We start from the raw sequence: 72,089 nt of genomic DNA, 5'->3' as shown, positions 1-72,089 counted from the left end.
CACTCAGTATGCTGCAGTCCACACCTGCACAGCTTGAGCTGTTTTTTCCTTGCAATTGCTCTTTTTTCATGGTGGTGCTAAAAACATTAAGAAGGTTTTGCTGTTCTCTCCATGTACCTATTGTATGGAAGAAAAAGTAAAGGCATGGGAGCAAGGGGGAGAGAGAGTCTGCATGAAGCACATAAGAAAGAAACAGAAGAAACAGAGAAAAAACATTCAGGACATAATACCAAAGTTATGTATAATTAGTGAAACCAGGAATCCTGGACATGTTACAGAAGAGCATGGTGAAATCCATGACAAACACTTCAAGCATTTTAAGAGGAATAATACAAGCTGATGTCAGTTTACCATTTTCAGAAATTGACCTAACATCCAGACTTAAGTACAGTAATAGTTGAAAACTCAGCCATTCAAAAGATAAGAAATACAACAAAATGTGAAAAGGTGTCACATGCACAACTGTTATGTAGAGGTCCAGGAGACCTAAATCTCATTGTGTCTCCTGCCCACCCAGAGCAATTTCCCAGGCTGGTGGGAGCACTGCCACACACTCCTGTGATGGCTCCAGAGCACTGCAGACACAGACAACAGGGTGAGAATTTCTCCCTTCCTTTGTCTCTGGTCAAAACATTTGGCTGATTTTACCTGTCCACCCAAAAACTTCCCTTCCCTTGCTCCTTCTAAAATTATTGTCACATATAGGTCTGTCCTGGGGCTTCACCACACCAGGGAGGGAAAGACCACTTCTTTATATAAAGTTTAAATTGGTTTCTTCTCTATTTCACTGCTTACATTCTGATAAGAAGGTACAAATCACCTTGGGACCCCTTGTTATATTTATCACAGGAACATTTAGGCCCAAGACCTTCCTCCTGCCACCACTGACACAGAGCCATGTAAGCTGAATGATAACAACAATCAAGAGTTTGTGTGTGTAGAACAGCCTGGGGGGTGAGGCTGTTGCATGCTGGAGGTAAGGGTGTCCTGGAGTTCATTTGGTTATTTTCCTATCCAAGGGTGGGTTGCTTGGTCGTTTTCTACTCATTCAGTTTTATGGGACAAAAGAAGCCCTTGTTTTGAGCTGAAGGCTGAACTACAAGGGAAGGGAGGCTTGAGATAGGATTTGCTGTCTTGTTTGTTTTGTTTTCTTAGGTCACAGTGGAAAGTGCTTTTCTGGTAGCAGCAAAGGCCTCAATTAATATTTAAAGATGGTTATCAGGGCTTCTTTTTCTACACTCCCTGGGGAGACCGGAAATGCTCTGTCCTGGCTAGTGTGATAATGGTTTATCTCCCAGAGACCTCCCACATTCACAAAAACCATGGAAGGTTGCCCAGCTGCTCTCATTGAGGGACCCTGCGAGGTTCTGCCATGGTTTTTTTGCTTTAGCCAGGGAAAAAGGCCTCCTGCAGGAGGTGTCATTCACTCCCCAGGAGATGACATACCTGGGGCATTTTGGCAGGCCTGGCCTGGAGCCTAGGATGTCAAAGAAGTTCTCTTTATGCTGTTCCTCCAAAAAGCTGAGACCATGAAGGAAGTTCCCCTCTCGCAGCAGTCTGTAGGGTCACAAATGGGCCCTGGGAGGTTGTCACAATCCTCTGATCCTCTCGTACAAGCAGGGGTCGTGATGGCTCGTTAACTGATCTCAGAGTGCCAAAAAAACAACACAGAGGGCGTTTCAGTGTGAATCAAAACAAATGCACCTTTATTGAATGCCCACAGCAAATGTGACAAAAGGATTTAAAAAGGAGAATAAAGGATAGGGGGGGAGAGAGAGAGAGAGAGAGAGAGAGGGGAAGGGGCATAGCTACCAATGGAGAGATGAAATCCTCGTGGTCCAGCCAATGGATCTGTCACATCGGGGAGAATCTCAAAGTCTTGGTTAACTCAGGGGCCTTTTATAGTCCTCTGCCGAGGGGGCAACAGGTAAAGACAATGAAGAATACTGAAAACAGGTATAGACAGTCCATGTTCTCAGCAGTGAGTGAGCCCCATTGTTTTCTTGATCCAGGGAACACATCTGCAGGCAACACCTGGCAAACACCTCGCTTCAGTCAGGCCAGCCCTCCCGTGTTAGAGTTATAGGGGTCTCAGTCTCAGTCCTTGGGAGGGGGCTTCAATCTCCATCCATCATAGTGGTTGAGAGGCAGATAAGGAATTTTCCATGGGGGACCACCAAAGTTACCCCAGAAAGCTCATTTGGCCAAGAGGTGGGGAAATTCATGGGCCATTGTGATGAGTGGATATCAAGCCCCTCCTTGCCAAACCCTGCTCGAAGCAGGGTACCATGGTGGCACTGCAAACACAGCTCAAACAATCATTTGGAGAGCATCCACCTCAACCAGGCCAGAACTCCAGCCAGGGTCCTCAGGCCTTGGTCTCTGTCTCTGTGACAGTCATGAGGCAAATGAGGGAAACTTCAGACCGTCTCTTACAGACATACAGTAATTACAGGAATTAAGTGGCACCACAGAGGCTGGAGCTCAGCCTGGCTTCCCTCTCTCCCCCTAAAGTCTGGCCAATCAGAGGCAGAAGAGCAGGTAACAGGCCGAGCAGTGTGGGGATGAGGAGGTGAACCCTGAAGTCCTTGCAGGATGCCAGTAAGAGAGGTGCCCTTCTGGAAGCTTCTGCCTGATGTTCGGTGTTGATTTCATTGGACATACTGAAGCACTCTCACCAAAGTATCTTAAAATTGCAGTTTGTATGTTGCTGGAAAAGTACCATAGGAAGGCCTAAGCAATTAGGCTGCAGGCATTTTGGCTTGGAACCCAAAATTAGGTAGTCACCTTTTGATCTTCATCTTTAGGTCCCTACAAAGTGCTAATAATGTACCACCTCGTCTGGGTGCTGTGAAAATTAATCCATTCCATTTGTGAAGTATCCAAACACTCTGACACTGAGCATAGCAAAACAGCCATTGAGAAAATTGACAAATCTCTGTTCTAAGGAGGGTTTGGATAGCACAAATTAAGCAAGATGTCTAAGGTCACATACTGAATAAAATAAAAGAAATTATGCTATGTACATGAACTGAATGAGGGATAGATAACTGGGGGAAAAAATACCATTATGTAATGAAGGTCTGAATTGTAATGCACACACCCAGAAGGTCAACAGAAAGTTAGAGGTAACCTTTAGTCTTCCTTCTGAAACTTTTAAGTCCTTGGGTTTGCAGTTTTAGTGCTTGGGAAATGCATTTCAAACACATTTTGTTTTCATCCTTTTCCATGAGCCAGGTTGAATTGCAACTTCCAAGGTGCAATGTGGTCTTTATTCCTCTCAAAAGAAGCATAGCAGGTCATTGAAGAAAAAAGGGAAGTAATAAATATCAAACTAATCCTTGTCTGGTTGTCAATATAAAGATTCTACCAAACCCAAAATATTTCCTATATGAGTATTTATATTCAAAATCATATGAAAATCAGAAACATTAAAATATAGAAAACTGGATACAATAGGTAATATTTTACTATTTTTCTTTATTTTATGGTGTTTTTACTATTTTATTCTTCTTTTGTGCTTGTGTCTCACCCTACCTGTGAAAACAAAAATATCAGCTGAGCTCTGAAGGCAAAGGCTATGCAGATTTGAAGTCATTACCATTGCCAGTATGCAGGATCATATAACTATGGGTAATGCTTAAAATAAAGCTAGACCTGGAGATGTACTCTTAGAACAGCATAAACTAATTTTATCACTTTAAAAAGCTGTATCTTGAATAATATTTTGTTAAATTCCATTTTTTCTTTTTTTACAGTGGATTTTTATATGTGGTATGAAGGGGAGTTTTTTGCATTCAAGTACAACCCCCAAAAACCAGACTATCCTATTACTGCAGAAACATGGATCCTAAGTTGCCAGAAATATTATCAAAATGGCTAAATTAAAAGGGAATAATTCCATCAGTTTATCCATCCCCAGAGAAGAACTCAGTAGTAGTTCGGGCCTTACTATGAAAAAGAGAATTCATGGAATACAGAAATGTTAGAAATATTCTAAACATGGGGAAAATGTCAGTGGGAACTTTACCCTATTAGGCACTGATGAATGCATTCCTCCCTCAAGATTTTTCTTCCATGTGAGTTCCCTTCACCAATACTCTCATTTAAAGCTAAACACACATCCTTTAAAATGCTGGTCTCTTCCATTGGTCCAGCAATTACTTCTTTTCCTAGTTGATCCTATTTGTATTTTAAGATTCTAGGACCTTACTGATGTTTAAAACAGAAGTTTTGTACCTTGGAAATTTTTGTGGCAAGTTTTGGTGGCAAGTTTTTAAGTAATTTGATCAAATGTGTTAAATACTTCTAGAAAACCTCAGCTCTTCCTGTATGATTTTCTTTGCTAGATAACACAAGCCACAATAAAATTTCCTCTCTCAATAGTACATGGTTTTTAATGAGGTTGCAGTTAAGAGGTTGCAGATATCCTTTTTATTAACATGAGCAGAGAGTAAAGTCTGTCTGTAAAGATTAGTACAATAGTGGCATATTGTACATCAGAAGTGACATCCTGAGATCAAAGGCAGTGAAACTGAAGCTATTCAGAACAGAAAGAAATTTCTCTTATACTAATGAAAAAGTTCTGGATGTTTGTGGCTCTTTATGATTTGGTACTTAACTTCAGGAGGCCTTTTGAAAAAATATTTGCATCACATCTAAAAAAAAGTATTAACAGATGATATCCTTATTTTTCAAAATAATAATTAAACAAAACAAAGAGTTGATATTTATTGAGGTTTTTTAAAGTTAACAGGAAAAAAAACCACCAACACTAAAACCAAACAACACCCCAACAGTCTTCTCCTCAAATCCCTTTTTTTCATGTATGTAAATGGTAGAGAGCACATACATGCCACCAGTGTCATCCCAAAAAGGCTCACAGCCTTAGAAAACCAGATACAATTTTTGCAGACCACCTTAAGACAGGGCTTCAAATTTGCAATGTCCAATAAACCCCTTTATCTTAATTCTTAGTATGAATTCATAAGACATGAGAAGTTTTCCTTTTAAAAGACTGAGACCTCAGCTGACATATATAGTCTATAAATAAACAGACATTTCTCTCCATGTCCAGTGAATGAAAAATATTGTAAATAAATGTTTATAAAAATATGTGTCTAAAATGAAAATTTCAGCATAATACTACAGAAATTGGAGCCTTGAAAACAATTTTTATTATTATTTTGAGATCAGCTGCTATGAAACTGAAATAACCTTAATCAAAATTGTGTTGACAGCATTTCAAAAAGTTTCTGCCATCTTTTTAATCCAGTAATTTTAATACAGCTGGTCTTAATATTTTTATGCATTCAGGGGCAGGAATTGGCAGAAGATATTTTACTGGCTGGGGAGGAAAGTGAAGGGTATTTTATATACCAAGTTTATTCACATGTGTACTTGTGTATATACAATGGAGGCATGAAGGCAGTTCATGAGAGAGACTAAAACCTCATTTTGGGAAGTGCTGAAAGAAATCTTAGTTCTTGTTTAATTAACAATTTAAAACTTAAAAAATCCCCTGAAGAATTGTGCATTTTCTTCAATCCTGGTATTTTTGGAAATGCAGTAACTTTATTGGTTCAAACTTCCCTCAGTATTTTGAGCAGATGCTGCAATTTAATCTCAAGGAAATTTTAAGAAGAGCCTCTCTTCATTTTCCAAGAGAAGACCAAATGTTGCCTTCAGGTTCAGGAAAGTAAAATTCAGCCCCCAGCCCACAGACTGAGTTCAGGAAAGCCATCTCTGAGGCACATTTGAAATGTTTGCAATACCCATTCTGGCAAAACTTAATTTAAAGCTGGTGAGTGCAGATCAGGTAGAAAGACATGAAAGCCATCCTATGTCCAATATTTGATCTCATAACCAAGCATCATTACCAAAGCCTTCAAACAGAAAATCTGGGATAATTCACTTCATCTGGAATGAGGAATTGGAAAAAAAGACCTGTGCTAGCATTCAGGAATGTATTTAATTTTCTTTGGCCTGATATCCAATTATATGTTTTAAAATCTCCATTTTCTGCTTGTGAATGAAACTAGCTTATAGCTGTTTTATCTGATTTGTTTACCATTCAGTAGGAAGGATTTGGAGATTAGATTTATCTCCCAGGGAAAGTTATTACAGGGGAATGAAGCAGTTTGAAACAGAAATAATAAACAAGAATATGTATTCATCTCAGCAATACTGACCTTGCAGAAAATTATTTTTCTCTTCATATTTCTCTTTCTGGGAAATTCCAGAGAAAATGTTGCTAAACAATACACATTTTTTTTACTGAAATACATTTTTAATTATAAATAGTTAGAGATAATTAAATAGTTTGAGCATTTTTACTGGGACTCAATTCAGCCTTGTGGTGATAAAGCTGGTTAGTCTTTACCCAGCAGCACATTTTTATGATGGGGTCCTAAAATCATAGCCAAAGTCATGCAACACATTGACTCACACTTTTGGAAATTAAAATCTTCCAGAAAAATGAGCAGGAGCTGGCAACTCTTCTCATCATGGTCGTCTGCAAGTACCAAGACTGAGCCTGGAATTTTCTGAAAACCATTTCTCTTTTGTCCATTAGCAATAGATTTTGGGGCCTTTGGGATTTTTTCCATTTAGAACTTTCCTTTTGGCCATTCATTGGGCAATGTTTTTTAAACGTATGTTCTGCCATATTTTCCTTGATTCCAAAAAACTAAAAATTACTGTGAGAGAGATCTGGATAGTCTTTAGAAATAAGACAGCCAAAGGCAGCCATACTGTCACTATATCCATATATGGCTCATGAGACTCAAGGAAGTAAATAATCCTTTCTCTGCACACAGAGTTTTTGCCAAGACACCCCATATCTATTTTGCTGCAGCAGCCCTAAGTCTTGGTTTGGAAAGACAGGTGTCTGCTAAGTACGGCAGGAGCCTCCTCTGAAATGGAGAATGTAAACCCTCCCTACCCCTCTGAATTGCTATAAATTTTAAATTAAGGGGCTCTCAGGCCAAAAAAATATGGGAGCAGGAAATAACAGTTCTTTAATAGGGAAGAAAATAAAAGGATAAAATAAAGCAATGCAGTGCACTAGAACAAAACCAGATCAACAGGGTGTTGGTAGCAGTCCAATTGGAATTGTGGCTGCAGCCCTCCTGGAGCGTCAGGGGTGGTTCTGTTGGAGCAGTGATCCTGTAGAAAAGGGTGCAGTCTTCCTCTGAAGATCCAGTGGAAGAAGAGGCAGCTGCTGTTCCTCTGGGAAATCCAGTGGAGAAGCTGTGATGGTATTCCAGAATCTCCAGATTATATCCAGGTAGGAATGCTTGGTTCCTCCCTCTGGGCGGAGCATGTCCCAATGGGATGCTGTAGTTCTTATCAGCCATGCAGTGACATTCAATGGCCTGTTATCAGCAGGTGTCCCCTCCCAAGGGAGGAGTGATTGTGGAAGAGATAAGGAAAAACTGCCCAGTTGACAAAATACAACTGCCATACAGATAGTAATAAATTGCCTTGCAATCTGGAACCCCTACCAGCTCAAAATCCTAAGCAATGTTGAAGTCCACGAAAAAGTGTCCCATGTCCCCACAGCAGCATGGAAGCAATTGATTCTTTCTACCCAGTTACTCACCCAGCACTGGAGAAAACTACGTGCTCCCAAATCACTAATTGGTGCTGCTTGAATCAGTTGCTTCCCTGTCATTAACAAAAACATTAAGAAGCTCTTCCAGGATGCTGTTCACCAACTGTCCAAAATCACCAGACATGCATATGAGGACAGTTCCCTTCAGGAGGTTTTTCAGTCTTAGCAGGGTCTGCAAGAGTCATTCTCCCCTGTGTGCTCTGTGCTTGAGTTGTAAGTAAGCCTTTATCTCCCAAGCATGGTTTTACCTGTAGCATTATACCTGAGAGCATCATCCTTTTCTGCCACATGGCCCTTTGGAAAACCAACTACTGATTTTCCTTTAGAGAGGCGTATTGTCTCTTTTTGTATATTCTGGCTACTTTTTGTTCCATCACTTTTTAATGTTCAACCAGTGTAAGGACTTGTGTTAAATGGACATTCCTTGCATTAGTTTGGCTTAGGAAAACATGATATACCACAGGAATATCAGGTTTGTGCTGCCAAGAGCTAATAAAGACCATCTTGGAAGATCTTTCAGTTCAGCCTCTGAGACAGGCCAGCCATGCTGGAGTAATAAGTTGCTAATACAAATTTTTGGGGGAGAGTACAGAAATTCTGTGGGTCATTCCAGATACGCAGCAATTCTTTGAAGCTCCAGTTGTGAATATTTTTTTAAACTTCTAGCATGAGGGGATCCACAGACTGTATGAAGTATGTTGTACCTGAATAATTTATGGGATAAGTGGTATAAGAGTAAATTTATGTGCCAAATAAAATATCAATCGAAATAGATATTTCTGTGCTTGCTAGTTTGGGAACACAGTGTACAACAGTCTTGGCTAACACATATTTCTAGTTGCTGTTTCTGCCCTTTAATAAACTCTTTCGAGGTTGGTATGATTTCAGTTTTCCATTTCCTTACAACTAAGTGGACACAAAAAGTGCTTATGCAAACTTTGGATGACAAATATATTATCATAAAAATATTAATAATTTTGCCTGTCAGCAAGAAATAAATGTGCACTTTAAACTAGTATTTACTAATGTGTATACAGTTACTGAAAGTGTATGAAAATCAAAAGGGAAAACTAAAATTAGTGTGGAAAAAAAAAACAAAACTAAAAGGCAGAGTTTTGATACTGCCTTCCCTTTCCTGTTATTTGTTTCTTTATCTTTCAGTATCTTCTTTCATATCTTGGGTAGAGATAAAGAAGAGTTAAATAAACAGGAATTATTGGCCTCATTTGTTCATCTTCCAGGGAGTAACTTCTAATCCCAAATCCTGTGCAGATACTGGTTATTGAGGATGATTCTGGAGAAGGAATCTGCCCTCTTTCTATTAATTACCAGCAAAACAGCTAGCAAAAATTAATTTGCTTCATAAAACCATTGGAACATAAAAGCTAACACCATCAGGACTCCATACTAATCCAAAAAATTTTCTCTGACAGCAGGAAACAGCAAATATGGACAGAAGAGGGTTAAAATGGGACAGTTGGTCTTTGATGAGTATTCTCCCAGAATCCAGTGATTTGCATTTAAAGTATTTCCTAAGCCAGTGGTAATATCTTCCTGCTTAACCCTCTGTTAGCTTTCCTTCCATTAACTAGTTCAATTTCTATCCTGTATACATTTTTAGCAACCAGCGTCCTTTGGAAAGGTCTAATAACCTGTGCATTGTGTGAAAAAGGCAACTTGTTAGTTTAATTTCATGTCCTAACTAATCTTTGTATTGAGACTATCAGTAATTTTTCATTATTCATCTTCATGACATCCATCCTCATTCCCTAGAATACCATTTAAAAGTTTGTATCATATGATCTTACTGCCAGACTTCTGCAGCAAAGATTTAACTGAAACATCACACACTATTAGCAGCTCAGTTAGCAGCTCAGTTCTTCCACTTGGAAATTCATCTAAGATCTTTTGGGAATATTGCCAGATCTGGTAGTTACTGTTCTTCCTGTCTCTTTATTCCATAAACTTCTACAAAAATCTTGACTACAGACAGATTTTCCTGGAACATCACTTATGATCAAGGTTCTGCCATGGTGAGCTCTCTATACTCACTCCTTCAGTGTGTACACAGGTGGAATGAATCCATTTGGGGTTTTTTCTAAGGCTTATCTTTTAAAAATGTTGATGCATCTTGATCTTCTGTTTGCTATACTGATGCTCCAGCAGGCTTGCTGCTTCTGATGTGTGTGGAAAAGACTTTATTAGTAGTGGTGCCACTTGGAAGTTCATCTCCTTCCTATTCTGCTTCTTCATGTGTATTAGATGGAGTTTTATGATTTTTCTGGTTATTCTCTTTTCAGCTTTTGAAGGTTCTTGCATCTATTAACATCCCCTACCCTTTCTGCTCAACCATGCTTGGATTTATTTTTCTAAAATGGGGTGGCCTGAATTCCCATATGGTATCTTTGAAGAGCCTCTGCTGCTTGCCAGGCTTTACCCTTTGACTATCCCTTTAACTGAGCTTCCTGCCCTAAATGTAATTTTTGTTTTTGAAAATAAAATGTGTGACATTCTTGTTTATGTACCTTCTACCAAATTTGAAAGTTACACTAATATTTAGGCCTTACACAGAGACACCATTTATTCTTTAACCTAGAGGTTCAGGGGCATCACACTCCATAGAAAGTGACTGTTGAGTATCGTTCTATAGACCCTTCCATACTTTATCACTCCATAAACATTTATTGGATTGGATCATTCCATGATCAACTGACTATTTCTTCAACTTTGTATTACCTCCCTGAATCTGAGTTTTCCCTTATGCATCATTTCTGCAGTGTCACATCTGCATCTTTCTTCCCTTCTGCATTAACATAATCAATGCACTCAGCCCTTGGCAGAATGGCAAGCCCTTCATATTTCAGAGTATCTACAAGAGAATAGAAAAACATACCATTAATTTTCAGAAACTCATAATTCAGAAATAACTGAAAGGCTCTTAGTTTCAAATTCAGCTAGGTAAGTGACCTCTATGAACAATATATTCAAAATGAAGCTGTACTGAAGTTGCTGTGGCTACTGCATTCAAAATCATAGCCACTGGCTATTCTAAAATCCATATATTGACCAAACACTGTGCTCCCAGATAAGTTATTATTGTATTTGTTGGGAATGCCCTGGACGAAGGCAGGAATGATGAATCTGACTCCATGTACTCAAAGGGCTAATTTATTTCTTTATTATACTATATTGTATTAAAGAATACTATACTATACTATACTATACTATACTAAAGAATACAGAAAAGATACTTACTGAATGCTAAAAAGATAATAATGAAAACTCCTGACTCTTTCCAGAGTCCCGACACAGCTTGGCCAGACAGTCAAAACAACTCACACCAGAATCCAATGAAACAGTCACCTCACCTGTGGGTAAACAATCTCCAAACATGTTCCACATGAGCAAAACACAGGAGAAATGAGATAATTGTTTTCCTTTTCTTTGAGGCTTCTCCGCTTCCCAGGAGAAAAATCCTGGCCAAAGGAATTTTTTTCAGAGGATGTGAATGCCACAAGTTATCATCATGGCTTGATGAAGGTGAGTTGGAAAATGACCTTAAGAAAGTGTTGAGGAAAAAAGAATGAAATTGCTACCAATGTTCTCTAGTGTCCAGCCAGTACAAGGCAGATAGACAGCAGTGGAGAAAGGCCACATGCCAATAAACATTGAAATAATCAAACACAACAAAAATTGAGAACATGAGTAGATGACACTTTGAGTCTGAAGCCTGTAAATCATCACCATTCTACAACCAAAGCACAAACCAGCAGCACAGAGTGATGACTGGCAGTGAAGGGACAGAACTTACAAAGACACAGGGTGAGAGTTTGGGGCTGTTTCAGTAATAGAAAAGGAGTATCAAGTGTCATTAACATGGAAGCTTAGCACTGCACGAAAGCTGGTATCACCATTTGACCTGACAACGTTTCGTGTCTTCCTGTGCCACTGTGGACTGAGATACTCGCAGTGAGCAGATGCAGTTAGCTCAAGCATAATGTAATTTAGAGCTCATTTACCACAGAGCAGTCCATGCAATCAAAGCTCTGTGATGAAAGCTGTTTTTAAAATAAAAAGCATCAACATTAAAGGCTTGTTACCAATTGGCACATGCAAATGCATTAAGAAAAAGCAGGGGAAAGTGGAATGACTAGCAAAGGAAAGCGTGCACTTTGTGTGCTCTTGCTATGCTCTATTTGGACTGAATGTCAACATTTCAATCATGCCTAAAAAGAAAAAAGAGTAAACCTTAAAATCCCTGTAGACAATTGCTCATAATAATCTTCCAGGACATTCTGAGCTTGTTCCATTGTTTAGTGTTCTTGTCTTTTTTTAACTGCTTTGTGCCCTGTGTCATTGCTAACAAGTGTGGAAGGAATATATAAAATACTCCCAAATTTGGAAAATTAGCACATTATATCCACTCCAGTCATTTTTCTCCAATGTAAATCACTGCACAAGGCCCAAAATAATCAAGACTGAGCGCCATTGTTATTTCCATAGCCTGACCTTAATATTAAATCCTATGACTGGTGAGTCAGTTTCTGTCTGGTGTTTTGACATTTGCCTCACACTAATCATTCTGCACAATTCCATTAAAAACAGTATATATTAAAGAAGAGAAATCACTTCTAGAATAATTTTCTAGGTTCTCAGTCTAAAGTAGCATTGCAAGTGGGAAAAAGTTCAACTGGCATTTCACTTGTGGAGACTGAGTTAACTAATTAATTACTGGCATATTTAGTGCATCTCATTCCTCGGTGCATGAGATGCCCCTCACTATTGCTGATGTAGGATACTCAAAAAAAGGAAGGGTCTGTTTCCTTTGGTAATCAGAATTCATTCCTCTGGTGATCAGAAGCCCAGCCAGCTATGTGCTCACCTTGAAAAGAGCAGCATGATTTGTGGAAATTTTAGATTTGACTAGAATTTACATGGTTTTACAGCCAAATGCTTGATTTTGTTCCTGGCTGAAGCCAATGGGACAATTGCCATTGATCTGAAGGTGAACAGGGCTGGGCCAAAAATGAAGGATTAAGGCAATATCCAACTTTCTCTTGAGGGTTCCCTGATTCCAGTCTGAGCTTTCTCAATATCTAGTGCAGCTGCACAAACTCAAGGACTCTCAACGCCTCCCTAGGACCTGAGATAAAGGGATTTCAGAATTACATTTTCAGGGTTTAGTTAGCACTTGTTAAAAGAATGATTGAGGCAATATGGGGCAAGATCTCATCCATGGACTCCCATTTTACAGAAAAATGCAAGCATCTAGGGCCTATAAGCACTTTATTTCATATGTTCAGAGACATAGTTGTTAATACCTATATTCTGTGTAATACCAGAGCAATAAATGCACTATTCCAGAAAGTGGGAAATGTAGGCATCCAGGATTATGGATGGGAAGTCTGAGCACACAACTCCTGGCTGTCCAATCCACCAGGCTCTCTGCTCAATGACATCCCCCCTGTGACCCCTGAAGCTGGACCACTCTGCCACCATGGGTCTGGCTCTCATTTTCTATCCAACCCTTTCAAGCCAGGCAGCCCATCTCAATCCAAGACACAGCACCAAAATGTAATCTGGAAAAGGACAAAGCACACCTCTGCTCCTCATACTGCATTTTCCAGAGAGACACCTGCTCACCTGAATGCCCATCTGTCTTCACCCATTAATGCTGGCAGCCCAAAGCACAGCTGCCCTGCCTTGTCCTGCCTCTCTGGTGTTTTCTGTTTAACTTGGGACCTGAAGTGGGTGGTACTGATTCTGCCTATGGAACATTCCTGTGGATTACAAGGGCTTGTTTTGGCAATATCGATTTCTTTTACCCTCCTGCTACGTGGGAAAATTCTTCATACAAGCCTCAGTAATCCTTTCCTGATCAGACTGTCATTCAGATCACGTTACACTGGACAATTAGGCTTCACTTACAGTGTTGTTGCTTTGCTACATGATGACTTTTTCTCTTAATGGAGACAGTAATTTTAGAGTGTTTAAAAGTTCGATTACATCAATGATGACATTTTTCCTTTCCTATCTCCTGGGTAGGCTTGAGCTAAGCACAGAAACCAAGCCTCATATTGATAACTACACTCAAATCTCATCTCTCCTCTTTCTAAAATTGTAGTTTTATTTATATCCATTAGGCTCATGGTTAGTCAAAGTTTTTGACAGAATGACGTTCTTAATTTCAAAGGCATTTCAGTATTCTTCTTGAAATGTCAAAAAAAAACCCACCACAGTGTAAACAATGTTCTATCCTAAAGATACAAAAATTTGACAATCAAAACCACTTTGAACTGCAGCTTACTCTGACTGAAAACTCACTATACGTTTAGTTGGCTCTACTCCAAGATTTTAAATAATGCAAAACTAGCACCTAATCTTTTAACTACATAAAAGCAATTCTCTCCCTTTACCAAGATTAGTGATGACTGGGATTCTTCATCTCTTATTTAATCATCTTTTAGTACAAATCTAAATGTTTTATTTCCCCCTATTTCTGGAGAACTGGCCAGTACAGGTTTCGTGATACAAATACTCCCACATTGCCAAAAAATGAAGATCCAGATGAAGTTTTTGCAAATTTGCCTAAAATCTGCTCTGCTCCAAGAAAAGGTTCCATTGAACAAAAAATTTTCAGAAAGTAGGGCCTAGTAGTGACGTCTGTTTCCCCTCTAGCAAAATTTATGCTCATTTTGAAAAACCCCAAATAGAAATATTTATCCAAAAGCTAAATATTTGTGTTTCTGGCAAAAATAGTCAGATTTTTGATGAAAAATAAAATTTTCCACAAAGGTGTGCACTCTGTATAGAAAACAACTTTTTCTGTGTAAAAAGAAAAAAATTCCAGTAATCGATTTTCTGTAGAACAGTGATTTTGACAGAAAATTTGGAGAAGGAATAGTTATGACAAAGTAGGATAGGGGCTTGGAAAAGACCTAGAGAAAAACACAGTCTATTGTTTGTGCACAGAGCCACAAAAGAATCCTTTCAACTGGCTGATCATGTTCTATCTTGAAAAGAAAATAATTCTTTGCCTTCACTGTTAAAATATTTATCCAGAACAGGCACTTGGTTATGAATCTGCGCATTTACTCTTACCTAGCTTAATCCACCCATTTTTTCTGCCAAATTTCCTTTAGTGTTCCCTTCCTGATGACATATTTAATCTCAGTTTACATTTTCACAGGCAATTGAACCAAACATTCTCTAAAATCCTTGGGTCTTCATTAATATATTCTTTATCTGCTGAATTAATCTTTCTTGACTGCAGATTGCTAAATTTAAATGCAGAGCTCCGGATAAGACCTGACCAGACCTCTGTGTGTTACCTGACCTCATTCATTGCCTTTTAACTCTACAACAAGTCTCTGTCCCATGTGTCCTCAGATCACATCTATTTTTCACAGCCATGTCACATTAATACTCATATTTGCCACACACTGACATGCACACAAAGGACTTCCTGCTATTGCCTTTTAGCTTATGGTGGTAACATTAATTTGTTGTTTTTAGCACATGACATTCCATCTTGTTTTATTAAATTTCCATCTACTTTTTAGAACTTCATTTTCAGGTGATCCAGTTCTGTAGGATTACCTGAATATCCCTTACTACGGGCAACACCTTGAATCAGCAGCAAATTTTGTTTTGTCAAAGATGGAAATAATTACTGAAAGGAATAAAACAGGACCCTGGCCTGATCTCTGAGGAATGTTTTTGCTATTTCCTTTTTTCCTCCTGTCTATACATCAGCATTATTAGTCAGGCTTATTTAATCTCATTTTAATCAAACAGATGTTTCAATAAGCTCTACCAATTCAACTAGTAATTTCTATGGCAATATATCAAACACATTACTGACAGGCATCTAGAAAAAATCTAATGACTTTTCTTTGTATAGAAAGATATTTTCTCACTTTTTTTCCAGTAAAGTACCATCTCATGCTAGTACTTACTCTCTTTGATAAACACTACTTGTATTTTATTTTATTTTTCATTTGTTTTCCCTTCTGCACTTACTCTTGTCTATTGTTCTAAAGCCTTTTATACCACTTCATCAGTTATTTTTTTCTGTAGTTTTTTTGTTTTGTCTTTAGAGATTTTTGGGGAAGATCTACCCTTTACTTTAAATTGTAAAAAAATAGTAATAAAACCAAACATACTAACTAATCATTACAAAACCCCTAAAATTAAATGGGAGAATTTTCTTCTCATGCTGTCCGAAGATTTGATGTTTTCATGTCCAGTAAACTGTCAAAAAAAAAGCACTGACCAAATCTGGAGCTTTGAAACAAATAGTTAAATTTGCATTAGCAGTGTACTTTCCATTATGCCAAATACCCAACTTCTTTATTTTAAATTTAACTTATAAATTTAAAAGATCAAATTCTACTTCACCTACACATATGAATGTAACTGAATGCCTATTAGTTTAATGAGTATAATAAGGATCTGAGGATAATGGAAATCAGAAAAATTGGATACCCTGACCAAGAAATTGAAAGAGTTCATTATACTAAAGGGATCTCTCTCACTCTTTTGAAATTACGTGGAAGTCTTCTAAATTTGAAAGAGAGCAAGAACAAAATTGCATATTTTACTCAAAGTACTGTAGACTACATTCTGTGTCTTCAGTGAAAAGATACCCTGTGCCATTTTCTGACTGAGGATTTCACAGTTACAGACATCACTTGAAAGAAGCTATTCAGCAGTCCTGAACTTAACAAACCAGACAGGAAAGTGTTGTTGTTTTCACTGAATTTCTTTGTATTTGTGATCTGCAGAAACACCTTTTTGTAGCCAAGCTACTCACACACTACAGAAAGACAACTCTGGAGGGTTCCCCATGTTACTGTCACTGGTTGGGAACCTCTGTGTTGGGATGAAGTTGGTGTGCTGATATTGGCATCTGCCACTGCACAGGCCACTGCCAAAAGTGTTTTGTGGAGCAGTTTGAGCCTCTCCACTAGAAGATGCACCCTCAGCTACATCATAAAGGTTCTCTTCATGGCCAGACACAGCAGGATACTGTTGGGGATGCTCAGAGGGAGGAGAATGAAAAAGCTGAGGTGACACACTTGAGGACAACCTTTTGTTAGAAAACTCTCTGGCTATGTGGCATTGCTTCTCTGCCTAGAAAACAACAGAGGGTTCAAGAGATTATGGACACATAATATGATTGGTAATGGTGACAAAATTTTAGAACTCCTGGACACCATCTGGATCTTTAGATAAAACATAGAGAACCTGAATTTCATTTTCTCCTCTTACTGCAGCTACAGTATTTGATGCTGGAGAGTTGGACTGCGCTGCTTCTCACAGGATGGTGCTGCAGCCACACGTCCCCCGGAGCGTGCCCAAGGTCTGAAATCCCAACTCATGAGCAGGACACATACTGTTTGCCTCACTCAGACCTGGAGCCTTCTTTGTTATATTCTATGTGATCATTGAGAGAGGCTTAGTAAGATCAAGTATGTGAACAGTTACTGATACTAAAATTTTACAGAATTTTAATTTTCTCAAGTATAAAAGATACAAACTGCACGTACATTAGTCACAGTCTTTTTTCCCTGGAAAACCTTTCTAAAATCTATTTCCAAGGCTTGATGGAATCTTTCCTTAAATATTTGGGCTGCAGGAAAAAAAAAAAAAAACCCAAACAAACAACCTAACAAAATGCAGGATGACAGTAGAGAGTGCCTTTGGGAGATTTCAAAATATCTGACGAAGACCTAGTGTGTTTGAAAAGCGTGAAGACCTAGGAAGAGCAAAGGACTTAGTACAGCATTCCACATAAACTCTCTGTGGTCTGGAAAGCAGGGCTCAAAGCACATGAAACAGCTTGAGCAGCTCAAGAGACAGACAGTCTTGCAAGAAGCACGTTGTTCAGGATGGCTTGCACACATGCTTTGAGGGAAACCCTTCAAAACTTTTCATGCAGCTTAAGTATTTCTGGCAATTTTATGTTATGCATTATGTAAGCAATAATCGTTAGATGATTAAACAAAAGAAAAGTCCTTTTAAACAATGAAAGCTGTGGATCTGGAGGCTTTATACACAGAACACAAAGAAGATTTGGGGGTAAAATACAAATTTTCAAAGCATCTTGAACTCCATCAACAATTTAAGTAAGACTTGAGCTCAAAGAGGATTGGTGTCATTACTTCAGTATGGAAACTCTAAATCAGCCACTTACTGCCAGCACTGTATTAGAGGATTCCAAACAGACAGATGGCCAGGCAGCAAGTAATTGTTACTTATAGCTCTACTGGCATGCACCTTTCCTCAGCAGGCAGACTCTTCCAACAACTGGAACTGAGGAAAAGCTCTTGGTCCTGGATGTGTTGTGAGAGCAGAGAACTTGCCGTACCTTGGCACTGCCTGCCACTGTGAACTTTCTATTTCTACTTTTACTGCCCTCTGAGGAACACCAGGCTCAGCTGATCCAAAATACTATTTACTGCAGTCAAAATGCATTTACTTCTCTACCACCTCTATTGTGATAGACACCTCTATGTCTGTCCATGTTTGGACGCCATTCTCTCTGTGTGTTTGCAGTCCTGTGCCTCATGAATACCTCCATAAAATTTTTCCTTTAAATTTGACAGTCCCTTCTCAGAAATGTCATCAAATCAACTCTGTCTAAATTTATATGACTCCTTTGTTCTTTCATAAACCTATCTGTTCTTTGATGACTAAGATTATCAGTCTCATTTGTATTTACCTCTATATATCAACAGTTGTTCTAATTTAATTCTTGTCCTTTATTTCCCCTCTACATCCACTGTAACAGAGCACAGAACCATGATATGTTTAAGTGAAAAGAACTTGAACCATGATTGCTGGACTTCATCCATCAAGAATTTGTTTTCTTCTTAGGGGAAAAAAACCCCTTAGCTATATATAAACAAAAATATTAGTATTTGATGCATCTCCTTCATCTGCTGTTTCTTTCATGTCAAAGAGTCACTGGGAACAGCAACAGAGAAAAGCACTGAGAAATAACTGATGGTATTTCTTTTCACCTAAAGATGTTGATTCATTGAAAACAAAACATCACAAAAATCTGACTGTGTGCAATCTTCTGATAGAACAGATATAAGTTTCAAAATTTCTTTGCTACTTCCAGAATATGTGGACTATTAATATTTGAGATATTAGTTTCCATCATTCCGCAGAAGGAATAATGATGACAGTTCCCAAGACTGTTTCTACACAGAACGTTAACAGTAATTTGTTAATTGGTTTCCCAGGCTACTCAGCTTCAACAGCCTAATGAATTATTTGCTCGAAGAATTAAACACTGGGGTTTGGTGTCTGGCAGCTCCTGTGTCCTCAGCTGCTGGGGCAGCCCAGCTGGGGCACAGCCTGCCTGGTGGCTCCTCTGCACAGCCACTGCCCTGGGGTTTATTGCTGGTGAACCTGATGAGCCCTGGCATGTATTAATTCCACTCATGAGAACGACTGCTCTCTTAGCGGGATGCCAGTCATCACAAATGGCAGAAAGAACTTCTGAAGAGAGAAGACTGGAGGGATTTCCCAAAGCCTTGCAGTAATGATCAGATAAATGAATGATAAAAGAAATGGTTTTGAGGTTGTTATTTTGGAAAGACTGATAGCTCTTAAGAAATTGATCCAGAATGCCTGTGTCAACCAAGAGCCTGAGGAGGAATCTCAGACACTGGTCTCAGGAGTCAGAGGGGCTGCACTGTGCAATTCTCCGTGTCCAGGAGTTTTGATCAGAGAGTTTGCCCGGGAATCTTAGAGCAAATGGCATAACCAGTCTCCTCTGCAAACCAGCTGTGTCGGTAGATGCAATCTGGCCCTTCAGTCCACCCGTCATACAGCCCAAAGTCAATCCAAAGAGGTATTCTTTTCTGCTACAATGAGAATATTTTTATTACCTGATAATATACTGTCCTACAAGTTTTTCTTTCTACATTAGTGTTTCCCTCTGCTCTCAGCATGCAGGTTATAATACTGTTTATTAGTTTGTAGTATTTCTTTTTTATGATACCAAAGATGTTATAATCAGGTATTTCTCCTTGATATATGAAAACAAATTTTGCATACACGTTAAAAAATTAAAATTCTCTTTAGCTTTTCTCATAGAAGTGTCCTTGATTTGCTTGTAGCTGATTTTTGGGGAGCTGTTTAGGAGAGTTTTATGCTGCTTCCTCAGCTCCTTTTAGTACATAATACTTACATTACCACACATATTAATTCAATGGAAAGACAACTGTAATATATTCCCATTCTCAGCTAAAAGCCAATATATAAACACTTCTTTTTCTGTAACACAATGTTTGTGCTAACATGTCATTTAACTGTGTACTTTCTATGCCTTGTGAGGCAAAATCCAGATCCATGCCTGGAGTAAACTGCCCAGGGAATATATGTAGTTGCCTTAAACTCTTGGTTCTCTATTGAGAACTCGAAAAAAAAAAAAAAAGAGTTGTGGGCAAGAAAGATTTAGTAATACGGTGGTAAAACGGACCCTGCCAGGGACCGCTTCACTCACCCCTCCACGTTTTGCGTGCGTGCCTGGCTTGAGGAGTCTGTGCTCGATGACCTTACTGGTTTCACCGGCAAAAGGCAGCCCGGTGCGGGCACGGATGCGCTGCCGGGACGGGCACCCAGCTCCCCGGGGGGTGTAGCAGGGGAAGAGGGGGTTCTCCGGCGCCTGGGAGAGGTGAGCAGCATCCAGCGCCCGGAGCAGCCCGGGGGCGGCGGCGGCACCTGCGGGGCGCAGCGATGGGCGGGGGGTCCCGGCTCCGGGCAGCGACTCGCAGCTCTTATGGGGGGAGCGGCGGCGGCAGCGAGAGGGAGGAGGAGAAAAGGAAGGCGAGGAGAGGGGCAGGGGAGACACGGGCAGGCGGGCGGGCAGGAGCCGGGGGCTAGAGGAGGAGCTCCGCGCACAGCGGCGGCGGGCACGGCCGCGCTCGGGGAGGCAGCGGAGGCGCCGCAGCGGGGCAGGTGCGGGGGAGCCGGCAGCGGCCCCGGGCCCTATGGTGCCGGGCGGGACCCGGACCCCGCTGCCCGCCTTCCAACGGGGCCCGCCGAGCGCCTTGGGACGGGCACTGGGCGGGCATGAGGACCCTGCCGATCGTGCTGCTCTCGCTCTGCTGGAGCCTGGCGCCGGTAAGTGTCAGCCCGCCCAAGGCAGCGCTCCGGGCCCGGCCGGGCTGGGCGGGCCGCGCTCACCTGAGGAGCCGGAGCGGAGCCGGAGCGGAGCCGGAGCGGAGCCCGCCGGGCTGTCCCGGAGCTCCGCGGGGCGGGGGCTCGGCGCGGCAGGTGCGGGACAGCGCTGCCCCTCGCCGCTGGCTCCGGCTGTCCCCGGGAGGAGAACGCGAGGGGAGCGGGCGCAGCCCCCGCCCGGACCCCCGGGCGCTCCCCCGGCGCTTCTGCCCCATCCCCGGCACGGCTCCGCATCCCCGGGACGGCTCCGCTGCGCCGGGCACGGTCCCATCCCCGCGGAGCCGCCACTCGAGCCCCGCAGTTTTCCCCACAGCCGGTGGACACCGCTGGTTTGCGGAGAGTTTTCACAGAGCGCTGCCCGGGAGCGGTCCAGAAGCCACTGACCGTCATCGTAGGGGGAAAAGCCCCACATCCACAACTGCTCTGTGATGTACAGTGGGATTGCGATGTACAAAGTAGTCAGAGTATTGGAGTATTCTTTAGGGCATCTGCTTTTGACATCTTTATATTTTTGAAGCATTTCTTAAGTAGTTTGTAAAAGTCAGTTACATTGATGGAAATATGATTCACAAAAAGAAATTTTTTAAGGCCTTTTAAGTTTTTTGTTACTGTATAACACCAAAAGTTGGGAAACCATACTGAAGGTGAGTGCAAGCTGCTTGTCAGAGGAAATGTCCATCAAATTGCCGGTCTAGATGCTTTAGAAATTGTAAGCTGCTTAATGTGCAGGGATACTCCTGAGCTGGATTTCCAGCTCGGTGTGCACATTTACATGCAGTTCTGTATTCATTGGTGACTAAGGATAACCTACTGTTGGTTAAGCAGAGGAAAATATGGATGAGCACAAGTCCTAAAAAGTGGTGAGTGCCCTCAAAGTCTTGATGTGTTTCGGGAAGTAGTCAGAGCCACATAGTCTGGAACCTTAAATCTCTTTAGCTTTGTGAAGTCCTTCTGGATGAACTGGATGTATTAGAACATAGCACAGTACAGTTTAGCATGTAGCTCAGCTGTGAAAAGTAATATGCTACCTTTGGGTAATAACAAATTTTTAACAAAACTTTACTATTAACCATTGATATTTCAGAGGTACCAGAAAGAGAAGTGTTTATTCAGCAGGCTTCTTAATTGCAGTAGCTACTTTGACTTATTCTTCATTTATTTAACATTTTTATTTACTGAACCTTCCTTTCCAAGACCCAGTAATTGCAATACTTCTTGATGAGTAGGAAATCCACTGTCAAGTTACAGAATGTTAGCACTTGGAAATGAAAAATAGCCAAAAATAAGTTTTGTGAAAGGAAAGTGCTATTAAAAACATTGTGTATACATAGGACTTTTATTTTACATGGCTGCTATCTGCAAAAAAGATTGCACATAACAAAATGTAGATATTTTCAGTATAATGCTGAACTTTCAATTATAAATTCTAGAAATCCTAATTTATGTTAAATATGTGTCTCTGAAAGGAAAAGAATTCTGCATTTGAAACGTGTAATTTCAATACTCAGCATGGAGAAGAGACATGGTAAAGGAAGTCAGGTTCTGATGTTGCAGACAGTGAAATGAGACATTTGGAGAAGAGACAGATTTTTGTGAGTTTTCACAACAGCCCCTGCTGTTATGCTTATGGCTCTTGCACTGTATTTTTAAAAGCTGTGCAAGTGGTTTGTCCACAAAGAGACTGCAGCATCACCAGGTACTCAGTCCTAACTCTGGATCTGAGGTTCTGAGCCCAGAATCAGAACTTAATTGTTTATTAACATTTTTTTTAAATTGCTGTGTCATGCATCAGAGATCATTACCAGATTCTGTTATTAAATGTCTCCTAAATTTGTGAAAGAAAAGACAGAAACTTGGAGAGACACCACCTTTTTCTTGGTAATTACAAGCGTGAGGTGTGAGGATGACTGAAGTGCTGCATATTCCCATTTTATTTATTTAAGATGTGATTTCATTTGAGCTAATCAAACTGTCCCATCAGCTCCACTGACATTTCCAGCTTTTCCATTTGCCACCTCCTGCAGTAATTTCTCCCATGCAGTCTCTTTCAGACTCCCTGTGTTTCTCTGTGAGCTCTGACTGCCTCTCTGAGCTGACCCCAGCACAACTTTCCAGGGTCTTGTTTCTCTCTTCACTGCTCCTGCATTCCTGTCTCTTCCTGTGGACATACATAAGCTTTTCTGAAAACCAAGGAGCTGAAGGAAGGGCTTTGAACCAGTAAAGGCATTAGTGCTTTAATTTTTAAGTAGTGGGGTTTTCTTCCTGCGTAGCATTTGCTTGAATCAAATAATCATGGCCTGGGGCCTTCAGGAGATAAAATATACATGGTGGCAAAGGGAAGAAAAGCAGAATTTACCGTGTCAAAGAGAATGAAGTTTGATCAATTTTCATGTTCTGTGATTTGTATTAAACTTTCAGCTCCCTAACTTACTACAAAAGGGGAAAAGAGCAAATGTATCTATTCTCCTTTTTCAGTTTCAGCTCAGAGTTTTTCTGGAGCAAAAGATCTGTTGGCTCAATATTGACGAATGCACTAGAAAGCTAAATGAATGCCACAGGAAGAAGCCAGTAGAGTGTTTCAACATTTTGTTCTGAAATGTCAATGTGTGAGAAGCTAAAATGGGCATTGAGTGTGTCCAGCACGTGCTTGGGTGAAACCTGTGCCAGTTAAAGTTGTTGCTTTCCGTATTGGTAGTTGCACTCTTCATGAAGCATTTTCATTCTAGTTTCAAGACATAACCCATTTGTTAATTTGACACAGGTGAATGGTGTCCATCCAGAATGCAGATTTCAGCTGGAGATTCACAAGGAGGAAACCAGGTGTATGGAGCTTCTAAAGAATGCAAAGCCAGTGGACTACAAGGGTAAGAAAACTGTAATGTAGAGATAACTGGAGTATTGAAGATTTTCTCTCTTTTCCTTCTTTGCTGTTGTGATTGCAGTTTCTGTAGTTGTCTGAACTGTGCTTGGGGTTTTACGGTTGTTAGGATTTATGGAATTTCGCATTAAATGCACTGCAGCAGCAAGCATGTGGTGAGAGCTGTGCAGGTGCTGGGACACCAGCTGGGAGCAAACACGTTCTCGTGTGCTGAGATGCTGTTGTAGCATTTTCTGACTGGCAGAGCAGCTGTGATGACAGGACCAGCAGGAAGAGCAAATCGGAGGGAAAGCTGAAAGCCTTGGAGCCAAGCATCTCTCCCTAGCTATGAGTAAAGTGCTGGGGGCAGAAAATATCTCTGGGTTTTCCAAGTGGACAATGTTTCAGACTGAAAATCAGATTCACACTTAGAGGACCATGGAGTCGTGCAAAGGGAAAAACAGACAGTTGTGTTATGCCCAAAACTCCAACTCTCTCTGTTCATTTATTATTTTCTTTCTTCATAAAAGGATAAATATATAGCTAGCCGTAGATCAAAGTGTAATTTAGTGGAAGGAAGAATAGTAGATGTAGGGGTTTTGTTAGGTTTTTGGACTTGGGGTTTGTTTGGTTTGGGTTTTTTTGTGGGGTGTTGTTTTTTGGGTTTTTTAGATTTTATTAGATTTCCTTCCTACATTCTCATGGGAGGAGAAAACAAGTTTATGGAAAATTAACATTTTTCTTGTAAGTTGAAGCTGCTGGTAAAGACGTTTGTTCAGCAAGCGGAATAAAAAGGGGACAGATAAATTCAGATTGTCAATATGTGGTTTATTTGGGCTTTTTGTGTTCATTTTGTTTTGAATACACTCTGATGATGACTATGGGACCTCAGAGACCTGCCATCTGCAGTGCTCTTTGAGCATAAACATGAGTCTCAACTTATGATGCTTTTTCCGCTTCTCCTCAATTTAAATGTGTAACTCTCCCAGTGCATGTTCCAATACTAATTTGTATAAAAAAATTCAAAGGATCATCAACAGTTTGTATTTTATTATAATGTCTCCATTTTATTAATCAAGATCAGTAATTTAAAAAATGCAAAATTTTACTGGAATAATTAATCTAGATTTAAGGCTTTTATTTATATATGAGTAGTGAAGAGAGATGGCTGTTACATAAATAATACTGGTGCGAAGCCAGATGGAGAAATAATTAGTAGGCCAGCTTAATGAATTAAATCATGAACCAATAAATTCCCTGTTAGCTGTTACATGGCTTTGAAAGTCAGGCTTTCCTTGTGATGGACTTTTGTGATCCAGATGCTGAAATGCTCCAAGGGTATCTTTGTGATGCACAGCAGTTTTATTTTGGGTTCCCGAGGGGAAGAAAGAAGTTTGCTGTCAGTATTTTCTTTCCACTGGGAAAGGGGTGCCCCCTGAAGTAAAATGCTGTGAAAGAAAACTCATGTCTTGGGAGGACACAGGATGTCTGATGGTGTTATTCAACGCTGCAGACAGTGGCAGAACAGCAGTGAAAGGATTTAGACATTTTATTGAATACCCATCTGAAACTAAGGGAATATTCCATTTTGTTGGAGACTGGAATAAAGCCCCTGCTTTATGAAAACTGCATGTTTAATATTACAGGAGAATTTGTTCAATGCTTTCTGTTACAGACACCTCACCAAGAACCTCCAAAGAGTAGTCTATGTTAAATGTATGCATTTACATGTACAAAAATAGACATTCTCTGTGTGTCCTTATTCTTCCTGTAAGACCTCTGTAATTAGACGAAGAAATAAGGATTCTTTTGAACATTAATACTCTGACAGCTGAAAAAGTAGAACTCCTAAAGAAAATTGACAAGCTGGAACTAGTCCAAGTTGTAGCTCCACATGTAACTTATAACACATTTGAAACATAGTTTTTTACAATAAATTCCCAAATGATATTCCACGTTTTCCTGAATGGGAAAGATGGTTGTACAGGCCTTGTCATACTTCTCTAACTTTAGTATGTGCTACCTGACTACAAAAGCTGTTAATGAAGTCTTGTGAGGGAACTGTCTTGATCTTGGAAATAAGGGTTCCCTGAGACTTTCCACAGAAGGCTTGGACCTCCATTACCAAAATCATTGGGAATATTTTCATTAATTTATTGGGCACCTGGGAAACCTTCACACCTCTATGTCACATGGTCCAGAATTTGGCTGGCATGCACAGCTTCTGAATTCTGGAGGATCAAAAAATTGTATGGGACAAGTTGTTTCTTCTTTGAATTAGACGACATTTATGTATTAAATATCTAATCTTCTTAGCTCCCAGTTAGGAGCTAAGGAAACAGTTAAGGGCTATTTGGGTTTCTTTGACATGATACAATGATCTTACACCTGAGCTGTCTCAAGACATGGGCCGAAGAGTTTTGCTGAGTAATTTTTGCATTGCACCTAAAATCACTGACTGTGAAGTCTATGAAGCACTTCATGGTTTCAGTAGTGTGTTTCACACGGTTGTGTGTTTTCCAAAGAAACACTGTATGAAACCAGTGTAAGCATCCTTTGAACAGTGCTAAAAATATGCTAAAACCAAAGGACCCAGTTGCTCTAAATTCTGCTCATTTGCCCATGTCAAACTGTGAGACACCCAAACCTCTTGCTTTGCACCCTTTGTGGGATTTTCAGGCATTAGCACATACTTTTCCATTAGTGGACAGCATTACACTCCATTTAGGGGAGAAGCCACTCTCCAAAGATCTGTGGCAGGGCTTTCCTCCCTGTAGTGCTCTTTAGAACATCTGGTTGTTTATTTTATGAAGACTGCATTAGCTTCTATCCCCATTTGTTGTCTTCTTTCCTCCTATAATTTGGCCCCTGAGATATGGATGCACCTTAGCTGGAAGCCTAGGAGAGGTTCTTTTATCTTTGGGCACATTTCTTTATTTTTGAAGGGCAGATGAATTGCATTCTAACTTGCTCATAATAGCTACAGATTTTGAGATCTATATGGAAAAAACTGTTTTGTTTTTTATCTGCTACTCATGGCTTAAAGTAATTACTTTAATGCAAAAAATAATTGTCCTACAAATTTCTGCCTTTATTCAGTATTTACAATTTTTCCTTATAAAGTAACTGCCCCCCTTCTCTTCACCTTCAAGTGAAAAAAATGAAATCTTATGGTCAAAAATGTTAAAATTCAGGGTTTTTTTAACAGGGTTCTACCACTAAAAGTTCTAAAAAATATTTCATTATGAAAAAAATTAAATTTAGGGACTTTTGATTCATCTTGGATTGAGCGGCTGCACAGTTAAATGTGTCTTTTCAGATTTTGATTTCCAAAATATGTTTTTGTGAGACCCATACGTCAGACAACATTTTTAATTTTAGATATGGCTTTTTAACTTTGAGGAAGGGATGTAGACAAAAAGAAAAATGGCTTTGGAAAGAATTTCATAAACCTCTCAAAGAGAAGCTTCATAATGCAGCTTGTAATAGGAAATTAAAAGAGACAAGACACCAAAATTATGCTCTTCGTTCTTTGTAAGTTTAAAGCAAGAGGGACCAATATTGCTGTATAATCCAATCTCCTGAATTGCACTGTCAATAAAATTTTCCTCAGTGATTCCAGCACTGAGCTCATGATCTTGTGGATGAAAGAGAGCTGTTCAGAACAGTGGGATGAACATTCAAATGTCAGAGCCATGGAAAGTTGCCCAGGAGTCAAATTTATCTGATCAGGTTACCTGCTAAGGTTGTTTTTCCTGGAAGAAAGATGCATATTTTGCATTTACACACACCCCCACACCTTTGTGTATAATACACACACCTCTTTCTATAGCCACACCAACGTGATCACTCCATCCTCCACATTAGAAAATAGGAGACTGACACAAAGCCAGATTGGACCTTTCTTTTGCTACATGAACAGGAATCTCCTTAAGGTTTCCCCATCATGATGCTCCCTGTCTCATCAAGGTCTTGCATCAGGTTTTGTTTAGTTTTGAAGCTATTTTCTCTGTAAAATGAGTCAGTACTTCAGACTGCAGTGGTGCTGACAGTCCTCTGAGGTAGCATTCAAAGTAGAATTAAATGAGATGGTGGGGTCATGGAACTTCTTTCATGCAGCACCAGGAACTCTTGGAAGCACAACTTTAGCTTTCTTAAATCTCTGTGCTGCTGCTTTTCTAGGTGTAGTACAGATACGTTGCTACTTTTTAGTTCACACTTTTTTCTTTCTTTTTTTTTTTTTTTTTTTTTTTTTTTTAATGAAGGAAGCTAAAGGGGCTGCTTTGGATATTTTTATGTTTTGGCTTTTGCTGATTGAAGTGTCATCATTAACAACACCACATAAAACTGACCCTTATGGTATTGACAATGTCTGGGCTTTGTGGAAGCTGTACTTAAATATTTGAGGGCAGAAGAGAGACAGAGCTCTGTCTTTTAAGGAGTTTGGGTGAGAAAGGTGGGAAAGAGCCTTGAATGAAATGAGTTGTCTACTGGAAAGTAACAAACTGTAAATAAAATGGTGATGACCAAGAAAACATCCTGATCAGCCTTATTCAAAAATTTTGCTATTTTACATAGCAAAATGTACTAAGAGTGACAATAACAAACCCTTTTGGAAAGAAGAGAAGCACCAGGTGCCCACAATGATTTTGAAGATCTGAAATTTCTGCTCTACCCAAAATGTAAATAGAAATCTGGCAGTAGACATTATTAGATGGCATTTGTAGCCCTGAAGAAGGAAATGCACATCCATAAGTGAATTTTTTGTGTTTTCCAGAAGATTCTGAAGGAAATACTGCCTAGCATAGTCTTGCACTTCACAAAGACAGCTGTGGCCATGGCAGTCTATTCTCTACAACATCCAAAGCTGAAATATCACAAGAAAGAATTTTGGGTATCAAAACACTGAAAAAGCTTCAGCTAATGCAACAAATAGCATATGGGTTAGACATAATACATACTAGCAGAAATATATGGTCCACTTCTTAATAGAGACAGTTAATATTTTGTGGTGGGATTTATATGAGCAGGAGATTAATTTTTAATGGTAATTTTCAAGAATGTACAGCATGTCAGAATTGGGGCAACATAAAGATGAGAGTACCTCTTACAGCTTTGACTATACACACATTAATATATTTGCATAAGAATAGAAAATAATGTTCTTATCATAAGATTAGCATGCTGTTCAGTCATTCAAAAATAAATGCACTTGTCTCCATAGGACATTTTGAGTAATTGGAAAGCAGGATTTACCTGAAAAATTTGGATAACGGTTTGTTTTCTTGTTTGAGAGGGTTTTTTTCAAAGTTTTAGCTAGTTTTAGTTTTAGTTCCATATTTCCCCACAGAACCCTAAAAATACATAAATTACATTAAGTGTAAAACTGGCCAATAGATTTTTGATTGTCCAAAGGGAAACTGTTATTCAAAAGGATAACAAGACATTTCTTCTGAAGTGTTTAATTTCGTGAAAATCCAGAAATCTCTTAGAAATCTTGGAAACCGTATTTTTGCCATTCCTGGTACTAGAACTGGCTTTTGAAGCACCTATGAAATTCAAATATTTTAGGTTAACATGAGATAAACTCTGTGGTTTCATCATTTTATTTAAACTAGTTAAATCTGACGTATACTGTAGAATTTCAAATTTCTGTTTGCTGTCCAGTGTTTGTTGACTGGAAATTAAAAGTTTTTCCATTGGCATTTCCTGCAGTAATTGGAGCTGCTTCTAGATCCCCCCGCAGCCAGAGTTTGTACTGCCACAGCACTGCAGGCAGGCAGATCCACCAGAGGGGCTTTGGGCAGGCGGGGTGTGGCAGGTCCTACCCTGGGTCAAGGCAGGTGTCCCCAGGCAGGTGTCACCTCCCTGGCACAGGGACATCAGCCTGCAGAGGGAACAGGGCCCAGCACAGGGCACCAGGGGTGGGCAGAGCCCTGGGATGGCTGGGCAGGGAGAGGAAGGCACAGGCTCTGAGGAGGACGAAGGCAGAGCCATCACTGCCTGTTCCTGCTCTCAGAGCCCTGACAAAATCAGGTGGGAAATATCCTCAGTGGGGCAGCCTTTTTTTGGGGCTGTCTCATTCCTATTCCCGTTCTGAGCAATTCTGCTTTGCTCCCAGCTTGTGCAGCACCTCTTTTTCGCTGTTTTTGTTTTTAATCACTTGTGTGAAAATGCAGAAGGAATGTCAGTCCATATATGTTCATAATTCCCATGCAACCCAAGTTCCACGCTGTGGCACACAGACCTGCAGCCTAGAAATCATTGCCCATAAGAGGTGAGATGGCTTCTGCTCTGCCAAGTTAACTACAAAAATCAAAACACTGAAAAATAAACCCTAGGCTAGCTGTCGACTTTCTGACTCATTTTCAAAGCACTCTGTTGTTTTTTCATGTTTTATGCACGCCTAGACAGTTTTGAAAAATGCTAAACCTCTCTTGGAAGTGACAATTTTTAAATCCAAATACAAAGTGCCACCTAGTGGTTATATATTTATAAAATGTGTCTATAAACAAAATTTTCCAGCACAAGCCCCAGTATTTTATGGTTTTATAGACAAAGAAGCACTTGTAGGTAAGTGAACCTGTTGCTCAAAGACTAGATCTCAAAAAGCAGCATGATGAGTGGGGGTGGCAGCACTTATGTAAGCTGAAGAAAATGGGAAACAAAATGTAGTTTTATAGTCTGTTATGTTTCCTTTAATTATGAACTATTTGCAAATGCATGACAAGCATTAAAGACCAAACATTCAAATAAAGTAAGTGATCTCATTGAAACTAGCTAACAGTAGCATCTGAGTGTCCTCTGGAGGAACTGGAGAAGAGACTTTTGGGCAAGTCACTGAGCAAAGGATTTCAGGGAAGTTTGGTTGTTTCCTTGGATATTCTGTGAATGGCACATCAGAGAAATGAATGGTGCAAATGAAGACATTGAGAAGGGATTGTTCTATGCAGGCTGTGGGAGTGTTCTTCTAGACACCACAGAATCAGGGATGAAGAACATTTCTTCTTTTTGCCTTTGCTACTTTTGCTAAGAGTTGTTAATGGTTTAAACCCAGAGATCAACCCAGCCCTGCACAGATCCTCACTCACTCCCCTACCAGCAGGACTGGGGAGAGAATTGGGAAGGTAAAAGCTGGAAACTTTTATGTTAAGATAAGAACAGTTTGATAGGGGAAGCAAAAACCCACTGTTCAGCACTGTTCCAAACCAGCTCTGTATTAGCAACTGTGAAGAAAATTAACTCTATCCCAGCCAGAACCAGCCCAATAGTTAAAGAAAAAGCTAAAGAATGTAATAGTAGACATACAGAAAAAGAGGAGCTAACACAGATCTATGTTGGACTGACTTTTTATGCAGGCACATCAAAGTAAAAGGACAAAAACACTCAATGCTTAAGAATTTATTGAAGCACAGTGGAAACATAGAGACTAAATCCAATAATGAGCATAAAAGAAAAAAAAAAGATGTACATTAAAGTACATCTGGTACTTAGAATACTTTAAAATAGTATAAATAAAAATTATAGACATTACATGAAATAAACATTGGAGCAATTAAAGTTTTGCCTTAAAAGTGAATTACAGAAAGAAATAGAAATCTAGCTATAGAAAGTATAATTTTACTGGTAAAATTGTTACTAGAACTAAAATGTAAGACCTTATTTAAACCAAAAAATATGAATTTTTTTTATCTGACTTGATCAATATCCTTCAGAGACAGTAGGAAGCAGGCCTACATATGTGAGAGATTTGTAAAAGTTCCAGAAAATGAGAATTTAGATAATGATTTTATGAGTGATGCACTGATGGATGACAGTCCAGAAATCCTAACTCTGAATGCATTAATGGTTGGACAGAGAGTCGTAGAAAGCCAGTTGAGAGGAGAATACAAAGTTTGATCAAGTTAGATATTCTATGTAGGGAAACAGAAACATTTACATAGCATTTACCACACCTTCACTTCCCAACTGTGTGGTATTTAAAGCACCATAGACTGCCTTGTGGTCACTGGAAAGAAACAGGCAATCATTGGGAGCAAGTACCCTGGCCTAATTTCAGTTGTTTTAAGATGAAGTTAAGTTAAATGTATCCCCCCTCTGCATAAGGGTATGTTTTCCTAAGAGAAAAAGAAGATATATGAATAAAACACTGTTAAAATCTGTGGTAATTGGAAGAAGGGGGCGATGAGGAAAGGTGTGATTTGAAAGCCCAGAAGATGCATTACTGTTAAACAATTGCAATTCCAGCAGTAATTACACCAGTAATTAATACTATTTCAGCATTCAGACTAGATTCAGATGCCCACTGTAGTCATTCAGTGACTATAAATGCCTCCAGGACATCTCAGCAGTTTTCTCAGATGTCCTGTACCAGTACCAATAAGCCTGTAGATAATCATAAATTGAGGCTTAATATTCTTGGAGTTCTGGTGACAGCGATTTCATTTTCACTCACATGATTTCTGATGCATTTGAATGTAGTCTACATGCAGGAAATACATCTTTGGTGTTACTTCATCCATTTGATTTGAGGAATCTGAAACACTACCATTCTCACCTGGGCCATCAATGACTTTAAAGTCCTAAAATACTGGGGGAAAAATAAAGGAAAAAACCATATTCCAGAAATCATTACTGACTTGTGATGTTTTGAACATCAAAACCTTGCAGCAAGCTTTGAGATTTGATACAAATTGTGTTGATGAATTTTGGTAGGAATAGGACTTGAAATTCAATTTTTCTATATGTTTCATCCAACTGAGGCTTGAATAAGATTTTAAAGTGTTTTCTGTGGCAAACACAGCAATGGAGCTCTGAAGTCCATGCTGTTCAGCTGCCTGTTTGGCAAAACCTTAGCCCAGTCAATGTACAGTAGCATAGAAAAAATTTACAAGTCCTCTGAGCTGTTTTCAGATTACTGTAATAAGGCCACCATTTTACAGAGTGGATTAAACAAAAGGGAAAATTTGAGAAAGTCATCACCTTCCATGGGTGTGCATGAACAGCTTCATGACTCATCTCAGCTCTCACTGTTAGTGGAAATGGGGTTGAAATAAAAATGTCTGAGGTCTTACAAGATGATAATTATTCTTGTGTACTCCAGGGCTTGTTTATGCTGGCTCAGGGAGCCCATCAATCAAAGCCAAAAGAGTTTCATTTTGTCACTGTACTTCTGAGTGCTGGCAGATGAAGAAAATAGTTTCTTTGTCTTTCTGATTACTTGTATGTCGTGTTATTGATGTTGTTTTTGGCTTAAAATCGGTTGGGGAGCAAGCATGACCTGAATTGGTTCAGGTAAACATTCTTTTAGTTTGAGTAAGCTCTGGTGCTGCATCATAGAGATTTGGGCTTGATTTTCACCCAGAACTGCAACTCAGGAAGGACTTAAGCATGTTGAAATTCCATTTCAAAGGCTCTGAAGGTGACCTGCTCAGTGTAAACCTCTGAAATTGTGTAGAGATGGCCAAGCCACTATCAGAGATCTCTCAGGGACACTGGTGGTAATGCCGAGAGAGGCTGATGCAGCACACAGGGCAGTAGAGGATAAGGCATTACGTTATCTACACATAGAGATAAACTTTGTGAAGTTCTCCCTTTAGTAATCCTTATTTTTGGCATAATCTTTCTGAATATAGAACAGATGCTGCATTTAGAACTGTACAATCTTAAGAGGAGTGAAAAAAGACCCAATCCCTATAAGCAAGTGAATCCTCTGGAGAATTGCATTTCCTTGGGAAAGTGCATAAAGAGGACTCTGTGGAATTGGTGATCAAATGCAGAATTTCTCCCATAACCCTCCTCTCATCTTCATTTATCATCTCCAGACCTTGTTCTTGTGCCACTCAGCGGCTCCCTCACAGCTATCACACTTGGATGGATGTTTCCAAAGGAAAGCAAGGCCCATGGGAACACTGTGCCACTGGCTTTCCTTCATGCTGCAGCTAGGACACAGCCCTGGGACAAATCCAGCTGCTGGTCCTGTTACACATTCTTTGGTTCCCTAGTTTACGTGTGCTTTGAAAGTAACTTAAACTTTGAAAGCAGGATGCTGCATATTTTAAGTCAACACAAGCTGTCCAAGTTTAATTGCACTAAAAGTTTTATACAAATATAGAACTTCTAAATATTCCTTTTCAAGTTTCATTTAACTCATGTGGCTTGATTTTGGGTATGACCTCACTGGCATAGAATAAATTAATAATGAATAGCTAATACTATAAATATTCTGAAAATAATATGGCTGAGAGCAGTTCCCAATCCAAGTTTTATGTTCTCTACTGAAAGGAACAAACTGTCCCTTATACTGCTAATAATCTTATGGAGATAACACCAGTGGGATAATAGTTTGATTTCTGTCTTTAACATTAATTACAAACTAAAATTTTTATATGCTTTATCTGAAGCCATAAATGCACAGAATTTGGCACGATTTCTTTTTTTTTTTAATAGCTTGAACTGAGATAATATGCGTAACATTTCCTTACTTCTTTGTCCTTGCAAGGCTTGTGTTGACAAACTTTCATAGCTGTTTGTTTAGCTTAGAAGATATGCATTATAAACAGACACCTTTAAACAGGGCACAATTGAGCCAAATGCCTATAGAAGCTATAGGGAGATTTACACTCATTCACAAGACACAGCCTTTGAGCCACATATGAACACAGGCAAAGCTGTAGCAAGTTACTTTCTAATTGTAACAAGCATTTACCACTATAAAATATATCTATGGAATTTGAAGCCCCCCTGCCCTTCCTGAAACCAATATATAGAAACATTATTTGTTCAAATGTCTGTTTTTCAGTTTGAGAGATTATTCTGTAGGTCCATGCCTATTGTTCTTAACACTCTCCAAACATAATGCCTGCCTGTCATATGTGGTGCTGAGTCCAATGACCTTCTTGCATATTTATTTGTGATGTTCAATCTGCTTGATAGAAAACTCCATTTTAACTGTGATTAGGAAATTCTCAAAATTTTGCAATTCTTAATAATCCATATCAGTGCTCAGGAATTACTTTTTTATCTTTCTTACTCTTTTCTTAGCATCCTCACATCACAATGACATTGTTTTAATGAGACATTCTGCAAACGGACCTCAAAATTGGCTAATTAATCAGCAGACTGTTATGATTCCTTTTAAGTTTTCATGGAAAGTACCATCTTTTCCAAAGCTTTCACCAGGTCTTTATAAGCAAACCCAGCTTTCAAGGCTGTTAACACTGGTTTTGTTTCAGGATGTGTTGGAGTTTGGGATAACATCACCTGTTGGCGTCCTGCGAAGATTGGAGAGACTGTCACTGTCCCTTGCCCAAAAGTATTCAGCCTTTTTTCTGGAAAACCAGGTATTTTATTTTAAGGTGTATTTTCACTGGCTTCTCTCTGGTATTCTTTAACATAATGTGCTAAAAATGGTTTACTTGGGGGTTTAATTTTCTTTGTAGATTAAAAATTCTTGTCAGAGCTGTTCAGGATACACCGTGAAAAGACCAAATTATCATCTTTGTGTTCTTTTTGGTGTTCTTTGAGTTAGATACTAAGTATATTTCTGATACAGTGACACTCACCAAAGCTGCTGACATTGCTTGCTCTTTTTTGACCTATTTTGTTAATTACTAAGGCAGCTGAGCCTGACTGACATCTCTAACAGTTGCCAGCAGGCCACATGTAGGTTGTTCCCTCTGTGTCTCAGGAGGGGAGCTCTGCCTTGCCATCATGAGAATAAAGAGCCCACATTAGCAGATAATACCTAAAAATTACTGCTATTGCAATTTAAGGTAGTTATTATGAAACCTTTTATTCTGCTTTTTAATGGAACTTGTAAAGAGCTCATCAGTGTCTCAGACTGCTGAAACATTTAACTGGTTTAAGTCTCCCATCTTCTGCACCATCTTGTCAATAAATCATATTTTGTCCTGTGGCATTTGAGGGGGGTTTTGAAAATACATGATGCACACAGAGTGTTTCACATGTATCTCAAAATGCTGCTGGATGGAAAAATTGTATCCCCATTGCTCAGGTGGGAAACCATTGTCATGAAAAGCTGGTGAAAGATGAAAAAGTTATCACAGTTATGTAATTATTTTTTTGGGGGGAAGGGAGTGGGGGATTGGTGTCCCCCTAATATGACTTTTAACTTAGAGGCTAATTTGGGGTACAACTAAAATACCTTTAGACTCAAAACTGTTGAATAAGTCTTGTTCTAGTAAAAAATAGATAAGTAAAACAATCTACAGATGAGCAAAGGTTTTCATTCCTGGAACTGGTGAATCTTGATTAGTTTATCATGGATAGTCTAAACAATTTATAAAGGGGAAAGTATGTGTAATCGTTGCTAAATGTTGTGAAATCTATAAAAGTTTTCAAATTACTCAAACAAAGATAATAAAGTGTTGTCATGAGACAAGGCAAACTAATAAATATCAAAAATTCAAAATCTGAATTAAATCACACTGCTTCTGTCTATTTGCCAAAAGCTAGAGCATGCACATTCTCCCTGGAGTTTATTTCACAAACTTTAGTTATATTACAACAACATTTTCATTTTACTATAAAACAACTGCAATAAACATTTAAGTCTGAAACCTTCACAGTGCATTACAACCCTATCTCACATCACCATAGTGTCAGCAAGACTGAGATATTTCTTCATTTTACAGTTTGCTATCCTTTTTCCTGATCCAGCTTTTTTTCATAGCAACCTGTTTACTTACTGCTTGTGGAACCTTACAAGGTTGATTTTTAGGGGTTCCTGTTCAATTAAGAGTATTTTCTAAACCTAGTCTTTCTAAAATTTCAGAGAAGGAAGACAAAAAACATTTTGCATGATTGATTCAATTAAGAGCTAACTAAGCATCCTGGTACTTTCATAAATTGTTTATGCTCAGGCATATGTAGTATATTTAATTCATACACAGCACATTACAAATTAACTTCATTCTTACAGTGGAAAATCATGAAAATACCTTCAAACAAGAAATTTCATTCTTTTTACTTAGCCAGATTTGCTACTACAAGATGATCTAGACTACCTTATTTTTATGCAAATATTCCAAACTTCAAGTAGGCTTTTAAATGCCATCAGTTTCTTAAAGGACTTCCCAATTTATATTGTGAATTTAAAAAAGTAGTTTTCTTCTCACCTTTAGAACTTTTGGAGAGCTGGCTCTAAATTTCTTCTGTGGTGCTCTGTTATAGTTTAAGCATAACACATGATTAATTCTGTATTGAATATTAGTAACTTGTCATTAAAAGAATTTTTACTGCAAAAGCAATCATATTATCCTATAATGTTTTTCCTGTATTTTACAAGTTTATTAGTCTCAGAAAGTTACTATTCAAATGTATGTGTCAAATTAAAGGTTTTAAATAAGGCTGGCATCTGAAATACTTAATTGTATGAAAAGATGGCGTAGAAATAAACATTGCCTTCCATAGAACATTGCCCAACTCTCTTTAGGTTAGAAGGTATTGCAGTATTTGAAGTAGAAAATACTTCAGTGTCTTGAGTACGTTGAGTTTTTTCTTGCAAAACTGGCTTTGACGCAATTGTGGTTCTGTTAACACATTCCTCTGCTCTGCCTGGTCAGAGAATCTTGATGTACTTTTAAAGTGAAGACTCTTCACAGTGCATAAATAGGTGACATTTTCTTTTAAAAATGTCATTTCTATGCCAAACGGCAAAAGTGGTCCCATTCTTTGAGGAGACTGTGGGTTCAGGTCAGGGCCTTTTATTAGCTGGAAAGATTTGGTTGTTGGCTGGTGAACCACTTATGGGATATTTACAACTTTCCACTGAAGACTTTATACAAAGAAGAAATTCCAGTAACCAATCAACAAAATAAAGATCACAAAAGCTTTAGTTTGGAGTGTATATAAACAAGTTTGGTTATTCTTGACCAACACTGACCTATGGCACGTAAATTTCTTTTTCCATGGTGAAAACCAGGAATCTTTAATTCAATTACAGACCAGTGGTAAACTCCAAACCAAGGCAGTATATTATTATAGATTTCAAGTATCATAGATATAGAAATTGCTCTAAGAAATGTGGGGGGAAGTTGGCTATGAATTAACATAGTAAGTTATAATAAATGTAATGACTATTCTTTAATGTGACATGAGGCTTTTCTGTTTTGCCTTCTTGAAGTTGTTCCATATTGCATAAAAATTAATTCATTTTAATTAGATTAAGAAGTAGAATCATGGGTTGCCCCCATGTCATCTGTGTGACATCGTCTCCAGAAAGAGTCAACTTTTTCTGTCAGCTCCAAACAGAAACTTTCTGAAATTAATAAATCTTCAAAATTCCTTTCCAGCCATACTTCCACATGTCCTGTACATTCCCTGTACTACATTGTTTCAGTATTGGCTCAAAGGGTGAAATTCAGCATGCATCTTTACCTCATTCTTCAGTCTATGACATAACTTGTCCTTTGAACTTCTTTACCAAACTTACCAACATTTGCTGTAGCAGCAAGTCATCACCTTAATGTCTAAGAGCTTTTGTAAGTCTTCAGTAGATTCCTTGGTATAGGCTTCTCAAAAGCCTTAAATAGGAGCTTAGAACAACTCTCATTGAAATTACTTCTCTTTCAAATTACTTTACCTACAAATAGCCCCTTTACAGAGTGAAGTGTATGGCTCCCTTCCGAGTATTTTAAATAAAACAGCAGAACAGGTTAGGCTTTTGCAGATGTGTAACAGAAATAGCTGCTATACCAAAGGAAAAGTCTTGGGTTTACTTCTGGTTTTCTGTAGTACAAAGGCAACTCCAAGCAAGACTAAAAGCCAAAGGAATATGAATGAAAAGCACGTGAGAGGAAATGGCTGGGTTGAATCCTAGGAAACAAAGGAAAAAGAGCTAGGTTGTTATCAGCTAATGACACAGTTAGATTGTCTAAGGACTCATTGCCGAGGAGAGTTTTGAATCTTTCTAATTTAAACTCTCTAATTTGGCTTTACAGGAAACATTAGCAAAAATTGTACGAGTAATGGATGGTCGGATATATTTCCTGACATCTTAAGTACGTGTGGATATAATGACTACGAGGACGATTATAAGGTAGGAAAAACACTTTTTCTGTTCATTTAGATGATGGTGTTCAGTACAAATTCTGCTTCTAAATAAATCCCATTTTACTCAGACTGAATTAAAATGAGATTTAATGAAGATCTCTAGTAATTTTTGATAGCATTGGTTGCAATACGCTTGGACTGCAGTTGTCTAATGAGATAAAATCAGGAATGTGGAACTCAGTAGCTGTTTGAAACTCAAGGCTATAAACAGTTGGTAATTGCAGTGAAGCATCTGTATATCTAACACTGCAGTGCTACTCAGCTGGTGCACCATATGTTTTGCATTGTGTTGTTTCTAGAAGTTTGTTATTGCAAAAGAATATCTTTAAAAAGTGACCTCAAAACCTAATGCTAATAATCTGCTATAGTCTGTTACTATTACATGCACCACTTGGTTGATTCTATGTCTTAAAGTTATAATTAAAATAGAATTGATTTAGGTCATTGGAGTTATTGGCAGGTTTATACTGGACTTGAAATTGTGCAAGCAGTCACAAGTTATTCAGAAAGCTATCAAGGTATCCTAAATGCCCTATGCATAGAAAACTGAATTTGTTCACTTTGCAGATACTGTCTCTTTGTCGAGGGAAGGTTTTTTACCATCATGTTTTATGCATTTTCTGTCTGTTTTCTTGCTGAGGCTAACAGATCAAGAGTTTGTTTACAAGGGTGAGCTCATAGTGTCAGTAAAATTCTTGTTACCCAAGATGGATTAAGCCCTCTCATGAGAGCCAGTTGGGTTTTTTCCCTGGATTTTAGTATGTGTGGAATAGCTGTAGCAGATCAGTTCTGTCTGGCTTGCAGATATGCACTGGTATTCCAGCTAAGCCAGGAAGGTTTTGGCATTTTTTCTGTATTTAAAAGCCCAAACACATACTGTAGGTTGAAAATAGAGAAAAATTGAGAGAATATATTGTTTTCCCAACTTTTTTGAAGGCAAATTCTAAAACATCTGTGTCATCTGACAGCTTGGGAACACAAATGTATTACTGCTAAAACTGCCACTTTAAACATTGTCACTCAACCCAGGAATTGCCATGTGGTGTGAAAATGGGTGAAAACATAAAAATTGAAATTACCAAAATATAATATTTCAAGTAGTAAAAAACAGTCAGAAGATTAACTAGTGTAATAGAAAAGCAGTTCTTGTTTGACATATTCATTAGTAAGCCAAAGGAGGTGAATGAAATGAACATTGAATATACTTGCAGGAATTAACCTAGACAACTAGAAATAGGATATAGCAGCAACATTTGCAAAAGCCTTGACAAAAAGCAAATAAAAGTGTGAGGATGAAAATCAGGAGAGGGATGGGGAAAGCAGACACTGGAAAATTATTGGCAAACATACAATCAATATAATATCATATATACGATACAAATAATAGAGAAAATAGGAAAATGTAAGTATCATGCAGTAGTGAGATTTCAGGAGGCATTTGAGGTTCTGCACCAGCTACTTCTTTTCACTGAAGATGTCTTCTTGAATTGAGATCTTGGTGCTCAATGATAGCCCCTCAAACCAAAGCCTTTACTCATCATAAATCAGTATAGTTTGTTGGGTTTCTTTTGATTCCAATATTTCAACTATGAGAGCTAAAAATAAAGTCCTAATATTTGGATACTGAGTGTTCTGGGCAGAAAAATGTCACAAAACAACGTGCTCTACAGTATGGGGTATGAAGTATATGAGAGTGTCCTCAAGGTTACATTAAATAATATTTTAGGGAAGGTGGCAAAATATTTTTCCCAGAGTTAGTCCTAAGTGTTCTTTTTGTTTTGAAGGTACAGTGTTAGAGTAGAAACTGTCCTTGGTGTAAGTTTGGTGCTTGCATCTTCATTGCTGAATGAATTTCTATTATAGCTCCAACTAAGTATTTATTCCTTTGGGGGTTTTTTCTGTCTTTTAAGACACTGACTTTTATCTTTAACCTAAAGGGGGTTTATTTCTGTACATATTCTACATATTGTATACATATATGCACACACAGAGGCATATCTCTCTCTGCAGATATGCATTTATTTTGGGCAGCTTTGAATATTCTAGAGAAGATTTAAATGATATAGATCTGTGAGGAAATACTGAATAATTTGTTAACAGGTACCAAATTGCAATGCTTTAAAATGCACCGAAATGAGGAAGCTTATTACAAAATAGCATAAACATGTCACCTCTTATTTCCTCACTGAAAGATCTTGCATGCTTCCACAGTTTGCATTGATTTTATGTTCAAATTAAAATGTTCCATTTTTATTTCATGTTAATGACATATTAGAAGGTTCTATAAAAATAAATTATTTGCTTAACATTATTAAAATAACTGTGCCTGACACAAAACCCTTGGTTTATTCTAGGTTATATCTTAGTGCTCTTTACTGCTCTTATTTATTATTTTGGGGGATCAGTTTGATCAATAGGACTGTCCTGATTTCAGCTGGGATAGAGTTAATTTTCTTCCTAATAGCTGGTACAGGGCTGTTTTGATTTTAGTGTGAAAATAATGTTGATTATTTGGTATAATTTGATCATACTGATGTTTTGCTGTTTCTAAGTAGTGCTTAGCCTAAGTCAAGGACTTCTCAGCTTCCCATGCTCTGCCAGCAAGCAGGTGCACAGGGAGCTACGATGGAGCACGGCCAGGACAGCTGACCCCAGCTGGACAGAGGGACACTCCCCGCCACAGAACGCCATGTCCAGTATACAAACCAGGAGGAGCTGGCTGGGAGCTGTCAGCTGCTGCTCAGGGATGGGCTGGGCATCAGTCAGGGGCTGCTGAGCAATGGAGTTGGGCATCACGCTTCTTATCCCAACCCAGGTTTTCCCTTCTTCCCAGCTGTGCTCCCCACCCCATGGCAGGAGGAGGAGGGAGGGAGTGGCAGTGGCTGTGTGATGTTTTCTTGCCACTGGGGTTAAAGTACAACAATGATAATGTCTGAACAAAGTATTTCTATGCTGTTATGTCATCAAAGTGTAGATCTAAACCTTTATTATATGCTTCCAGACCTTTTTCTGCAAGTAAACTAGTTGCTGCTAACCTTGGAGATCAAGTTTTAGGTTCATCTTAGGTACTTAGATAAGAATCTTTTTTTTCTATTTTATATTTCTGTGGAGCTCATGGCAGTACAACATGCAAACAGCAAAAAAAGCAAGCTTGATCTGACCATGCTAGAAATACACATCAAGGTGTGTTAACCCAACTCAAGCCTCACTGCAGTCTTTCCTTGACATACTTTGACATCTGCTACCTAGACTGAACAAGCTGGAGACATGTCCTTGCTGTTGTCAAAAGGTATTAAACACTGTCAGCATTATTAATATACAGCAAGATGTCTGGTGAATGTACAGCACTGAAATGTGTCCACTTTATTTAAAATAATGACTGAATCAGTTAATACAGCTTTGTCTGATCTTAGGCCAGGCTTTATTAGATCACACAAAAGCCCCGGTTTCAGGCTGCGTGATTTGAATATGTAGTGTCAGAGGAAGAGAAAAACATGGAGAGAAGGATCCTCAGGGCTTTTAAGTGTGGTGATACTGTTGCAGCTTGTGCCTTTAGTAGAAGCATCATCTGCTGTGGAGGACTGACAGTGAAGGGTGCCACGGCCTTCCTGAGGAAGAATCCTAAGAAGGGCTTTGGGGCACAGGCACGTCCTTCTCTCAGCCCTGGGAGTGACGCTCTGCTGAGGCTTCTGAAGAGAAAGAGACCGGAGCCTTGTCTGGCCTTGCACAGGGTAACAGCCTTTACTGAGAGCAGAGCCCTCTGTAAAAGGCGCCAGGACCAAAACCACAAAGGAGCCATGGAAAAACAGGGGTTTATATGGGAAAAGGGAGGGCGGGACAAAACTGGGGAGCCAATAGGGAATGGGTGCAGGGGCGGAGCAATGGGGAAGGGCCAATGGGGTGGGAGAAATCAACATATGAGCACTAGGGCCTCTGGGGGTGGACGAGCTTTCTGCTCAACCTAAGCACAAAGATTGTGGCTCAGGGTTGGCTCTCCAGGGGCGGGCTGGACCTCTCTCCCTGGCTGGTTCTGTGGGCCCCACAATCATCCATGGAGGAGGCATCCCCCATTTGCCCGATTCCAGGAGTGCTCTCATCCCCCTGGATGAGCAGCAGAAACACCTCCCCACACCAGGGGGCTGAGGCAGTGCGGGCAGTGACGCTTGGCTGTAGCTGCCTTTAGAAAACGGATGCGTTGACGAGGTCTTTGGTGTCGAGATGACCTCGAGGTGTTAGAAAGTCTTTTTTCTTAGCTTCAAGACCGAAGAAGAAAAGATTTCTTAGCTCTCGTTCTCAAAGTTGTTTATTTTCTGTTATCTATAACATTCTTTCTCTGACTTGAGATTTGTCTAACAAGTCAGTTTACGGCACACTGACTGCTTCTGGGGTGGTGTTATCTTTTTATACTAAAAACTTTGTGTACATTATTTACAATAATTTTCTAATAGCTGTCATCTATGTTAGACAGTTTGTCTTTACTTTGGACTAACCTAAAAGTGCTACTATCACGGCAGAAGATGGAAACTAAAAAAAAAAAAGAAAACAAAAGACTGTACATGCCCTGATTCTTCTATTTTGCCTCCTAAACACCCATTCTAAAAACTTCAAAATTCTACATTTTCACCTGGTGATAAATTCACTAACATTTTACTCAAACCTTTGTGGCTTGTAACTCTTTGCACAAAGTTAGTAATTGTTTCCATAGGTTAAAATTGAAAGCGCAAGTGGTTTTGACTCCTTGCCAGGGTCTCTGAGCCCCTTGCCAGAGTCTCGAGTCTTTCAGGACAGCTAGAAGAATTTCTTGAGTTCCAACAATGCATTTATGATGTTTGTGGAGTGGGTCATTGCTCTGGAATAATGCATTGTTTGCAGTGAGTCTAAATTGAGCCCTTGCCTCTCACCAAAATCTGACACAAGGCAGACATCTACCAGTGTGTTTCCTTGTGCCTGTAAGTCATGTTAAATTTATTTATGTTATGCTGCTTTTTTCATTAATATTTTTCCATGAGGTGTGATTAAGAGACGAGTATTCCTTAAAATAAGTGCAAAAATCTTTCATTGACTTCAAGTGAGGACTAGGACTGAATATTAGCAGATATTCTCTCTTGTAGAGCACAGAGAGAATTTGCTTTAATTGCAGAATGTTAATAAACTGCTAAATTCCAGTCCATGAGTGTTCACATTCACAGATACATCTGCTGATACACATTTACATAGGAAAATGTGGAAGTTTGTGCATTTTTAAAGTCATCATCTCTCCCATGATGGTTAGGGAACTTTGAATAAGACGACTTTCTGACTGGCATAATTAAAATTAATGAAGCTACTATTATGAAGAGATGCTTATGGCACTGCTGATCTCATCTTTTTTCTGGATGGTGTTTAGGCTCAAAGCAAATTGAAGGAAAAATGTCAGAAAGTATCATTAATTACTGGTATAAAGATTATTAAATACCATGAGGAATATCAATGTTATTACATGTATTTTACTAAATTTTATTCTTCTTACATACATAATTTTAAAATGTGTAAAAGTGTCCTATAAGAAAAAGTTAAAATTTCCACAATATGTAATTGATTTCTTTATCTCAATTTATCTTTATTCCTGTATAACTACAAGATTTTAAAAATGGCTACTGCCTTGTTGAAGTTAGTTTTGCAGAAGGAAAGAACTAGGGTTCCTTACTCCACTTCTATTTGCATTTGCTCAATTCAGAGTTTCTAAGGCACTGAACTCATTTGCTCGGTCCAATTCTTATTTTACATTGTAAAGTTTAAGATTTTCTGATATGTTCTTTGAGTATGAATATTCAAATATTATGAAATATTCAAATGGTGACGCATGAATCATGAAAATTTAGGATCACAAATTTTAATACAGTTGTAAGTAATTATATCTGTAAAGAGGAAGCTCCTAGGTGCAGTATTATGGGATTATATTCACCCACAGAATAAACAAAAAGAAGAGTCCGTGGGGATGATAATGGTCCTATATTCCTTAGCAATGATAAATTATATTTATGAATGAAATAAATAAAAAGTTCAGGGCTTTTCTTTTACATTAAGGGTGATTTCTGGTCAACAGCAAAACTCCTTTGGCCAAAGAATCAAGCCCTTAACTTTCTCCAGTGTTTTCTCCTTCAGCACTGAGGAACCTTCTCACCCCTAGAGGTCCTTCCAAACCAAGGCTGAGGTTGGGAGATCTGCCTGGTGACAGCTTTGCCTAGGAAGTGTCTCTGCTCTTCTGTGTTATTTCGTAAATAAACAGAAGAATTCTGTCTCCTGAACTTAGTAAAAATAACATGAAACTGAATTTAAAGGAAACATTAGCTGAAACAGGTGTCTTTTCTAAGAAAACAAAACACAAGTGTGCCTAAAAATAGACTTTTCAAAAAATTTAAGACAAATTAGGCAAACTTGTACTAATCCAATTTCATTTTATGTGTCGGTGTTTATGCCCTTTTAAAACCTATTAACATTAAGTAGCCACAAAAAAAAAAAAAAAAAAAAAAAAAAAGAGGAAACATTTTAGGATTAGCTCTTTAGAAAGCATTTACACTTCCTGTAACCATTTCCATTATTTTTTTCTGAAAATCATAAGCCACTGATTTTTTTCTGTGCCTAACCACCTAATGACTTTGGTTTTGTGGTTGTAATTTTGATGTTTTCCTCAGAAGTTTAAAAATAAATAGTTGGATTCCAGTTTTGCAGTCAGCATTGCTTAAATAATCATGTGAATGTTTTGCAGAGGCCAGCTGTTATTACTATGTTCTGATTTTGTTAGACTGGCAGAAAAGTTCATGTCATTTCAATTTCATAATGGGATTTCAGTTTCATGTCTAAGGCTTGAATCAGTTTTTCCTTTGAAAAGAGCTATAAAATCTGAAGGGGTTATAGTATTTCTTCTGTGTTAAAATATGTTGAAAATATAATTTCTCAAATTCTCTTTTGGTCAATCCATGCCTTTGTTGCAGTCATTTTATTCCTGGCAATCTTGCACATTTATATTTTAGGTTTAGAGGTTGAAGCTAAATGTTACTTGAGGCATGGGTAATTATGGTTCACACAGAGCAGTAAGAAATAAGTAAGATATCCCACTTTTTATAAAAGTCACTGGTTTTTGTGCTATCAGATTTGGCATTGCTTTTCCTGTTTATTTTGCACCAATAAAATACAAAGAGTTTGTTTCTAAAGGGTGCTAGCTAAAATACAGATGGGTGACAAATATTTAATAGCTGTGACTAAGTCAATATTAGTCTAATGAATTTCCTGGTTTTCAATTGCCACAGCACAATGTGGAATTTAATTCTTTGTCTTTATGGAGTTTTTGTTTTTAACTGACATATAATTTGAGAACATCATTTACTAATTTTACTTTTTTGGTGAAGTCACTAAGAGTTATAGAGGTCTTACAGGCAGATCAAGACACATATTTTATGTTCATACAGGAAATGTAAGAAGCAGTATGATTGCATCATCCTTGGTGCTGAGTCTGATAAAGTGCTTCATGCTAATAATCTAAGTGATTAGATGCATTCTAAGATGCATTCTAATAATCTAAATTTTTTGGAAAATCAAAACACATAAATTTGAATAATGGTAATTTTTGATGCAATGGATTAAAAATGGGTAAGTGTTGACTTACCTTTGCAACTATTTGAGAAGCAGGGTTAATTTTTGATCATAGAAAAATTTGTAACATCTAAGATTTCTCTCCATTATAAACCTAAACCCCTAAAATGTCTGAGAAAAAAGAAAGGTGTTCTTTTCTACCATTTCAAGTGTAAAATAAGGATAATAATTATCATATGATAAAATAATTTCAGCTGTGTAATTACTTCTTATTTTCTCATGCCTAGCTAGAGTAAAATGACCATTGTCATTATTAAGGTAATGTCCAAGCAGTCTTGGCTGATTAATTTCAATCCCGACATATTTCCCTGCAGTTATTTCCCATTCATCTGTTTGGCCAAGGGATGGCCAGCAGAGAGACTCAGTCCTGCTGATGCTGACAGCTGTTTGCTGGGCTGAAAACACACGGGGTTCTTCTTTTGATTTTAGCCAGACTATTTGTTGTAGGGGTCATGCGTGTGTACAGAATGCCAGAAACATTACATGAAATATTGTGTTTTTTTCTGGCAGAAGACAAAATCTTCTGCTCTCCCTAGCAGGGCAAAGTGACAGAGTCACTTCATGGGCAGCAGCCTGGCAGTTTCTGTCAAGCTCAGAGGACATGGCCAGAGGATAAATTCAAGGCACTGTTACAGCACTGGGGCTGGACAACTGATGCTTTGTTAGTAACTTCATGCAGGGTTTCCACCTTTTTTCCTTCTTTTATGAATTCTGAAAGCAATTTCGATTTCCAGTTCCAAGTATCTCAGTCAGTGGAGCTTTCCTGAAATCAAATCTAGACAGAATTTTCAAAATGGTGTGGAATTGTGAAAAATTTAAACCAGTGCAGCTTTCTTGTTGGGCATGTCTCAATCATCCTAATGCAGTTTGAACAGCTACTTTCTTTATACCAAAATACAAGAGACTCTCTTATTGTACAATCTAATGGTTGAAATACGTAACAACATAGCAGTTGCTATGAATGCACTTAAGATCCATGGCAGTTGTTTCCCATAGTTTTCTGCTTTCACCATATCTACAACAGAGAAGTTGCAAGAGTCTTCATTCATTTCACATTTCATTTTGCCTTTTCCATATCTGCATAACGTTTACAAGGGGATTGTTCAGATAATTTCATCATGAATTGGGATTACTAAAATAACCTCCTTACTTGGCCTTTTGAGTGCTATAAAAATAAATATACTAAAGTAATTTGAGATTCCTTTGACTATGTCAATTTACTTACAAGTGTTGCTTCCTTGCTACTTTTTACCAGCCTCATTGGGGAAGGCAAATGGTGACCATGTGCACTAAATATTGAAATTCTGTCTCTTATATGTAGCATGTTCTATATTGCTTTTAAAATCTTTAATTTCATAATGTAATTTTAAAAACTTCACTGTTTTAATATTTTATTTCACTTGAGTGGAAACTAATGTCAGTCTAATGACTTTGCTGTAGGCATAAATGGAGAAGGAGTTTAATTCTGAAAATATTTAGCCCTATTTTTCTTGATGTTGTTATTCAGAATAGGACTTCCTGTAGTGTGTAGCTGGTGAGTTTACAGATGTATGCAGTTAATCAGCAGACTGTGCATTTCAGCCTGCTTTTCCTCTGTTGAAAAACTTCCTTTCCAAGTTTTAGCAAGTAACTTAACTAAAGAAAGGGTTTGTGTCACCACTTAATAAAGTATTTGAAAATTTAGAATGAGAAATTAATGAGACTTTCACATGTCTTTAAAATTAAATTTGTGTGGAACTGCATTACAAAGTACTCTAGAGCAGAAGGAATGAGGAAAATTTTCTCTTTTAGAGATAATCCACTCTTTCAAACTGACTTGCTTTTACCAGTTTGATTGTGTTCATGGAAATTGATGAATCTGATACTTTATTTGACCTCATTGACCTGGTATAATCAACTGGAATGGTACCAGACTGTGTGTCTATGTTCTGAGTTTCTGAGGCTGAATTTTCTACTGAAGTCGATTTTCTTGAGATATTGCCTTGCAAAATGTGTTGCAGTAGAGATATAACATTCTCATCATGTACTGTAGAGCAAAGAATTAAAATCATGCTATAGCTTTCAGAGTTATTTAATGGACAATTACATAATTTCACAGACAATTTGATGTATCAGTAAGTAGTTTCTGCATATATATTTTTCTGTACAGGTCAACTTCTATGTGAGGGTGAAAGCAATTTATACCCTTGGACACAGTGTATCTCTGATTGCTCTTACAACAGGAAGTATAATTCTTTGTCTTTTCAGGTATGTGTTTTTCATGAGTAAATATTAACAATGATAAGACATCTTTAACTGTTGTCTGATTGCTCAATTATTTAGAAAATGCATTGAGTTTACACTTTTTGCAGTTAAACAGCTGACAGTAATGTAATGCTGACCAGATTTTTACTAGCAATGATCATATTAACAATTTTCAAAGCATTTTGCAAATTTACAGGCATTACAACCCACGTAAGAAAGAACAATAATTTAGGAGTGATTACATAAAGCATTTTCTATTTGGTTATCAAAATCAACACCTTGAATTGGTCTTGAGAATTAGTTGTATACTGATCTCACCACTGGACAGGAGTGTGGCATTCACATTCTCCAACAAAATCCCTTTGCCCAGGATTTTTCTCCTGGGAAGCTAAGAAACCTCAGAGAAAAGGAAAACAATTCTTATCTCATTTGCTTCTCCTCCGTTTTGCTCTTGTGGAATGTGTTTGGAGATTGTTTACTCACAGGTGATTGTTTCATTGGATTCTGGTGTGAGTTATTTTTACTCTCTGGCCAGTTGGGGCCAAGCTGTGTCGAGACTCTGGAAAGAGTCACAAGTTTTCATTACTATCTTTTTAGCATTTAGTAAGTATTCTTTCTGTATTCTTTAGTATAGTATAGTATTTTTAATCTAATATAGTATTATAAAATAATAAATTAGCCTTCTGAGAACATGGAGTCAGATTCATCATTCCTGCCTTCGTCGGGCCATTTCCCAGCATATACAGTACAGAAGTGCAGCCACATTTTGCAGAGCTTCTGAGTGGTTTCCAGGGGTACTGCAATCAAAGGCAATCAGTAATTTGTCCAACTGTAAATCACAGAATCACCAAATCACCAAGGTTGAAACAGACCTTCAAGATCATCTGCTCCTGCCTTCAATCCAGCACTGCCATAATCACCCCTAAACCATATCCCCAAGTGCTGCATCCGAACACCTTTGGAACAATTCCAAAAACAGTTCACTCCACTACCTCCCTGGGCAGCTCATTCCAATGTTTGAACGCTCTTTCAGTGAAATATTTTTGCCTAATACCTAATCTGAACCTCCCCTGATGCAACTAAAGGCCATTTCCTCTCATCCTTTCACTTGAATCATGGCAGAAGGCACCAGCCCCCACCTGGCTGCATCCTCCTTTCAGGAGGTTGTAGAGAGCAATGAGGGCTCCCCTGAGCCTCCTCTTCTCCAGACAAAACAACCCCAGTTCCCTCAGCTGCTCTGCACGAGACACGTTTGCTAGACCTGTCACCAGCTCCATTGCCCTTGTCTGGACACCCTCTAGCACCCCAAAAATGTCCTTTTTGAAATGAGGGGCCCATAACTGAACATGGTGCTCAAGGTACAAGCCTCACCAGTTCCAAGCACAGTAGTAAAGGTGTGGATAGTTGTGCTGAGTCTGTAATGTTTTTGTTAGGCAGTGTTAGGAAAATCAACTGCCTGCTGATTTTGCCTGATTTCTGTGACTTTTCTCAGACTGAAGCCAATCTTCAACTAGTAAAATAACTTTTAAATCTTCAGCTAGTAAAATAACTTTTTACTGGTCTTATCAGTATCACAGTTTTTCTCAGTCCCTCCACCTTCATGCCTTTATGTATCACTTCCACCTGCCTAACAGAATAGCCTTTATATTCTCCATTATGAACTTCACACAGCTTTTCTGCTCCACTTAGGACCAAGAAAGGCAAGAAAGTGCATCTCACAGTTTTGGTAGAAAGGAAGTACAAATAATACATAATAACAGCATGTTGTTTTTAGAGCCTCATTCCTCTCATGAAATATTCCTGTGATGAGTTCTCTAAGCCTTTCAGTCTGCCTTCAAATTTTCTGAAAATCTAAATCTTCAGAGTCCAATCAGAGCAGATACATAACCCATAATTATGTTTGGAATACTTTTAAAAAATAATTGAGCCAGTCATGGTTATCCAGGCAGATCCCAATGCAGATTACTGCAGTTTCAAAACTGCTAAAAGCTAAAACCACATTTAATACAGAGAATTAGAGACATCTGAATGTCACCCATCACCAGAAGTCAGGTGTAACAAATCAAGCATTTAAGAGGTTTACTCAAAACCTTCAACTTCAATTTAGATATCGAACTAGAGTTATTTTTTTCCCAGTCTTCCATTTGAGTCTGGGAAAGCCAGACTTTTTTTCATGAGGCAACATATGTTCTTCTAAACCCCCTTCAAGAAGAATATTTCTCTGTTATTTGCAGGGAGTATTGGGGCCTCCCAACACAGAGAGTTGAATTAAGAATTAATTTCTGGTTTGACAGCCTTGTATATATCCAACATTTATTTTTTGAGCTACTGAATGGGATGAATAACTAATCATCTACATGAGTTATTCAAGAAAAATAGTTTCCTCCTATTTGCAGTTTGCATGTAACTCTGAATTCCACAGGAACACGTGATGCAGTCCAACATAATAGTGGTATTTCAGCAAAGGATGTGCATGGCCTCAGCAATCACTGCATTTTTTGACAACTCTACAAAATTCAGCCTGGTATTATGTCCTTTGCTAAATTCAGGGCTAGCATGGCAGATCTGTTCTTTATTTCCTTACACTCATTCTAATTATCCTTGCTTCAGTAGTTTCAGAGTGGATTATTATTATATTTGATAAAAATCACAACTGGAAGAATACCTGTAAGTTGCCACTGCACACTGCCATTACACCTATTGCATTTTCATGTTTTCACTGCTCATGCTTGCTGAAATGCCTTGGCTTTTGGTCTATTTCCAGGCGCAGCTCAAGGTGCTGGTTGTGACCACAAATACCTCTTAGCAGTTTGGTTTCTAGAGATTTTCTACAAAAAGAATATTTTAAACAGGAAAATCTTAAAGGGACTGTATTTTAAGGGAAAAGCCCTCAATTTATAGCTTGCTTCCCCTGAGTACTCATCCACTTACATGGAATCTTTTATCTGTCATTTGTTTGTAAAGCTTTCACATGGCTGCCAGACAAAAGAAGTTTTACATTCATTGGATAGAAAGGATGGGTGATCAAATGTTCTGAATGCATTTTTAATTGCTCCTGCATACACCATCATCGTAGGATCAAAAGTCACTATGTAGCAAAATACAGGAGTTAATAAAAGAATGAAACGAGAAAATAATAGGTGAGAGCACATCTGAAATATATCCAGGATAATCAAAGTTGTATTTGCAAGAAAAACACTGGAATGAGTGCACACACAGAAGGATAGCCTGTGTTTATTGTCAGCTTATTATGGCAGTTTATTAAGTTATGTTGAAATGTGAGAGAAATACCACTGGGATCTTTTAATCTGTGATACTGAACAGAAACAAGAGATGAAAGAAAACAGCAAGGCATCACTAACAAAATGACAGAAAAGGAAAGGGTATGCTCTTACTCAAGGTTCATATTGCTAAGAAATGTCCACAGAGTAACAGAAATCTGTTCAACAGTTTCTGCTTCATAAACTAAAATGCTTCTTTTTAAATCTCTTTTTTAGAAAGCTTCATTGTACTCGGAACTACATCCATCTGAACCTGTTCCTCTCTTTCATTCTAAGAGCAATCTCTGTTTTAGTCAAGGATGATATTCTCTATTCCAGCTCCAACACAGCTCACTGTCCAGAGGATCAAACCTCATGGGTAATAAATATCATTTTCTACCTGGTGTAACACTGTTTTGTCACTGAATTTTCCTCCCTGATCCTTTTAAATATTTAGGAGGACCAAGATTTCAGTGCAGACAATTCTGAAGAGAATATAATGACTAGGAAAATGGGGTGTTAGATGTATCCAGATAAAGAAGGTTGTAGCACAAGAAGGAAACCCTAACATTGTTTGTGTGTCCATGAAGGACAACTTGTCATCAGCCAAGACAATTTTTAACCAGATACAGCTCAGAATAAACATGGCCACTGTATTAATCAGCTGGGAGGGTTGAAGACAAACAGGAGTGCTATCAGCTGGGAGTGATAAAAAGCAGATGCTGTGGAAGTGTTCCAGCAGCTTTATCAGGGGTCCAGGAGTTTGACAGGTATCAGTGGAGGGAGGGAATAACTCAGGAAATTAAATATTTGCAGGAGCTGTCTTCATTAACTCCTCGGTACTTCTGGGCTATGACAGAAGTGTTATCATCTGCATTCTTGGCAAGCTAATATGTTTACTGCATTTTCATGTGCAGGGCTTAAAAAAATCTCAAGTCTTGCTGTTAAAAAACTGACCTCTATATGGTATGCCCCATTTGCTGCTTTGTTGTTTCAGTCAAAAATCCCTTCTAATTTTAATAAACTACAGTTTAAGCTTGTGAGAAAAAAAATGGAATAAGATATTTTTGTCTTGATGAAGCCATATTGTCCCAAAACATGAAGTTCTTAGCAGTGAATACCAAGCTGTATATAGGAATTCATAATCTAGAGTATTTCTAATGGAGAAAAACAGGAACTGAGTTAGTAAACCCCAATTAGGCAAATTAGATAGCAGACAGATTGCCAGGGATGATCAGAAGTTCTTAGGTCCTCGAAAGACCAGTGGACTCTCAAAATACTACTTGGTTTCAGCAATTTAATTTATTCTCCAGTTATTCTTGGCTAAAAAGCCTTAAACTTTCCTATTTAAATAAGTCAGATTCCTATTTAAATGTGTCAGATTTTGTGGGCTGCTGGCTAATTCCTGTTGCATTGTGTGTGGGATAATCTGGCACCAGCCTGACTAGGCTGCTCTGTCTATCAAGCACTGGCTTGGTGCTGCCTCTCACACATAACAGCACGAGGGGTTTGCCCCTTCTGCCACGTGTGTGTGGTGTTCCACAGTTGTGCTGCACTCACAGAGATCTAAAACACACAGTCAATAAGGTCTGTAAGTAGGTCCTGGCTCTGGATTACATAGAGAATTAATTTTGGCTAACTTTACTGATAGATACCTTCGCTGTTCAGCATGGGCAAATACAGCTGATACAGGATTACCTGCAGGGGGAAGGGAAAATACTTTGATGCAGGGTTCTGGTATGTAAATTAAGAATGTAATACAAGGGAATATTGGATTTATAAAGGATTACAAAATTTTCACTGCTGATCTGATTTTAAGGAGTCCTAAGCATAAAACCAAATTTCAACTTGCATGAAAATTTCAACTTTTCACACATTTTGAAATGCTTAATTTTATCCATATTACATTTTCTGGCCCATTGCTGATCTGCAGTGGATATCCCAAAGACCAGAGGTAAAATCAGTCTTACCAAAGTTAGCTTGCTTTCAAACTTTGGTTGTTGGCAGATAAAATCAGGTGAAATGAATTCAAGCCTTTGGACTCTTCCTTAGTTTTCTGCATTACCATGTGCACAGGCATGGATGTTACTTGGGATGCACTGAGGTATCTGGGACATCCTGGGGGGGTGATGGATACAAAGAAATCTCCCTGAGGAGGTCTGTGCCCTTCTGGCTTAGCAGCTGGTGATTGCATCTCACTTCTTAATAAACATTTATGCTTAGAGAGAGGAATTGATCACTGAAAATGAGCAAGTTACCTGCTTAGGTATCTGGTGCACATGGAATTTTAACAGAAAAATGAAGGGGATTTAAAATGGAGAAGTGAGTAAAGCTAGTAGAAACTAGAGATTTTATTTGGTCCAGTTTGTGTAGTCTGTTACATTCACCATATCATCACATTTCTTGGCACATTCTCAGTCCATATGGACATTTTCATATTCAGTTCTCACATCCCAGATTCCCATTGGGAAGTACCAAAGCAGCAGCAGCCAGCACTGTGGAACATCAGCAGCACAGACATCTGAAAATTAATTCTGAAGAGCAGCACACAGACTATAAGCAACAATTTTTGATATATGTCTGTGTGTTTTGTTAACTAAGAAATTCTAAAACATTTTCTAAAGGGAAAATATTATTTTTTAAAATCCAGCCAACTTTTTTTTCCAAGTATAGGGACTTAATAACATAAAGTTATATTTTTCACTCAGTTTCACATTTAGCTTTGAAAAAAATCATGAAGTAGTTTCTTTGTTAATTTTTATTGTGTTAGGATGCCATGTGAGGTTTTAATACATTTATTAGACTCCTAGTAGATGATAATTTAATTTTATAGCTATTCACTAACCAACTGTTGGAAATGTGCATTTATTGATAACCACCATATTTTCTACATTTATCCTATGAAATTTTCAAGCTTTCTGAGTGAATTAGCAATGAGAGACAACTAAATAATTTCTAATAGTTAACTTTCTTTTAATGTATACAGTAACATTTGCGATGTTGCAATTTGCTTGATTGAAGATAAAAATTTATACTGGATCTGGTTTATTGATACTACAAAGACAGCTAAGATTTTTGTCTGTAGTAACAAAAATAATATTATATATATATATATATAAAATAGTATAATATATCTTTCCTGTGACAAATTTGATCCTTCTTCTCATATTTCAGGTGGGCTGCAAGGCAATTCTGGTGTTTTTTCAGTATGGTGTTATGGCAAACTTTTACTGGCTCTTGGTGGAAGGACTTTACCTCCACATCCTCCTTGTGCTAATATTCTCCCCCAACAGACACTTCACCATCTACCTGCTGATAGGATGGGGTAAGAACTTGCCCATCTCCCAGTAATGTTCTTTTTTCTCTGTGTGTGTGTGTGTTGGTCAGCTTTCACCTGTGCCATCTGCACCACACGCAGGGGTTGCTCTGATGCAAGGGCTGCCACTGCAAAACATATAATTCAGGTGTCCTGATTTGTGAGGAAAATTAAAGCTTAGCTGCACAGCCATGAGCTATACTATGCAATTTGCCTTTTTGAAAAGCCCAATAATACTGTCCATCTGGTTTTAAATATATATATTCCTCTCATTTACAGAAAGTGCCATGATGTTTATATGGAACACTTTAATACTTCCAGTAATAGGTGGCCATAAAACATTTGGGTGTTGCTGGGAAATAGGAATAAACCAGAGTGTGGACAAGGTTCCTTATGAAATGATTTATACTTTTATTTTATATTGCAGTCCTTGGAGGTGCATTGGGAATGCATAACTTGTATCTATTTCCCTGTAAGTCACTCTGACACCTTGCAAGAAACCTGAGAAAGGCTTTTTTTTTTTATGTATTAGTAACTATGGCTGCATTTCTATGAGAAACAAACTCACTTCCCTGCAGTCTTTGTTTGTAATACATTACTGATGTATACATGTAATCATGTAGCTCATCAGATGGACTTCTCCTTCCATTCACTGAGCTGTTTGCTATATGTTGTGTATTTGGGGAAAAACTGCTTAGTAGTGTGCTGAACTTTTTTTTTTCCCTGTGGACTTGCATTTTTGTGATCATTCTCTGAACATCTTTGGCATTTTTCAGGAATTCCTACAATATTCATTATTACATGGACAGTGACACGGATCATTCTAGAGGACACTGGGTGAGTGTGTGTGAGAGAGAAAGTTTAAATCCCCCCATGCGTGTGCAATCCTTGCCTTGGGTGTGGTGCTGCTCACACAAAGGTAGTTTGCTGTTATGGAGGGGACAAACACAGAAGTGAAATTTCAGTGATGGCAATAAAAGGGCAGGTGTGCGGGAGCTCTTCAGCTGTGCTTTATGCTTGATGTTTATTTGAAGAACTCAGAGAGCAGGAGAGAGCAGGGATAACTTATGGCTGCTGTTACTCCTTGGCACACCCACATCTGGAGCTATCTGCTTGGGAAGTCAAAATAATGTTTGAAACACCAGTGGGGTCCTTGGGCTCAGTGCTGCAACGTGTGCAGGAAGGCACTGGCCATGCTCATTTGCTAACTGGGAACTCAGGAGATGGAAGTGTAGATAACTTGGGGTACAGATAAATTACATTCCCAAAAGTGAGGTGATGTAAGGGTGTGTCAGATGCACATAGCCAGGTAAAGCTAAAGCTAATTAGAGCTTCCTGGCATGTGAAGGGGAACTGAGACAAGAATTTTGTAGGAAAATCAGACTTGATCCTGCTGCTCCCAAGGAATGGGAGAACATTCCTAACTAGTGGAAAAACAGTTTGCATAGTCCAGTTTTGTCCAACTATTATTTTTCAAGTTTTTCTGCAATTAGACTTAAAAATCATATCCTGCATAATTTCAAGGCTTTCTTTGCAGGATGTCTAATGTGTAAACCAAAGCCAAACTCTTTTTTCCTTTGTCATTATGATTACAGAGGAAGTCCAAAGGGTAATTAATCTCTAATCTGACTAACCTTTCAGAGCACTTAAGACTATTTGGACCAAAATTACTGAGCCCAGGGTGAAAATTAAATATTCAGTTTTTAAGACAGAACTTCAGGTTCAGTCTCACATTTTCACAAACAAGTTCCAGGCATCTATAACCTACATGCCTCACACAAAATGATGTAATGCCAGTTACACCTGTCAGTTGCTTTAGTTCCTCCTGTTACACAGAGGTCAGCATTAAGTGCACACTGGAGAAGTGTCCTTACACAAAGTGAATCTGAGCTTGGTTCCCACAAAGGTCAACACCCTCCATGATGTCTAATGGTATAGCCCAGTGTGCTTGATGTTTTAGCTGATTTCACAGAATCATAGAATGGATTGGGTTGGGAGGGACCTTGAAGACCAGTTTGTTCCAGCCCTCCCTGCCATGGGCAGTGATACCACCTCAGGTTACTCAGAGCCCCATCCAGTCTGGACTTGAGCCCTTCCAGGGATGGCACATCCACAGCTTCTCTGAGGCCACACCCTGGGACCTGTGTCCAGTTCTGGGCCACTCACTGCAGGAAAGACTCTGAGGTGCTGGAGTGTGTCCAGAGAAGGGCAACAGAGCTGGTGAAGGGTCTGGAGCACAAGTCTGGTGAGGGGCAGCTGAGGGAGGTGGGGATCTTTAGTCTGCAGAAAAGAAGGCTCAGGGGAGACCTTGTCACTCCCTACAGCTGCCTGCACAGAGGCTGTAGCCAGGTGGGGGTTGGTCTCTTCTCCCAGGCCGGCAGTGACAGGGCAAGAGGAAACGCTCTCAAGCTGTGCCAGGGGAGGTTCAGTTTGGACACTGGGAAGAATTTTTTCACTGAAGGGGTTGTAAAGCATTGGAATGGGGTGCCCACAGAGGTGGTGGAGTCAGCTTTCTTGGAATAGTTCAGGAAATGGCTGGATGTGGCACTCAGTGCCATGGTCCAGTGGTGCTTGGTCAAAGGTTGGACTCAATGATCTCAGAGGTCTTTTCCAACCAAAATGATTCTGCAACTTTCTGAGTAAAGAATTTGTTCCTGACATCTAAATCTCTCCTCTTTCATTTTTAAACCATTCTCCCTTGTCTTATCACTACCTGCCCTGTCAAAATGTAATTTTCTCTTTTTTTATAAGCCCCCTTTGAGTGCTGAAAGGTCACAATGATTTCTCCATGGAGCCTTGTATTCTCCAGGCTGACCAACCTCAACTCTCAGCCTGCCTTTGCAGGAGAGGTACCTCAGCCCTCTGGTCACCTTTGGGTGATCACCTCCGGACCTGCTCTAACAGAGCCACATCTTTCTTATGCTGAGAAATCCACACCTGGCCACAGTGCTCCTGGTGGGGAAATCAAGTGTGCATATTAAAACAAAGGGAATAAAATTAATAGCAGGAAGGGATTGAATGCCAGATTCTGGGCTAGAGCAGGCAATATTTTAGTATGCTTTGACTTGTTTATAAGAAATACTTCTCATAGGTCTTGCTTGCCAGATGATATTAATGTCAACATGATTTTCCCTCTTTTTTTTTTATAGCTGCTGGGATACAAATGAGCATGGTGGTCCCTGGTGGGTTATACGAATACCAATTTTAATTTCTATTATAGTAAGTAAAATTTGAAGCATGAATTATAGATCTGTTCAGCATTGTGCAGTGCATGTAGCCATTATTCTTTACTGCTAGTTACAGATAGGCAAGAATTCTGTTTTAATGAAAAGAAATTGTGCTGCAGGAGAAATGTTAAACAGATGCCAAGGCCATTAAAATTTGTTGCCTTCAAAATTTATCTGCCTCCTATTAAATTAGCAGTTGCTTTTATTTGTGTGTTGTTCTTTCTTTAACATCTCTCCTGTTTATGAGCCTGGAGGAAGGAAAAATCTAATTATACTTCTCAATGAATTGCAGATTTGATTTTGTGTGTAAATAGATAGTCTTGCAATTGAGAATCTGATATTAGTCAAAAAATTATGGCTGTGTATATCTTTCTTTAATTGGTAGCCTACTAAAATATATATTGAACATGAATATTTGCAAAATAATACCATTTGAGACTGTTTCCCAGGGCTTTTCTTGTTTGGAACTCATTAGACTTACTGGACTAGTGTAATAATGTTCCTGTAATGATTGTGTAATTAACTTTGGGCATAATATACTATGGTTATATGTCCATTTCTGAAAATAGTCAGAGAGCAAAATTAATGTATTTAGATATACTTGATTAATTTTTTAAATTAGAAGCAGAAGATCTAGGGCATTATTAGATTACACAAGATTTCAGAAGTTTGCATTAAGTTTGGGCTTGTCTTTCAATCTGTGCCTGCTGAAAATCATTCTGGGAGAAATTCCTGTCATCACTATCAGTGTGAATTCTGCATTTGAAGAGAAAGACGAGTAGGCCATATGTGTGAAATGAATAAAGTAAGGCCTCAAAGATGTTTTATGTTATGAAGAAATGAGCGTGAAAGAGAACTACAGCAGGAAGGGAATACTTGGACCTCAAAGGAGCTGGAGAATGGGGAACAATCCAGAGTCAGGAAAAATATGTTTTGGAAGATAAAAGCAAAACAAACCACCTGGTGTTTACAGGAAACCCTGTTCTCTGGATGCTCAGTTTGAACAATTATCTGAGACTTCATGTGCCAGAAGGCAGTGCTGCTCCAAAGCAGTCCTGGAAGTTTGGGAAGTCCAGGATGTTATCCCAGGGTGCCTTGGCAGACCTGAACTGCAGCTGGACCTTAGTGAAGAGAAGTCAAGTGGAGTACTGGTCAGGCAGCAAAGTTTGATCTATCCAACAGCTTTGTGAGAGCAGGTTCTGATACCATCTTGCACAGTGGGAATGGCTTCAGTTAATTCAGTGTGTCAGAGCCCTCCCTGGCATTTCCTCCTGGGAATTTGGCTTGAGAGAAGTCATTTGGCAGAGGTTCACACTTCATGCTGTACACACTTCAGAGTTACTCAGTTGGATGTGGCTGTTCCAAGCGAACGTGCTGTTACCCCAATTCTCTCTTTCTCCACTAATACTGGCCCCGGTGTGTATGGCAAGTTAATATTCCCTGCTGTGGGCACTCAGCTGCATTAAGTCTGCAGATAAAATCTGCAATAACAGATTTCTGTCTGTTACCTTTATAGGTAAGCCTCTAAGTTATCATCTGCCTGAAAAAAAATTGTACATTAAGTTCAGCAAAATCCTATATTTTCTAACATTTCTTTTTTATTCTTTTTTAAAAATATATTAGATATAATTTTCCTAAATTTTTATTTCATCCCTCTCAGTTCCTTTCACTACCCTTCACCTGTCATTTCAAACAAAATGTTAAAAACAGAGGGACATGCAGTTGCCATGACTGTGTTTTATTTATTAGTATCCCAAATTCTATAGGTTGTCTTATAGAAGACACAGAAATTCATTGAACTTGAAAAGCTTGGAGCCAAATTTTTAGGAGAATGAAGGATTCCACCAATACATGAAGCAGAGATTTATAGCAGTGAGACAGGCACTTTCTGGTTAGGTACTCCACCTCCTAATTTTGTGCTTTGGGATGGAGTTAGTTTAAAACAAGAAAATTCTCATTTTCACCACAATATAAATTTTTCTCTAGATGAATTCATTCTAAGATGTGTGCATTTAATGCAGCTGTTTAAGTAGCTGGAGTTGCAGTTTTTAGCACACATTGTAGGTGTGGATTCCAACTGTTCCCTTACTTCAGCATGGACATAAAGCATGTATTTAGGGTGCAGTTTTCTAGACCACACCAAGAATCCAACACCAGAAGGGATGGTGACCAGAGGAAGCTGAAAGTCAGGGCTGAATAAATAATGGGAGTGAGACTTAGGATATACTGAATTTTATACTTCAATTTTCTAGACTGATTAGGTTCTGATCATAATGATTTTTATGCAAGTGCCTTTCTGAAAACTAAAATATGAAATAAAATACAAAATGAAATGCTACTCTTCTGTCTTAGAGGGTTGTCATGAGGATTAGGCTGCAGGGATTCAGATGGACTGGATGATCTCCAGAGGTCCCTTCCAACCCCAGCTGTTCTCTGATTCCTTCATTTGCAATGTCAGCATCAATATCCAAAACAGTCAAATACCTGTGAGAAGCCCTTTTTGTGCTTGGTTGGAATAGACAGATCAGCTGTGCAGCAATCTTCTCTAACCCTCATTCAGACAGAAAACACTGAAAGTTGAAGTGAGGAGCAAGAGAGGGTCAAAACTGCCTCTGGGCTTCCAGTTGTGAATCCATGTGACAATTTAGGACAATTAGTGATGTGACAATTTAGTGCTTGATTGCAGAAAACCACACCCAGGGTCCCATCCTGCTGGGAAACCTGTCCTGAGCTGAAGTAGTGGAAGGAGGACACTTCTGACAATTGGAGCTTTCAAAGACTTTTGCCAGCCAGAGCAGCAGCGCTGCGCTTGCAGTGTTTGCTGGACATGGCAAAAGTTGCGCTGCAGAACACGAGAAGTTTGGCACTGAGGGGCTCTGGAGGGAGGTGCACGACTCCCATGCTGACTTGGCTCCTGTCTGACTTGATAAGCATTTGTTTTTGCTGCAGATTGAGTGGAGGGTTCAGAAATTACCATTATATTTGTTTTCTTTGCAGGTGAATTTTATACTTTTCATTAGCATTATAAGAATCTTACTGCAGAAGTTAAGATCTCCAGATGTTGGAGGAAATGACCAGTCACAGTACAAGTGAGTCATATTTTTAGATATTACAGACAGAAGCAAAATAATCTCTTTAAGTTTTCATCTGCTGAAAATCAAAAACTGATTTCTTTCTATAATTATATTTAATTTAGAACTACTTTTAGATATTGTTTAATAAATACAATTATGCTGAAATGGAGATAAATATATTTTTATCAAATGTTTAATTCAATAAAAAATACTTAATTTTAGAAAGACCAACAAGTTATTTTGAATCTGAGTTTAATCCATGAATGAGTATGCTGATACAAAATATATGGAAAGTAACATTTTCCTTTTGACATGTAAACATTTTATTTTGACATAAGAAATGTTTAAAATCCTTTAAAATTATTTTCCTTCAACCTCCTTAAAACATTTTTTTTTAATTTCTAAAATGCTTCCATATATTTTAAGAGCTGAAATTTTTGAAATTTTGAAATTTTTACCAAAAATTTAAAAGTTAAATAGAGTGTTTCATACTGATTTAAAATAGCATCTTTACTTTTTTAGAGGAGACCAGTTGTTTCTGGCTTAGAACAACTTGATTTCTGTTCAGACTTTCCTCTTTTGTGTTTTGGTGTGAGCATCAAATCCCAAAATATCTCTTGTTTCCACAGCTTTAAAATCAAGGGATATTGGGGAACAATTCAAATGCATTGCTGAAATTGGTTTTGTTATTTATTGCCATATCTGTGGTTTTTGTTGTTTATTATAAGAGCTGCTGGATAAGTAATCATCTGCAATCAAGTCTGTTGTAGAAGGTTTTGTTTTAAAGCCCAGACAAGACTCTGACAGTTCAGGATGCCAATACGATACTTCAGTGACAAAACCTCACATGAACACTGAAAATCCAAAGCCATATGAGTGGCCTTTGACACTGTGCTCCTGGATAACACCTCCCCTTCATTTAAAAATACTGAATTCCTGTTCCAATAGCTGACAAAACATGCTATGCAGAAATAAAGAATATCCTTAAAGCCAAGAGAAGCAGGACCTTATGTGTTTGCAGACAATGTGACGTTTGGTGCAAAAAGTGAAAATTTCTGATGTGCCCCAGGAAAGTCAGCACAACTGCACTGTCAAGCACGTTTGTTTTGCAGAGCTAAAGGGGTCTTGTTTTGCGTTTGCTGATTCAATTATCTAAACATGTGGGAGAGCTTGTTGAATCTAGATGGAACTGTGCAGTTGCCACATTATGATGTAGCACAATGGCCAACCTATGGGCAGGAAATCCCCTCAAGTTTACTTCTTGTGACATAAAGTTTTCATTGCTTCCATGTGGTGTTTATTTAATTTCTGAAAATCAGGCATTCCCTTACTTTCAGTCCTGCTACTTTCCACAGTTTGCTGTAGTACTTTATAATATGAAATATTCACATTGTTATCAACTTTGTCCTTCATTATTCATCCCCGTAAATTCTTTGCTTTTAGCATTTGATTGCCTGATTAAGTTTGCATTTTTGGTCTTTAGCTGATACCCATGGGAAAGTAGATTAACCTCCTCAAGAAACTGCATCTGCAGAGCAAATTAAAAGATCTGGGAGGCTCATTTATAAAATTGCAAATGCATTTTTTTTAAATGCAGAGAAGAATAAGGATGGGTTTTTTTCCCTTTCTTTTACTAAAATGTAAGTGCAGTATAGAGGAAGTAGCATCAACTAAACAAAAATTACTAAGTCAATCATGGAGTGAAAGTGAAATAAATATGAATCTAAAATTAACACTATTCATGCAAGTCACCATTTTTATTCGCTTCCTCTGAACCTGCTTGTAGCTGGTTCCATCCTTTTAGTTGTTTATTTTACTCTTGCAGTGGACAAGGCTAAGTCCAAATAAAATCAGTTTTCCGTTTCCTTTGGGAAACCAGGAAATTTGCTGCCGGTGTCATCCCCTCCAGCTGTAAATGAATTTCTTCTGCTAAGGAATCCCTATTTTTCCTGCTTCTGGTATCATTTTTAGATGTGAGGGATTTGCTATTTTTGAGAAGGTTTGCTGTCAGAAATTATTTCCACATAAATAGATGCAGCCCCTGGGCCATTATAAACAAAGCAAGGCCATGAAGACTGACACAGAAAAAATAAAACTACTTGAAATACCTTAACTTTTCTGTTAAAATAGGTGAATTCACAACAGCATCCTTGCATTGTTGAATCAAGTTATATTCATCAATACAGTGATGAATTATGGAACTCAACATTATAACTTCTCAAATTTTATCTGATGCCAGACATCCAAAATTGTCCATGGCTGGCCCTGTATATTATATATAACTGATGTTATTAGAGTGAAATAAAGGACAGATAAGGTAAAAGTAGCAATTTATCATTCCAGTAGTTTCATGAGCTTTGTCAGAGCAGTTCTGCTTAATAATTTAAAGTTCTGTTTCCTTAACTTCAGTAAGTAGTGTCTTCTGCTAAATTTTTTTATGTAATTGACAACATTGAAAATTATTTAATTTCGTGTGCTTAACACCATCAGTAAAGCTATGAAGTTTTAGTGTTTGAGGCTCATGAAAATCTCTTAGTTGGGATGATTCTGGATGACATTTCCCAGGTGCTGTTTGCATACTGTGCATGTGCAATGTACAGACTAACCCTACAGTTACACATTCATCTCAGTAAAACAGGAGCTCATCATTAAATTGCAGTTTTGTCTCTTTCCTTTACCCAGGAGACTTGCAAAGTCCACCTTGCTGCTGATTCCTTTATTTGGAGTTCACTACACAGTGTTTGCTCTGTTTCCTGACCGCAGCTCCAACAATTATAAAATAATCTTTGAGTTGTGTTTGGGATCTTTTCAGGTAAATTTTAAGGTTTTTGATCAAAAGAAATTTTACTGACCTAGGTGAGTGCTGCCTACTAACTAAGGACTATTGTCTCTTTCCAGGGGTTGATTGTTGCAGTCCTGTATTGTTTTTTGAACAGTGAAGTAAGTCTCATCTTTCCTACTGAGAATGTTAAATGTTGGTTTTAGTAAGTGTATGAGTGCCCCCATAATTCTGCTCTGATACACAAAACTGTTTTAGAAGATGTCTGCATTCCTATTAGTGGAATATATTTGTGATCGTTTTTATACAACAGGAAAAATGAGAGAAGCTGGAGGAAGAGCTTTAAGAGCTGTTTAAAATTGAATTCCTTGCAGACTGAGGTGTTAGTGTCTTCTCCTGATGTGATCTGATGTAGCTGTTAGAAGCAATGTGCAAGAGCTGCAACATGTCTGAAAATTCATCTGAAAATACCATTTAGTAAATATTTAGGGGTAATGTTCTGTCAGTATCTAAACCTCAGAACAGATTTTCAGAAGTGCTCAGCACATCGTGGTTTTCATAGCCTCAACTGAGAAATATGCAAAGAATTCCTTTTGATTTCAGTCCCTATGCAGTGTCTGACAGAAGGAATCTGTCTGAAGAAGACACCTGCACAGACAATTAACATTTAGCTCTCCTGAGTGCTGTTCTGGTCTTTGATATTCATGAGATGCCTGATTTTGGGCTAATCATTTGATTCTATGCTTCAAGTACACGAGATAAATAGCTCGATACCAAAACCTAATGTTGCAGCACAAGTGATACAAAATTGATTTTTGAATGTGACCTTAGGGCACCTCTTCACACACAGTGTAGGCAGTCTTTGCCTCAGTTATGTGACCTTTGTAAAAGGATACTGTAGAGGGAAGGGATGCCATCCAGAGGGACCATGACAGGCTTGTGAGAGGGGGAAAGAAGCTTGAGAGGTTCAACAGGGCCAAGTTCAAGGTCCTGCACCTGGGTCTGTGCAGGGCTGACTGAGGGATCCAACAGAGCCATCCAACAGAGAAGAACTAGGGGATGGAGGCTGGACCATGAGCTGGCAATGTGCACTTGTAGCCCAAAAAGTTAATGCTGAACCTCTATCCAGCATTAAAGGTCAAGAGAGGTGAATTGTCATCAGTACGAGAAAGACATGGATGTGTTAGACCAAAAAAAATATCAGAAGGCTGGAACACCTCTGGCCACTATAAACAAACACCTGGAACACCTATGAAAACAGGCTGAGAGAGTAGGGGTTGCTCAGCCAGGAAAGGAGAAGGAGGGGGGGACTTTGTAGCACCTTGGAGTACATAAAGGGGAGATTATAAGGAAGATGGCAAAAAACTTCTTAGCAGGGCGTGTAGTGTCAGGACATTTTTAAACTGATATTGGTAGATTTAGGAAGGAAAAAATCTTTTCTATAAGGGTGGTGGAGACCCTGTAACAGGTTACCCAGAGAGGCTGTGGTAGCCCCATCCCAAGGCCAGGCTGGATGGTGCTCTGAGCAGCCTGGTCTGCTGGAAGGTGTCCCTGCCCATGGAAGGGGGCAGAACTCCAGAATCTTTAAAAGTTTGTACCAATCCAAACCATTCTATGATTCTGTTCCTAGAGATCCCCATGTGACAGCCAACAGACATGGAGGATTTCCTCACATAGAAGAAAATTTTCAGCTCATATTGTGCATTTTCTTTTGAGCACAGGTGCAGGGGGAGCTGAAAAGAAAGTGGAGGAGCTTGTGCTGGAAGCAGACTGCAGGCAGAGACTACAGACTGCACTCGTCCATTTCCCGAAATGGATCAGAAAGTGTTTCCCAGCTCCACAGGAACTCAAGAGCTCACTCATTTATGCAGACAGAGACCACCATGATATAAATGAGCTACGTCCCCCAAAACATGAAAAACTGTGGGATATATCATTCATTATGCAGCTTGATGTGATATTTTATAACATGTACAGTTTAGTGCTTTGCTTTTCTACACGTTGGTATTTGGAGAATTGGTTTGTGCTGCCAACCTATTATTAATGGAGAATCCTGTCCCATGGATGCTTTCTGTTTTGTTCAAATGGTATCATATTAATTCTGATGTTCTCTTGCAGTTTACTAGCAGTGACAATTCAAAAATTCATTTTCCATAAAGGTCCCTTTACCTTCCAAAGTGGCTACAAGATCTATGCAGGGTATCCTGCTCAATGCAGATTTCTTTGGCACATGTAAGGGTTAAGATGGGAAGCAAGAAAATTTTGTACACTTTATTTATACTTAAGGAAACATTGCCTTGAGGATTAGGAAATTCTTTTCTAATTATGGAAAATAAAATTAAATAAAAAATCTAAGACCATAATTAACCACACTGGGAGTTCAGTGTGCTAATCCAGGAAATCATTAACATGATTTACAAGAGAGGGAAAAAGGTAGTACTTCTAGGCTAATGGTACACATTTCAGAGGTTACTTTCTACAGAGTTTGATTCCAATCCTGTTGTTACTTTCAAAAGTGCCTGGTTTGATTTTCGGGTGCAGAGTGTAGGGCTACATTACAGGCCATACAGAAAAAACTACTATATTACTTCTGAATATTCTCAGTTCTCAGTTGTTATCTTCTGTTTAAAGTCAGAGATTTGTGTTGATCTTTCATGGAGCAGTTTTCTGAAGAAGTATGTTTTATTGCTAAAGCAGCCTGGCATAGATAAAACAGCCTTGGATATCTCATTACACATTGAAACTATCATTGTTTACAGTGTTGTCATTGAACTCTGCCTCTAGGAGCTACATATTTGGCTGCAAAACACAAGGAATATTGCAGTGAAGTTACAATTCACATTTAACAAAAAATGTAAATTCTTTTAAGTTTATTCAGTTCTATATCTATCTGAAATTATTTAAAATTTAGTCATGGCCATGACTCCGGAAAAAAAAAATTAGACAGAATCCCTAAAAATTACCATAAAAGGCATAAAGAAGGAATTTTCAACAATGCCAAGCCTCTTATGTAGCCATGTTTGAAAAAAAAAAGGCAGAGAACTGACAGTCTTATGAAAACATACATAACATTTCCTCTCTTTAAAAGAAATAAACCAGTGATGTTCTCTTCCCATGCCAACGTTTAACCATGTCCACCCTACATTTCAAGTGGGAATAATCTGTATTTGCATGAGTACCTCCATACAAACCATTGCCCTCATATTTCAGATAACAGGTTTTATGGAGCCAGCAGGATCCAAGGTCCCTGCTCTTGTCAGATAAAGGGAAGAGCAGCAGCAAGGGCATCCCTTGGCAGGCATATTTGTACATCCCTGAAAGTATTACCAGTACTGGGAATATTGTCAGCAGCTGTCTCAGTGTATTTCAGTTCTCGGTCTGATTTAATCCAGCTGTTTATCAGTCAAACACAATTTGTTTTAATGGAATTGCCATGGAGTCACACAAAGTTTTGTCAGACCAAAGATGGAAAGAGCCCCATGGTCCACATGACTGCAGAGCCTGGTGAATGTTACATGATACCAGCAGGTATAATTTGAGTTAAACAACAATCACTCAAAGAATTGTTACTTACAAAAGGTGAATTTAGAGGAGCTATGGATCACTTTCAGATCATTCATAAAGTTTTCTGTTTGGCAGAGTAACTATGAGATTCTGGGTGGAAGCCCAAGAACATTCCCATGGGGTCTAAAGGTGTTCCCCCACACATCTATTTAAACTCAATATATTCCCGAAGACTTTAGACTGAGGAAACACTGCTGAAATTTAGTATGTTTCCTGGATCTCTTGAGAAGCTTATCACAAGCTCTTACCTGAAAATATATGAAGACCCACTGGAGCAGTGGGAGCTGCTTTTACACCTAAATTGAACACATCTGTGCACATTAGGGTTCTTTGTCTGCAGTGGCATTGGGACTGCTCAGTTCCCTGAGATGAGATGTGCAGGATGTTCTTTTTCCCCTTAATTTCTGGGGTAGAAAGGCACATGTGACAGGCATTCAAGTGTGCTCATCTTTGTGCTCAAATGAGGTTATGTGAGCGAGTTGACACACAGACAGAATGATAGCACAGAAATGGATGTTTCAGGCAATCATTTCCATCAGTCTGTTCTGCATGATGCATCACCAATTATGTGTGTTTATAACACATTGTATCTTAGAGAAAACTGCCTTTGTTCTAATTAGGTGAGCATGAAAAAAATCTGCATTTTAATTATTTCTGGGTTATAAAAAAAGAAAAGCCTTAATAAGAAAATACATTTTATACTGCAACAAACCAGCATTGTTTCCTTTAACAGGGTGCAGATGCATTTGGGCTTGATTCTATTTTTCATGTAGGGTGAAATGCTATAGGAGAATTTTGCAGTGGAAGAACATAGAGGTACCACTAAGTTTGTAAAGGACAGTGTGGACATGCAAAAAATGGGACACAGGAGAGAGAGGTGCTGTATATATTTTTCTTTAATACCAGTGAAAAGTTCAGTACTTTGGAGAACGTCATTCCTTTATTAATAATATAAATGCAGATAATCTAAATACTGTTTTGTGAGGCAGTTTAACTTCATAATGCTTTGTTCAAGCACTATCATGGCTGTTAAGACACAGAGGGCACTGCACTCATTTGTTTTTACTATCAGAAAATTTCTGATTTCCAAATAATTTTAGGCAAAGTTACAGCGTTAACCCTATCATCACCAGTTTGGAATCTGCCTTTTCATGGACAGATATAAAAATGTCAGTAAAAGGTGAAGAGCAGTTTGACAAATCTGGAAGTGTTTGATCAGGGTTTGATCATCTTTACAACACCCATAACAAGACAGCTTCTCATGTCTTTGTCTCTCATTGCATTTTGCTGAGAAGCGTGGGATTAAATGCTCTTGCTCTATGCTGTGTTGACTCTTTAGAGTCAAAAAACATTGCAATGAAATCATTTGGCCTTCTGTCATCCCTAATCCTAATTCTCACTCAGTCCTAGCAGCAGCAGGGGAGGAAGTAGAGGCTGCAAGAAAAGTGTAACCTTCCCCTTTCTTTATTCCTTTACTGTTTTTTCCCCTTTGCTTTCTTCAGAGTCCAAACTGAGTTGTAAAGTATTCAAGGCAGGAAACCTGGGGGTTTTTGTCTATCCCCACGGAAAAGCCAGAAGCACAGCTTGTACTTACTGAACAAGAATGGTAATATGGTTCACTCCCAGGACCTTGGATAATTGTTGTGCTTTACCTCCCCTGGAGGCACCATTAATTCTGAGTGATTTCTGTCAGCATTACCTGCTGCTAATGCCTGAGGAACACAGTGACAGCTTGCTCTCCACTTTTAACACAATTAAAAAATACATATATGGACATTCCTCTGCAGAGTCAATTTCAGCTGGGTGCTTGATAAACTCAGGTGAAATTCATCTGCCCTGATTTTGTCTAAAAGCTGCATGTTTGTCTCTGAGTTAAAGACACTTTTAAAGTGCCTTTCACAGTCATGATAGAGAAATAGGCACTAGTTGAAGATGGTTCCTTCCATGTTCAGCTCGGCATCTGAGGCAGGTAAGCTGGACCCAGTTTTCTCTGACTTACTATAAAATGAGCTGGGGTAGGTGGCTAGTACTTACATTTCTCACTCCAGAGATAGAATCAGGTAAGATGTATCCCTCCAGAAGAGATCATTAGACTGTCAGGGTAATCTTACACAGATACTCCTCTTTAAGCCAATTACCTTGGGTTGGCCAAAGTTATCCTCTGAGAAATGTGCAGTGTAATTCAAAAGGTCAGGCAGAGGAGGATCCCACAGTTCATTGGCTCAGGTGTCCCTGCCTGCCATGATAAAGCTCACAGGTTTGTGTCCCATTGTGTTTTGCCTGGCCTCAGCTTCCAACAAATGTTTGGTTTTTTGGGTAAGGTGTTTGGTTTTGCTTTTTGTAGGAGGGGCCATATGCTTAAAGAAAGTGCTTTGCAAAATTTCTTTATATTGTACTGCAGGTAGCCAGCAGAAGAATACCCTATCAAAGCTTGTGATGGAGTGTACTGTAGCAGCAATAGGTAATTGGTGGCAAATAGCATTACAAAAAACCTTCTTCAGTCAGGTTGGAGCCATCCTACCCCACTCTGTAGCATCTGCTTCGTGTCCTGATTCACCCCTCGGCTTCCCTTTGCTTTTAACGTGCCAGAGGGGAAAGCAACCAGCACAGACCCTCAGCAAACCAGAGACTCTGTCTGGGGCAGATTGATGAAATAAGGCATTGCCAGGTGCACGTGTCACGCAGTCCATGTGCAAAGACTAAGATGAATCATCTGCATCATTTGTCCTCTATTTTTCTAAAAATCATCTTCTGTTAACTGTGAATTTGCCCAGTTCAGCAAAGTGATTTGGGATAAAGTCCTATTCAGATTTTTTTCAGACAACCTTAAGGAGAAATCAAGACCTAATTATGTCTGACAAAAAGAAAGAACTGGCAAGTAACCTGCAGACTGTGTGTCTGCTTCTGTGTGTGTAAGGGTCATCATCTGAACAATTTCTGTCTGTGCTTAGTGATTAGGAAATACCTTTGCCAACAGAAGTACCTTCATGTTACCATGAGTGCCTCTATCAGCTGTGGGCTGTCAGTGCTACCCTGACATGACCAAATACAGAAGTTAGGATGCAGTGCTATTCTGTTGCTGAAAAAATACTAAAATTAAAAAGTGTTTGAAGATGTATGTTACAGGAATACATCAGGATGTATGTTACAGGAATACATCCTTTTAAATAAAAGGAGCATTCTGTGATATGGTTTTACCACTCTGTTGAACCTGGTTCTGCCCCAGGATAGCAGGTTGTAGCTAAATCTAATTCAGGAACATTTCTATTGTCAGATTTAAAAGGTGACTGAAATGTCCCAAACCCCTCTATGTCCCAAAGCACTGTAATAAGTTTATGATTACCTGCAGCTTTTTTTGTCCTGGCACAAAATATGTATGTATGAGTATTACTTCAAATTTCTCTTTTGTCATCTTTGTTATAACTTTATATCTGTCATGTATGGTAAAAATTTAAGATGATGTAAATGAATGTGATTATTTTTTACAAAATGTACAGATTATGATGTTGTATAGATTAATGTGTGTAAATAGATTTCATACTGTAATTCACTATAGTTTTCTTCTGGTTTTGCTCTTTTTGTTCTTTTCTGGTTTCAGTTTTTAATGTCACAAACCTAACAGCCTTCTCTGAGATGTTATATATAAAGCTGTGAACAAATAAATGTTTACATCTTTATGCTATTTCAGATAATAGTAGTCAATAACACCATAATGGACTGAAGAGGAATCAGAGAATAAAAATTTTGAAAGTTTTGCACAAAAATTCCATTATTTATGTTTTTTTTTTTTAATTGTGTACAACGATGCAGTTTTCTTCCTGATTCAGTGGGTCATGGCCATGCTGAAGATGTGGCTAAGTTAATATTTCACTTTTTAATTCAGCAGCTGTTAGACACAAATGTTAAAGAAAAGCAGCCCCTAGCTTCACTGAGGAATATGCAGCTTTATGTAACCTAGAGGGGCATGAGAATGGCACTCAGCCAGAGCAGAGCCAAGTGATCCCATATGTTGTGTGTGGCACCATCTCCATGGCCAGCAGCTATTTTTGATTCATCACAGCTTGCTCAAAACTGGATTGCCCAGTTATCTGTCAGAAGTACAGGTGTCTGTCTGGAGTACAATATAATAATGCAGTGAGAGCAAAGGAAGCTGTGATGCCTCTGCTGTAGAGGCACCACCATCTGTCACGGGTTTTTTTCTCTAAAAGATACATATTTTTTCTATACCTGGAATGGGGATGGGCAC

General features: G+C 38.7%; 1 protein-coding gene across 1 annotated transcript; it reads left to right on the top strand.

Annotated features, from left to right (window-relative positions):
- Positions 1-20,648: 20,648 nt before the first annotated feature.
- Positions 20,649-71,607, top strand: VIPR2 (vasoactive intestinal peptide receptor 2). The gene is made up of 13 exons (XM_063147775.1): positions 20,649-20,758; positions 23,577-23,679; positions 34,907-35,014; positions 38,636-38,733; positions 48,529-48,626; positions 52,121-52,262; positions 55,058-55,208; positions 55,976-56,036; positions 58,349-58,418; positions 61,424-61,515; positions 64,183-64,312; positions 64,399-64,440; positions 66,001-71,607. Exons 1-13 carry the CDS (start codon positions 20,708-20,710, stop codon positions 66,169-66,171), a joined length of 1,317 nt encoding a protein of 438 aa, XP_063003845.1. The 5' UTR covers positions 20,649-20,707; the 3' UTR covers positions 66,172-71,607.
- Positions 71,608-72,089: the final 482 nt, after the last annotated feature.

This window comes from Melospiza melodia, chromosome 1 (assembly GCF_035770615.1).
Source record: "Melospiza melodia melodia isolate bMelMel2 chromosome 1, bMelMel2.pri, whole genome shotgun sequence".
Lineage (NCBI taxonomy): Eukaryota > Metazoa > Chordata > Aves > Passeriformes > Passerellidae > Melospiza > Melospiza melodia.
This window is presented reverse-complemented; position numbering and strand designations above follow the sequence as displayed.

Excerpts from the sequence above, each read along its gene's own strand:
- VIPR2 (XM_063147775.1), top strand. The coding sequence starts at position 20,708 with ATGAGGACCCTGCCGATCGTGCTGCTCTCGCTCTGCTGGAGCCTGGCG. Across the intron at positions 38,734-48,528 it reads ACTACGAGGACGATTATAAG|GTCAACTTCTATGTGAGGGT; the intron begins GTAGGAAAAACA and ends TTTTCTGTACAG. Across the intron at positions 61,516-64,182 it reads AATGACCAGTCACAGTACAA|GAGACTTGCAAAGTCCACCT; the intron begins GTGAGTCATATT and ends TCCTTTACCCAG.